Source organism: Xenopus laevis, chromosome 2L, assembly GCF_017654675.1.
Source record: "Xenopus laevis strain J_2021 chromosome 2L, Xenopus_laevis_v10.1, whole genome shotgun sequence".
In the NCBI taxonomy this organism is placed as follows: domain Eukaryota; kingdom Metazoa; phylum Chordata; class Amphibia; order Anura; family Pipidae; genus Xenopus; species Xenopus laevis.
In genome coordinates this window covers 23,621,277-23,693,365 of record NC_054373.1, presented here as the reverse complement: position 1 = coordinate 23,693,365, position 72,089 = coordinate 23,621,277, and the positions used below count along the sequence as shown (strand labels likewise).

Genomic DNA, 72,089 nt, shown 5'->3' with positions numbered 1-72,089 from the left:
TCTGCGGTGTACACATTTTATAAATAAGCCCCACTGTAGCAGAGTGTATTTGCTACAGACTGATCAGCTGGGTCTGATTAGTTACAGATGACTAACCAAAAGGCTTTAAGGGTAGGACCCCACGAGCGATTTTGTCGCAATCCGCTGCGATAAAAATAAGGTATCTGCATCCGACAGTCGGATCGCGTTGGATCAACGCTGCGACACCATGTGACAATTCTATCTCTTGCGTTTTGACGCAACGCTTCGGATCGCAACAAAATCGCTCATGGAGTACTATCCTAGAACCCTAGCTAGTCAGTTTGAATCAGAGAGAGACATAAGGGCATATTTACTAAAGGGTGAAAGGGAAAAATTGAAGATTCCCTTCAGCATCTCCAATTTACTAAAAGGAGAACACAACAAATTTTGGAGAATTAACCAAATTATCTTTATTGGCGTATATTCACCTCCCTTTTCCAGGGAAACTATTCTCCAATATAATAAGAAAGCATGAACACACAAAAACGGAACTAGAGGGGGGCGGGCCCTGGCGCAGGACGCGCAGCCGGGCCCCTGCCCCCCTCCAAAACCCGGAACTGGCCGCCGAACATGCGTAGTTCCACCCCTGTGAACACATTTTCCACTAGAGAAATTTTTCCAGGTTCAGTCTGGCGAACTACCATTATATAAATAGAGCAGCTACTTTTAAATCTCTTTTTCAACATCACCCCCTCCATGCTAATTTTCTACATATGTCATATCTTCATGGCAAAAAATTCTTTAGAGAATTTTCCCCACTACTATTGTATAGGCAAAATATACTGGTGACTTTCACAGAACATTTACGCCAGGAGAAAATTCCCCACCCTTCTCTTGAAGAAATCTATTCCAGTTTGTAGTAAATACTGTACAAGACGGGAAAATACACCTGGCAAATTGAGGTGAACTTTGGTGACATTAGATGAAGTGAAAATCCACACTTTAGTTAAAGTGATAGTGACACCTCTAGTTTTGTGCTGTATATTTTTATGGCAATGATATTTATTAATCACAAAATTACTGATGTAAACCCACAAATTTGTAAAATAGAAAAAACCTCCACTTCCTGACATGGAGAAGGATACTACTTCCTGTAGGAGGCCAATACTACTGCTTTCAGCCTCTCTTATCTCACACCCACTCCTGCAAAAAATAAAAGCCTCCTCTTTCTGAAAATCTCCTCTCCCACAAAGCTCAGGTTTGAGGTTTTTTTTTTCAGATGGTGCTTTTAACTCATTTAACTCATTCCCGCCTGCTTGACGCTTCCTGCACTAATGATCCAGCTCTGAAGGGTTAAACAGTTGGGGGCACATTTACTTAGGGTCCAATATCGAGGGTTAATTAACCCTCGATATTCGACCGTCAAAGTAAAATCCTTCAACTTCGAATATCGAAGGATTTACCGCATTTCCTTCGTTCATACGATCGAAGGAAAAATCGTTCGATCAAATGATTAAATCATTTGAATCGAACGATTTGAAGGATTTTAATCCATCGATCGAACGATTTTCCATCAAAAAAAGCTTAGAAAGCTTATGGGGACCTTCCCCATAGGCTAACATTGATGCTAGGTAGGTTTTAGGAGGCAAAGTTTTTTTTTTAAAGAGACAGTACTTTGACTATCGAATGGTCAAATAGTCGAACAATTTTTAGTTAGCAGTATTTTTTATTCTATTCCTTCACTCGAGCTTAGTAAATGTGCCCCGTAATCTTGCAAGCAGTCCTGAAACAAATCATTGTGTTTGTGCAGGGAAGGCAGGCAGGCAAGGTCCACACATAATCAATTGGCCCTGTGTGACAATGTAGTATAAACGGATAACAAACGGACAATTTAATTGTGCCAGATTCTTCCTGTCAGTCAAGCATTTAACTTCCCGCCTTGCAAGCTCTGATCGACAAGCCCCAAGGGACCATAAGAACGTGTCAGAATCTGGCACTCTCTTAAAGGAGAAGTGACCTATGTCCAATTTACATAGAGGAAAATGGTCAAATGGACATATAGGCATATTTTGATGAAGAATTCAATTATGCTAAAACCTGAGAAGTGTCCCTATCCCTTTATTGTGCCTCATAGAGATTTTTCAGCTATACCCAGGGCCGCCATCAGAGGGGAACAAGTGTCCTGGGCCTGGGCATGAAGGGGGGCCCGGCAGTGCTGCAGTTTAGAAAGAGTCGGGCCCCCCTTGCCAGCGCCGAAGATCTGCGGCCAGCCGAACAGCCGAAAATGTGGAAGTGCCGAAAAGCCGAACAGCCAAACTCCCGAAGCGGCAAAAAGACCCGAAGCCACGAAAATAGCCAAAATTGAAGTCCTGAAGTGGCAAAAAGACCCGAAGTCCCGAAAACAGAAGGAATTGAAGTCCTGATGCCACGAGTTCAATTCTACTGAACACCAATTTGAGTTTTTTTTTAATCCCCTGGCCACCAATGTATTATTTTAATATTCTATAGGCCCCTGCCACCAATGTTTTTTTTTTTAAATATTTTTGGGGGCTCCAATTTTTTAACTTGTAAAGGGGACCCTGGCGCCAATGGTTTTTTTTAAAAATATTTTTTGTGGCCCCAATTTTTTTAACTTGTAAGGGGGGCCCTGGTGCCAATGTTGTTTTACTTATAAGGGGGCCCTGACCATCAATAGCTTTTTATAACTTGTGTGGGGGGTTACTTTTTTTTAGCGGTGATGTCTGTGTGGTCTTTTAACTGTGATGTGGAGTGGGCGGGGTCTCTTGTTTTTTTTGTTACATTGTCTACACCACAGGTTTATGGGAGTAAGGGAGTAAACTACCTATGTGAATAGTGTCTAAGCATCCACAGTTTTCCAATCCATTCTAGGGGGCAAATTCATTAAAGGGTGAAGTGACAGTCGCTAGCGAAAATCCACCAGAAATACAATCTGCTGGGACATCACCAATTTACTAACAGGCATAGAGGAAAATTAGCTAGTGAATGAGCTATGCACTAAAAGTTTTGCGCTCTTACGCCAGGCAAAGTGGTCAATTCAAGCAATTTCCCCAACATCACTAATAAAGAGATATATATATGACCTATATGTACAGTATCTTTTATATACAAATTGACAGAAGTGCAAGTGTGTTAATGAAGTTTCGCTTGGAAGAAATTAACGCTAGCAAAAGTTCGCTAGAAATGCTTGCACTGACAAATTTTCGCTTTAGCGTTAGTCTGCCGAGAAGTAACATTCGCATTTTGATGAATTAGCACCTGACGAAGTGGCGCAAAGTGTGGCAGAGCCTTCTCATGCAAAACTTTGGCCTTTAGTGAATTTCCCCCTAGGAAAGGATTTGTGTTACTAAATCAAATCATATCTAGCTGTCATTGCCCAGTTATTACATTACATTTGAAATGCTGTTCTGATTAGTAATGAGTGAACATTTTCACCAGGTTTTGCAAAGAAAAAAAGACTGCAAGCATACACCATTTCCATTCATTATTTACATGTATTTTCATTCATTAGCAGAGGATTAATACATAGGGGCAGATTTACTAAGGGTCAAAGTGAATTTGAGGGAATTTTCGAAGTAAAAAAATTTGAAATTCAAAGTAATTTTTTGGATACTTCGACCATCGAATAGGATACTATGACTTCGACACCGAATTCCATTCGAAGTTAAATCGTTTGAATATTTGTCCATTTGATAATCAAAGTACTGGCTCTTTAAAAAAACTTTGACTTCAATACTTCGCCAAATTAAACCTGCCGAAGTGCTATGTTAGCCTATGGGGACCTTCTAGAGCATTTTTCTATGTTTTCGAAGTAAAATCGCTCAATTGATCGATGAAATCTTTCGATATTCGAAGTCAAAGTATTTCAATTCGATGGTCAAATTTCAAAGTATATTTAACTTCGAAATTCGACCCTTGATAAATCTGCCCTCTGATGTATGCAATATCGCCAATGTAACCACTTGCCTGTTAAACATCTCATTCTGAATGCAAGGATATTAATTTTACATTGGCCTTCCCTTTGCTACAGTAACCACCATACTCTTCTGCCAAGACTTTCCACTACTAGATGCTGGAATATTGCTGGTCGGAATTCTTATATTCAGCCACAATTGTATTTGTTAGGTTTTATGCACTGCTATTGAGCAATCAGACAAAGTTCACAGCTACAATTCAGAATTATCCCACAAGTCTTTATTTGGGTTAAGGTTGGTGTTCAGTCAAGGCAAGTCAAGTTCTTGAGCTTCTTCAGCCCAAAACCCAGCATGAGTACAGAACATGATGGTGGGTTTCCTTTAAAATGATTGCTTGAGCTTAAAAGGTTGAGCAATTATAAATAGGCCCCTATTTGTTGTTATAAAATGTTATCTTGCTCGCTGCTAAATGGTGGATTGCTCCACTTTTAGATCATAGCAGCAAATGACATCCAAATGATCAGGTGTATTGTAGCACTTCCATCTTAGAAAGTGTGGTTCTTGAGAACTTTCTTGAAACTTTTAGTCAATCAGTGTCCCTATCTGAGGTGGTTAGCTACCTATATTGGTATTCACTAATCGTAATTAAAAATGGCGGAGTAATGCAGTTGGCATTGGCAAATGTTTGTCTGCAGAAATATTGCAGGTCTTGTCTGATGTACAGAAGGATAAGAAAGTGTCTCTAGTGTTGTTAATACATTTCTTGTGCATATTATAGTCCACAATAGAAGAAGATATGCACTGAATGCCTAAAACATTACCTACGTTTTGATCAATATATGTAAAGTATAGGTACCGCAGAAATATGACAAAATGCATTATCATTCTGTATTATAGAAAATTCAAGTTCCTTTGTTTTTACAGATAACTTAAGTACACCTAACCCCTCCTATTTTGCTTGTATTTAATTGCAGATTCTAAAGAGAGCAAAATGAGATATTGCGGGGAGAAATAACTAAATCATGCTATGCTTGTACCAAAATCTGATCACCTTTGAAATGCGCCTCACCATATCAAATCTGACAATGTGTTGCATTTTATATGTAAATTTGCTAGAACTGAATGCTCTGTAAAAGAGCTAAAAATTCGACATACAAAAGCAGCTTTGCGAATGTAATTAAAAAACGGAATCAAAAAGCATCTAGTAGTCGCTCCAGTCCATCAAGAGATATGCTGTTGGGAATATATTAAGGGAAATTACAGTGCTCTAACATTAACTCAAGGGGATTTCAAACATCTTTCATCTCATTTTGTGCAGCTTCAGTTAAACTGGATTGCTTTCTTTCTTCTCCCCTTTCAACCATACAGAAATAATACATCTATTTTTAAATATTCTTAAATATGACTTTTTTTTTTTTTTTTTGGAAAATGGAATACAAAAAGAGACACTTGCTTCAGTGTTCTTTCATAAAGTGAAGAGTGAAAAGAAAAAAAAAAATGACCTCTCATGGAACTCCAAGGTAACTTCTAATATCCTCATATTTTACTACTGGGGGTACTTTATTTATTATAATACACAAATTTCAGTGAGTCATGTGACAGAAATGACATCAGAACTCACCGTTTATAACTGATGACATCAGAACTCACCGTTTATAAGGAGATAATTTACAAGATATTCATGGCTTTTGTGTATTATATATGGTTTCAGGAAGAACCAGCAACACAGGGTTATTTATAATAGTGAAAAAAGTGTATTTGTTAAGGCATGCATGGCGAGACGCTCTACGTCCTGAAGTTCAGGCTATGCTACAATTCCCGTAACAAAGTGTGCATGCGTTGAATTACTGGCGCACATGCATATTTACGAAGATGAATCATGGGAAATATCGTTTTTTTTTCAATCAAACTACTAACAGTACCAAAAGTGGAAAAATGTAAAGCCCCCACAGCTCCCTGTCATACCAACAGCACTACACTAGCTGACAGGAGCTGTGTTCAAGCACAAATAAAGCAATAAACACAGACAGTGTTTTCAAAGCAACAAAAAGCAGACTATTCAATAAACTTAAAGTAAGTAACCCCCTCCCAAAATTACATTATATAAATATATATAAATAAATATATATATATATATATATATATATATATATATAAATATATATATATATATATATATATATATATATATATATATATATATATATATATATATATACACACTACATCAAATTATTTCACTGGACTAAAAAGCACACATGTTATATAACAGTATGTATTTTAAAGAGAAATGACAATTTAAAATTATTCCAATTACATTTGAGTTTTAAAGTATTTGTTCACCTTCCAAAACTTTTTTTCACTTCAGTTGTTCACCGGAAATATAGATTTTTTTTTCAATGACTTCCATCGTTTTTTTTTTTTTAATATATTTTTCCAAAATCTAAGTTTAAACTTGAATATCCCTGTCCCTGGTTTTCCAGTCTGGCAGCTCAGTAATTCAATTGCAAATTCTAAACTGTTACAATTTCGCAACATTTAGCTAATCAATTTCTCAGCAGCATCTCTGGAGTATTAGCAACTATTGTATCAATTCTAACAGCTGCCTTTAATGAAACCCAGAGATTCTGCTCAGCAGGGTAGAGTCCTGCGCGGGTCAATTTTTTGGAACCCGTACCCATTCCCGACCACAAACTGCAATCCACAACCTGGACCCGCAATCCGCATTCTTACCTGCTTGGACCCGCTACCCGACCAGCAAATACCTTATCCGCAACCCGAACCTGCTGACCATCAAGAATCAGGAAGTGCTGTCATTTTAAACTGGAAGTGACATCATCAAAAGTAGGCGTGATCAGGGGAAAAAAAGAAAAAAGTAAAAATCCCTATTGAGAAGACCAGCGGCCCGAACATCGACCCCCAACCCGCAAAACCGCCGACCCACGTCTATACCCGCACCCGGAACTTCTACCCGCAGGTTTTTGAGGGTAACCCGCGGGTACCCGACCAGCTGCTGGACTCTACAGCAGGGACAAGAAATGTATCAACTAAATGTATCAATGTAGAACAGTTTAGAGAGTCAGCAACCCCCCAGTGCTTTAAAAGATGAAAAATTAGACTTTACACTTTAATATTAGAAAAACACTCACACATATAAAATAGATTGGAAATTGGAAAAATTCTATTTCTAGTGAACAAGCTGAAATGAACTGAACTGAAAAAAGTGTAAGAAGGTGAACAACCCCTTCAACCCTTAGTATATTATTAAATGTACTTTTCTTAACAATTTTTCAATTGGTCTTCATGACAGTGGGTGGTGAGGGAAGTCACTCTCCACAACAAGCAAAAATTATTGTTTTTTCGACTGAAAATTTATAGTTATTGCTACTTGGCTACACTAACTGGTTGTTAATGTAAATTAAACCTTAGCAACCAGATAACTTCTGAAATCCCAAACAAGAGAGCTGCTAAACAAAAAGCTTAATTCAAAATTAAAAAAAAGACCATCTGCAAATTGTCTCAAAAAGCTGCTGTTATTTAACATTTTTAAGTTATTTAAAGGTCAACTTTTAAGCACCATAACTAGTGATGGGCTAATTTGCGAAACAGTGATTTTGATGGCTGTGACAAAATGGGCATTTGTTTTTCGTCGCCGGCTGCAAAATCGGCGCTGGCGACAGAAAAAAACTGATGCTGGCAAATTTTCACGAAACGGGCAAATTCGCAGTGAATTTGCACCTGCCGAATAAATTCGCCCCCAAACAGGTTTTGCTGTATACAAAGATTGCATCAAGGTTTCAAATTCTAACACAAGAAGAACAAACAGACAACACCTAAAAAAAAAAAACGAACATTGACATAGCAACTCGTCTCAACGAGACCAAAGAAACTAGAAAAATTGAAGAAATTCCACACCATGAACTTGACAAAATTCTAGCAAGTTTTATTATATCTGTTTGCAGAAAAGATTCAAAGGAATATGAGCCAAATATGCTGCCCTGTATGCTAAGCATTATTGACAGATATTTAAAAGACAAAAAATACCCACACAATATTATGTTTGGACCAACACACGACTTCCCTAAAATAAAAGAATGTTTAACTGCAAAAATTAAATTCCTAAAGAAAGAAGGTAAAGGAGATCAGCCTAACAAAGCAGAAGTATTAACTGGTCAAGAAATAAATAAATTGTATGACTCAGGTATAATTTCCCTTGATAATCCAGCAAGCCTACTAAATTTAGTGTTCTTCAACAATGGAATACATTTTGCATGAACAATATGACTTACAATGGGGGGACACAGCATTAAAAACAGACTCAGCGGGTAAATAATTCCTTGAATACAATGAGCGACAAACTAAGACAGGTGTACACAAAATCAAAACGATGATGTCATCAATGAAATTAATGCATCTTTAACAGAATCCAAAAAAGTTACAAACCATTCTACTAGAAAAAAAACACTATCCAGAAGCTAGTCGACAGCTATGTACCTCCAACAGAAATAGTTCAAATATCTGGACATAAAAGTTTAAGCAGCATCAACTACTCATCACTAAATGAAAAAAAAGATGGAAATTTCAAAAATACTACAAAAAACAAATGAAACAACCCTAAACGCTATTATTCCACAGGAAACAGAAAATGAACAACCATCCACATCATCAGCAATAAACAAACAACCAGTACTAACTACCAATATCTTGCTCCAACAGCAAGAGACAGGAAATACTAAAAATACACTAGAATCCCTTTTTGGGCCAAATTGTGTATTCAACAATTCAAATATTACAATACACCAAAACTCAACACAAGGAATTCTTTAAAAACCAAGATAAATTATATACACCTAAGAATCTAATTAAGCATAACTTTTCAAAGCCTATTAGATTTCAAACTTTCTTCAAATTGATGTGTTACAAAAAATTACAAATGTAATAAGAAAAACATAAAACAACCAAATGTTTTATACAAATTAACAAAACATACAAATAATATGTTTAAACAATATTGTTTCTGCTGATGCAAAGACCTCTCAAATAATTTAATAAAACATTTGAAACAAAATATAATATCTTGTCTTCATTATTCTAAATAAAGTTGTCATATACGCATACTTGTAGATTATAATTGATAATGTACCCTCTACTGTAATTTATTAAGACATTAGAAGTATCCTCGGAGTTCCATGACCTGTATAAAAGCACTCAGCCTGAGGCTTTGTGCTTTTATATGGTCATGGAACTCCTCGGTGACTTATAATATCTTTATAAATTACAGTAGGGGGTACATTATTCACTATATATTACATTCTTGATTTTAATCTACTTTAAATGAGGTAAATGATATATAATATATGAAATAAGATTTCATTTAAAAATTGTAGGAATTCAAACATTCATATGGGGAAAAAAAATATCTATTTTCCACAACAGAATGCATTTGTATTCTTTAATTACCTGGTTTTATTTATAAAATAGATTTGATATTTAGCCTTAAAAAATGAAAAAGGTCATTTCTCTTTAACATCTTTAACATTAAGTTAAAAACATATATAATATTTATCTTTTATTAAAAAATAAATATTTAGGCATCTTTAGCAAACTTTGCTAAATGTGTTTGCAAAAAAAATGGTGCAGCCTTTTCTCCACAATTGTTTTTTTTCCCTTGTGTTCCAACTTTTTTAAGAAAACAACCCAACATAAGTATTCTTCAAGGCAATTTCTAATGACTTCTATAGAAATTCACCAGCTTTTACTTGCCAAGTCTTTTCTGGGGCATTTATGCATTTTTTTCCTTAATACATCTGGACAATTTGAAGTTTTAGAAAATCCTTACATATTTGTGTCTTTTCTCAAAACAAACAATCAAACACAAAGCCAACTTGGTTTTTGATAACACTGCCTAGTTGTGTATTTTGTGGGATTTTTTGAAAACACAAAATTGATTTTGAAATTCAAATATTCTCTGGTCCTAATTTTTTATTTATTTTGGAATAATTACAACTACTATTGTATAGATATAGGGTGTAATTTAGAGATTTTAACAATGTGTACATTCTTAAAAAATACAGCTGGTTTTAAACTAGTCCACAAATAATTTTCTAATTAATGTATTTTCCTTCTAAAGCACAATGCCCCTTATGCAGAGAATAAATAAAAAAAAAGTTTTCTCAAATATTTATTCTGTTAAAATACACGTGGTCAAAGCAATACAGGTGGCCATAGATGTAACAATTACGTTCTTTCTTGAAAAAAAAAAAAGATCTTTCCAAGAAAGATTATTCATTTCAATACACACGTGTAGAGCTAAATCGTCAGATATACAGGTAGAAACAATAGAATTCTACCTGTAACTGACGATTCAGCACTAATAATGGCCGATTTCAGGGGCCTTCAAATGCATCCAATCAAAATTTTCCGTCCAGCCCGATCGACGAGCCAACTTATATCCAAGTTTTCTGCCGATATTGGTCGCTCTTTTTCCTCCATACATGCATCGAATATCGTACGAAAATTAGTTTCACACGATATTAGGGGGCCCATATACTAAGGGTCAAAGTGAATTTTCGAATTTCAAAGTAATTTTTGGGTACTTCGACCATCGAATAGGCCAAATTTGACTTCAATTCGAATTGAAAATACTTCACAAATTCGGCCATTCAAAAATCGAAGTACTGTCTTTTTAAAAAAAACTTTGACTTCGACACTTTGCCACCTTAAACCTGCCGAATTGCTATGTTAGCCTATGGGGACTTCCTAGAACCTATAGCCAGTATTTGGCTAAGTTTTGAGAAGTTAAAGGATTTTTTCGTAAAATCATACAATTCGAAGTACGATCGTACCATCTTAAAAATCCTTCGACTTCGAATATCGGACTACCCTATTCGATGGTCAAATTTCGAAGTTTTTTTCACTACGAAATTTGACCCTTGATAATTCTGCCCCTAGCTGTGCGTCTATTGCCACCTTAAAGGACAAGGAAAGGCAAAAAAATAAAATCCCATTTTTACTTTCTTTAATGAAAAATAAACCTATCTCCAATATACTTTAATTAAAAAATGTGTACCGTTTTTATAAAATTATATTTTAGACTTTCCTTGTCCTTTAAGACTGCTTGTTGAAAAACATGAAACTGATCTATCATCATTAGACCTAAGATGAAATACAAATATTTTATTTTCAGATGTTAAGACATTATAATATTCATTTTAATAAAAGAGCACTTGGGCACACACAGGCCCATGTTATTCCTCTTTATTTTTCATTTAAAAAAGATAAGCCAAGAATGTGGTTTGTCTCCAGTGCATCACTATACTCTGCCTTATATGTACAGTATGTAAAGCTAGTCTGTATACACTAAAGGATGCTTATACTGTTTTTACAGTTAGAGAGCACTTTATAACACTGAGCAACTAGTGCCTAAGGGAAGCTGCCAGAAATGTGGGACCACAGCATGTTAAAATTTAAGAATTGTAAACAAACTTTTAATTAAGCCAGCTCTTGAGCACTCATAGAATTATATATGAAACAAATAAGCGTATCTTCATAGAAATGCAGTATAAGCAAAATACGTAATTACTTCATATGGGAAAACTAAATTAGGCAAACTCATAAGCTTGTCATGTTTTCATAAGGAAGAGTTGTGAACATTGCTGTCTTTATTAAAATAAAAAAAAATTCACACAAGCATACTGTACTATTAAAGCATTTAAATGTTTTTAGGCTGCCATTATGTAGCTTAGTGTGGCCATCATATGCATTTTAAGCTTATAAAGAAAATGAAGAACAGACAACTGTTCCCTTGTTGGCACAGTGGGATACTGTATGTCTAACAAGAAGATTAAATATTTGCATAGCTGTAAAAAGGAGCAACTGTTCCTGTTTGTTTTTATTGTTAGGGTGGTTTAGATTTGGTGTAAAATATGATTTTTTTGGTCATGTAAACCCCCCCCACACAAAATTTTAATCAGTGAACAGCCTATTTGATATCTTTAGATAACCACCACTCTGGTTATTAAATGATAACAGTAAGGCTGCAGCATCCCCTTAATCACTTAGAAATCCTTCCACTCCTCTAACCCACTCTGACTCTTCCCTCAGGAATTTATGTTGGCTGTTGCCTTATGAGCATGCTCAGTTCTTCTCAGCTCAGATTACTAAACACACCCTCCAGTCTAACAGCCAATGATGAGATAGCATTATTGGTTCCCATAGAAATTCTGCTCTAGCTGTCTGATCCTATTTATTTCTCCTAACCACCTCTCCTGAGCTCAGCGTAACCATTACATTGCTCAACCCCAACAGAACTTTTTTATCTAAAAGTATGTTGTGCCTGTGTAAACCTGCATTCTGCATGGCATCAACTTTACAACATACATGTCCTGTTTGCACATGTCAATGTTACTGAAGATGTGTCAGAGGTAAAATGGCCACTGGGTGAAAGCTGCTATTTGCTTTAGGAAAATCTGATTGTGCTGGCAAATGGAGGGGGTATATGCAGTCCAAATGAAGTGGCTTGGGTGGGGAAAATATGCCCAACTTATATACATGGGAGGAAAATGTAGGCTTTACATGTACTTTAAAGTAATCTTGTACTTCAATCTTAGGGCCCTTGCACAGGCCCAATCCCCAACAGCGCCAGACATCCCAGCCCCAAATACTGGCTCCTCCCATGTCTAGCAGTTACTGTAATGTATGCCATTCACTGCACTGCTGCTTGGGACTACATGCATAATTGAATGTTGCAATATTTGCCTTTCCTCAATTCAAAAAAACTGAGCCTTAGCTAAAGTTCTTTTTATATAGAGAATTCTGTTTGTAAGTAACACTATTGGGTTTATTTTTTTTTGCCTTAGACACTGTATTCTAGGAAGTTGCCGCACAACATAAGTTGCTGCACAGGTCAAGACTAACAAAACACGGCATTTAGTTCACTTTTTTACCCTCAGCATATCATAGCATGCCGTTTCTTTAGTTTTTCTTGACCATCTGTTTCTCTTCATTCAGATTTTCTTTGACAGTTAGATCCAATATACTGTATCTTTTTAGGGGGGGCTTCCTTTCCTAGCAGATGTATTAGAGCTCACACAAATAATGGATTCCACTACAGTACAAACACAATAACTGACTTTTGCACAAATGCTGCATACAGAGAGCCAGGATTTCTGATGATTTTAACAGAGTGAGCTCTAATACCTCTTCTAGGCAAAAGGAGCCCCCTAAAAGATATATTGGATTTAAGTGTCATTAAAAATCAGACACCAAACTCCTGCAATGACGACTGCTGAGAAGAGGAAGAATAACTCAATTATTTCAGAAATGATTCCGAATTTTTTAATTGCTTATATTTAGAAATGTTCTTTTTTCAGTATGGTGAAGCTTATTTTACATTTTCAACTTCCCGATTTCCTTTTTTTTCTGTTGATCCTATCCAAGATATAATTAATCCTTATTGAAGGCAAAACAATCCTATTGGGTTTATTTATGTTTAAATTTTTTTTTTTAGCAGACTTAAGGTATGAAGATCCACTTACATATACTGAAACCCCAATGTCCCAAGCATTCTGGATAACAGGTCCCATACCGGTACAATTACTATTAGGATTGTTGCACAAGATGTGCCTGAAACTTGCCGTGCAGCCTGTCATTTGCTTTAGTGCACTGACTGCACTTGTTAGGGTTGGGCACCTCTCCATTAGATAAAAAAGCTGGAGGAGAATTTGCGACATGTGCCAATTCTTATGGTGTTGACAGTTCTTTTGATGCCAGGGACTGAAGTTCAAGGTGCAGGAAGCAAAAGAATGAGGGAACCATTCTTGAATAGGAATAATGAGGGGCTCTTCCTTGGCTTATTGCAAGGTTGACAATTTAAAACTAGCATTTTAGGGGGACAAGCTTCCCTTTGCCATTTTTCACTTGCTGTGGTTGAATAAGTGAGTCAAACAACATTTGGGGGCAGATTTATCAAGGGTCTAAGTGGAATCGAGGGAATTTTTGAAGTTAAAAAAATTTAAATTCGAAGTAATTTTTTGGATAATTGGACATCGAATAGGATACTACGACTTCGAATTTACTTTGACTTCGATTTGAAGTAAAAATCATTCGACCATTCGATAATCAAAGTACTGTCTCTTTACAAAAACTTTGACTTCAATACTTCGCCAACTCAAACTGCCGAATTGCGCTTTAGCTTATGGGGGACCTCCTGTGTGTTTTGCTAAGTTTTTTTAAGTTGAAGGATGTTTTGGGAAAATCGTACGATAAAATCGTTGAAATGGTTCGATTCGAAGTACGATCGGAGTATGATCGTTCTACGATCAGAATACGATCGTAGAATGTATAAAATCCTCCGACTTCAAATGTCGGAGGATTCTATTCGATGGTCGAATTTCGACATTTTTTCTACTTCGAAATTTGACCCTTGATAAATCTGCCCCTTGCTGTTTACTGTGTATGGTTTCCAGCAATTGTGAGCTAGCAACATATAATAATGTTGATGGCAATAGGTTTGTATTTTTAAATGATTTCATGATTTTATCCAAATTAAAGATCATAAATATGTGCAACAACACAGAACCCTTTATAGCTAGATGTCCTGGAAATTGTGTTTTAGCAACATCCCTGGGTAGGGAATTGCAGAGAATACATGTATGGAACTTGTTATTCAGAATGCTTGGGGCCTGGGGTTTTCTGGATAAAGGATCTTTCCATAAATTGGTTCTTCGTTTCTTAAGTCTACTTGAAAATATTTTAAACATTAAACTCAATAGGATTGTTTTGCCTCCAATAAGGATTAATTATATCTTAGGTAGGGGTTTATCTTAGTTAGGAACAAGTACAAGGTACTTTTTATTATTACGGAAAAAAAATACATTTTTAAAAATGAGAATTATTTGATTAAAATACAAACTATGGGAGACGGCCTTCCCATAATTCTGAGCTTTCTGGATAACATGTTTCAGGATAATGTATCCCATACCTGTACTAACATTGATAATATATATATATATGACATTAGTATATAATTTGTACATATACTAGGAACCTAATATAACCAAGTGGGTATCTGGGGCTGAAAAAAAATGGTCCTCTCTGCCATACTTTAAAACTCACCTTGATCTCTATCATTTATAATTATCATTGTTTAATAAAAACATTCACTCTATTTGTTATCCCCCCCCCTACAAGTTCAAGACCTACAAGTCTGTGTTAAGAGTATAATCATTTACATCATGAGCCAGGGTTTAAATATACGACTTTTCCTCCAGCTGGTTTTTCTGTTTCCCAAGAGTAATTAAATTACACCAGAATCAGCTATTAACTTGTTCATAGAAGTTCAAGATTCTCTTCAACCCCGTCTCTCATTTTCTCCAGGGATTAAACCTAGTGCAAGAGTGTATTTATTTGTACTGTGTAAACGAACACTCATATAAGCTACACATAGATATTAAGGGGCAGATTCCCTAAAGGGCAAAGTGACTAACGCTAGCGAAAATTCACCAGTGTGATGTCATTTCGTAATTACGCCAATTCCTTAATGGACGCAGGCCTCACTTTGCTAGCGAAAGAGATAGACGCTAGCATTGCTTCACACTCTGCCAGGCAAATTTTCTATTTGGCGAATGGACATAACTTTGCAAATTCAGTAATATGTGGATTTTACTAAACGTTACCTGTTCCGACCGGAATCTCCTTCGCCACCTCAGACCAGGCAAAGTGGAGTGCATATCACTTCCTTAATTTTTTGTTGAAAAATTTTCCAAGTCCCAAGAAATGCTGGCGTCTTTTCCTTTTTTCAGGGGGTTAGTTTGCAAAAGAACGTAAATTCTTTTTGGGTAACCGGGTTCCCACCTACATTTTTTAACATATGGCAAATAAACTATACACTGGGGTCATGTGTAGGGCAATATAACAACTTTATTTTATTTTGGTTCCCTGGCCTTGTGTAGTGTAATGTATTTTCTGCAACATATACGTCCATTCAACTTTCACTTCCTGCCGTATGCAAACTAGCCAGCGTTCAGTGCCCTGGACACTTCGCATTTTAGGAAATTATCGTTGGCCTTGACAATTTTACGCCTGGCGAAGTGGGCGAAGCGGTCACTAGCAAATTTGCGCCTATTAAGGAATTAGCCCCTAAGTGTCCAGTTTCTTTTTTTTTTTGTAACTTACATTTTTATTAATTTTCAGAATAAACAAGTAGACAAAACAGATTATGAGGTACATCAGCATTACAAAGGGTCCAAGCTGTTCCATCCAATACCTCTAAATACAGCAATAGACTACGCCTAAGTATTGGATTTGACAGTGATTGTAAGGCAGTACATCAATTGCATAAAGAGAAACAAGGAAGGAGAAACATGAAAAAAAAAAAAAGGGGGAAGGGAGAAAATACAATGTAAACAAATGAAAAGACATAGGGAGGGGAAGATGAAGCTCGCGGTCATACATCATAGCTGTAGCCTATCAGTAATTACCAAATAATTTAAGAGCGGCCAATTCTAGTCGACATGTAATGGTCCCAGATATTGCTATGCAAATCTAATGTATTGTTGATGCGGGCAGTCATTTCCTCAAATTTCTTGTTGCTCTCTAGTCTAAGAATTATTTCTTGGATGGTTGGGATTATCGGAGTCTTCCATTTGGAGGTAATTGCCAATCTGGCTACTGTGGATATCTGATTAACCCATTTCTGGGCTGCTTTTTTCAATCTAGGAATAGGTAGAGCTAATAACAAGTGAGGCATTTCAATATTCATTGGGGATTTAAAGACCGCTATTATTAGGTCCACAATATCCTGCCAGAACTTTATCAGTTTGGGACAAGCCCAAAGAATGTGATGTAACGTACCTTTGTGGCTACATCCTCTCCAGCATAAGGGACTGCTTTGTGGGTACATTTTGGAGAGTCTATCAGGGGTTAAGTACCACTTCATCATAGTTTTATAAACACTTTCTTTTTGTTGGACACACGTTGTTATTGTACGAGCGTTCTCCCACATTTTGCTCCATTGGGATATAGTAAAACCATGGTCCCATACCGAATCCCAATAATGCATGTATGTATGGGCAGGAAAGGGGTCCTCAGGTAGGGTGTTCATTAACGCATATAACTGTGAAATTAGACCCTTATATGGAAAGGTGCCTCCCAGAATTTTTTCAAACGGGGTAAGTTGCGGCTGGGATTGTTGCCCAAGAAGTGTGGTGATGTAGTGTTTGATTTGGAGAAATTCCATCTCCTTTCCCGACTCCCAGTTACATTTATTGGCTAGTTCCTGGTAGGAGTGTCCAGTTTCTTAATGTAAAGGTTTATACAAAATGGACTGAATCATCATTCAAAATGTAGCTCTACATTATCTCAAAAATATAGTGATTCAGTAAAATAAACCCTTCCAGATACTGTAAAAAAAAAACCTCTTTAATTACAGAATATTCAGTAAGATGTTTTGACATTTATGATTATCGCTGGACCTAACTGCAGCACAACTTATACTAGAATTTCTTTTGGAAAGCATGACACTTTCTTTTTTCTGCAAGCGATATAATGCCCTTAATATACAGTTTGTTCTATTTTGTAACATTTGCGAGTTTATATGGTTCACAAGAGGACAACTATTTTAATTAAAAATAAACTCAACTCATGGATAGAGTTAGAGAAAGACTATGACCTTGGAAACATTTTTTTTGTTGATATTTTGGAGGTAAACATTTATCTATTTTCCCCCCTTTAACAACACTATTTCCAAGATTATAGATATCAAGCAGGTAAGCTTTATAAGTGCTTACTGACCTTTAGGAAAAGTAATGATTTTTGTCTGGGCTTTAGATGGATGTTGCCTTAGTCTTGATCAATAAAATCATAGCAATTTCAAGTCCTCGTTGATGATTTTGTGTGAATAGTAATGAAGCTTTATGAAGCGAAGACAACAAAATTTGCATCTTATAAGCATTCTGAAAAATTCATAATATCAATGAAGGTGCTTTAAATTGTTCTGCCCTGCATTTTCTCATACAAGAGTAACGTTTGTCGGAAAACAATGTGATCAGAAAACAGTCTAATCAGCCTCAAGAACAAGATAGTTATTGGGAGTAGGGATTATACACCTAAGCTTTTCTGTACTGCCGAAAGAAACAAATATGAAACAGCTATATAAGTAAAGGGAAAAATATATTAGAAAAAAAAAAAGTGTTGCAGCTTTACAAAATATGAAAACTACTGATCTGCTTCTGCAGGTGACTGATTGACAATCCCAGATAAGAAAGGCTAACCCTAATTAGCACCTATACCTACAGGACAGATTTATTAAGATTCAAATGGTAAATTCAATTTTTTTTTCAGGTCAAAACTTAAATTTGAAATTAAAAGCCCTAACTCAAATATAAATTTGAATGTGAGATTTATTATACCTCAACCATGGTAACAGTTCTAAATTGAATATTCACCACCTAAAACCTGCAGAGTTAATTTACAAGTCAATGGCAGAGGTAAGTTGAGCCATTTGAGTAGGTTAATTGCCTTCCTAACAGTTTTTTTCGTAGGAAAACTATTCAAATTCTATTCAACTTTTCGGGTTGGGACTATTCGATTGAATATTAGACGTTAAGAGTTTTTTCATAATTAAACTTTTGAGCTGTGAGTACATTCTAATTTATTAAGATTATAAAAAAATATATTCAACCTTTGATAAATAACCCCCTATGTGTATATAATTATGCAAAGTATATTTTAACAAACCTATTATGCAAGATGGCCCTAGCACTACTGTGGTAGACACAGCAGAGGGAAAAATCCCACAACTACAAATTATGATAAAAAGCCATACCAGCCACAGGAGGCTTTTCTCTTGGTCCATATTCCGATGAGTGGTATAAAACGCATATGGGGGGGGGGCAAGACAAAATAACACCTTCAGGGAGTTTGAGGGAGTTGTATATTTAATTTGATGTTTGGCAAAAATTGCTAAAAAGGCTGAGAACAAATAAAGCAAACCCCAGAAGGGCACGTCTTAGAGACTCACCATGTCCATCATTCCATTGGATCCTGATCACATGTTGTTTTATTATAATGCATTATGACATGCTGTGCTGCATGATGTTAAAGCATGGGGGTATATTTGTCGAAGAGTGAAGTTAGAGATCACCACAGTCCTCTAGAGTAAAATCCCGCCACTCTCCATTAATTTCTATGGCATTTTGGACGGAATATTTATCAAAAAATGAAAGTTCACTCATTGACAAATACGCTTTTAAAAATCCCATAGAAATTAATGGAGAGTGGCGGAATTTCACTCTAGAGCACTGTGGTGATCTCCAACTTCACTCCGATATAATCCCTGATGTTTGCTCCATCTGTAAAATCATGACAGAACATGCAAAGCAAATGAGTATTACACTCTGGTTAATAGTCCGTAAGAGCGAGAGGCTCAGGTCCTATTAAAGATAGAAAAATATCCAGGCATGGTATGGGCTAAAAATTCCCAAAAACGGATTTCAGCAGAGCAACTGCTAACATATCAAATAGTTTTTTTTTTTCAGCACCAATATGTTCTACAAATCTGGGATGCGTGAACCAAAAATATACCCCCCCCCAAACTTATTTTAGGACAAATATTTGTAACTTGGAAATAGGTTTGTCGAACTGAATATAATGAATGGCATGTCTTGACTATAGAAATAGGATCTAGAGGTAGAGAACATAGTTACAGTACATAGTTAGATTGAAAAAAAAAAAATAAAGTCCATTACGTTCAACTCCTTCAAATAAAACCCAGCACACATACTGTACTTCCGCACACCCACTGAAACTATACACTGTATACCTATATCTATTAATTGTAGATTTTAGTATCACTATAGCCTTGGATAGTGCTTTTCCAAGAAATCATCCAAAAAAAATAGATCTCCCACAAGCCGTCTATAATGCCCTCTAATGTACTTATAAATAGAAATCATGTCCACTCGCAAGTGTTTTTTCTCTAGAGAGAACAACCCCAACCATGACAATCTACGCTCATAATTTAAATTTTCCATCCCCCTCAACTAGTTTAGTTACACTTCTCTGCACTCTCTCCAGCTCATTTTTATTCTGACGTTTATGCTTTCCTGGCTAATTTGAATGCCTTAAAAGAACAGTTGTTTTTTTTGTTAAAGGAAAACTATACCCCCCAAACAATGTAGGTCTCTATTAAAAGATACTGAGTAAAACAGCTCATGTGTAAAACCCTGCTTCATGTAAATGAACCATTATCATAATAATATACTTTTTTTTAGTAGTATGTGCCATTGGGTAACCATAAATAGAAAATTGCCATTTTAAAAAATAAGGGCCGCCTCTTGAGATCGTACGATTCACGGTGCACACATACAAACCACATGTAAGGTCACATGAGCCAATTAACAGACAGAGCTCTGCCTTTTACTTCCTCATTTCTTCCTGTTACAGTTAGAGTTGTAGTATTTCTGGTCAGGTGATCTCTGAGGCAGCACAGATAGAGTCACAAAATGGTGGTTCAAGGCAAGAGATGTAAAAGGCCAATATTTATGTAAATATTTATTCCAGTTTGGTAAGATTCTTTAATATGTCATTCAATTTGATATAAACTATCCGTTGCTTAAGTATTCATTTTGGGGGGTATAGTTTTCCTTTAACAACCTCAACACCAAAGGTTTTGCTTTGCGACGATGTTCCTTGCTTACAAGGGGAATATCCCGACATGTATATTTATTAAACAGCATTTTAAAGACATTCTATTTTCTTCTGTGGGTAACCCTGTGAAAAGACTTTCCCAGTTAATATGTTGCATAGATGCCCTAATACTGACATTTGCACAACTTAAACTTATTGTGTAAATGCAACTCTCCCTTATAGGCATTGTTTCTGCAACATAATCTTAAAGGACACCATGTTATGATCACTATTCCCTAAATGCTCACCCTCGCAAATGCTATAAATGAGTTCAGTAGTTAGTTATTACCAGAAGCAAAAGAGAGAACATGCATTATTAAATTTTTCCTTTTTAATTTGGAAATATATATTCTTTATTTGTATAATACATTTTCTGATACAATAATCTCAAAATTATACAAGTAACTTTTATCGAATACATTTTTAACACGTTAGCATTTTACAACAAAGAAAAAAGTGCAGCTACGAAAGAGGATTTTGGTTTTGGTGTCTAAAAAATTGCAGCCTTCTAATCAAAATTTTTTTTTTTGCCATTGACTTACATATGGAAACATGTTTCATGGTTATTCAGTTAGAGACATAGAGGGAGAAATGCATGTTTGGAATTTATGCTTGTTGTAGATGTTCTCAGCAGGAAAGAAATGTGTGTTGGATATTAGTGTTAATGTGGTAATTGTTAAACAATATTATTTCTTATACATAGATATTAAGAATTGATGATAAAAAACAAAAAAAGTATCTAAGCACTGGGGTTTCACAGCAACACTACAAAGGTAATGTTACACTGGATGAATTCCCAATAGCCATGGACTTTAATATGTTTCCATGAAGTAAAAGTGATTCTGAAACCTCTGAAGAAACAGTGAGACACTCCAACTAAAGGATTCATCCTTTTATATAGGTGTGTTTAGGAGTTTCAGTAGTAAACAGTTGAAAAGCTGGCCATTGTGATATCAGCTGTAAAGCCAGAAACCAAATGGTAAAAAATAATTGCACCTGTTTTTATCCACCAAAAAAAAACACAAAAACTGTTAATTACTTTTCCTCCACCCGTATATACATACAGTACACACACACACAGTTGCAACAACATGGGATGGAACACTCGTGTATTCTGGTCAGTATTACACCAAATCTCAAATCAATACGTAATTCAAAAGGATAAATAAGAGAATCTTGAAATTATGAATTATTAAAAATAACATTGTTTAGTAACATTACAGAGTGTCAAAACCTAAAATAGACTTTTGCAGTACATGCACAATAAGCCAATATAATAACTTTTGCTTTGGAATAATGACTGAACAGCTCCAATTCAAAGAACACAAACTGTCGCCCCAGAGACTTTAGTGTGGCCCAGTGCGGATTTCAGTGAATTAAAATAGTAAAAGGAAATAGTCTAAAGCACCGCAGATTGTTTTGTTCGACAGTCTGTTAAAGTAAGAGTGAAATATAGGGCTGAACTTTTGTTTTTTCTTCTTGTCAGCCAAGTATGATTAACCTATTAAATGGAACATTTTTGAAAACCCAACAGATCAATACGATTATAGATTATACTAACTGAAAATGAATTTAAAATTTAAATAAAACAAATAAAAATGCAGAAGTCTTATAAAAAAAACAAAAAAAAACAGGGATTGAGTTTTTTTCTTCAAATATCAAAGTTAAAACAAAAAAAAAATTAAATGTCACCTGAAAGCTGTTGAGTGGCCATAGAAGTAAATGAGAAGAAAGCAGTTATACAACAATCTTTCTATTCGGTTTTTCATCATATTTTGATAAATATTGAAAGAAAAATAATTGCGGGAATTTTTTTTGTTTTTACTTAATTCTTAAACTTTTAAGAAATATACTAATTGAAACTGTAGTTTCCTGTATTTTGCAGTCCTGGTCAGTAAATCATACACAAAGGGGCAGACTTAGGGGCACATTTACTAATGGTCGAATATCGAGGGTTAATTAACCCTCGATATTCGACCGTCAAAGTAAAATCCTTCGACTTCAAATATTGAAGTCGAAGGATTTACCGCAAATACTTTGATCGATCGAAGGAAAAATAGTTTGATCAAAAGATTAAATCCTTCGAAACGAACGAATCAAAGGATTTTAATCCATCGATCAAACGAAATTCCTTCGATCAGTTAACTGCTATGGGGACCTTCCCCATAGGCTAACATTGTACCTCGGTAGGTTTTAGCTGGCGAAGTAGGGGGTCGAAGTTTTTTTTAAAGAGACAGTACTTAAGACTATCGAATGGTCGAACAGTCGACTGATTTTTAGTTTGAATCGTTCAATGTCGAAGTCGATGGTCGACGTAGCCAAAAAAACATTTGAAATTCAAAGTAATTTTTCTTCTATTCTTTATCTCCTTTACTCAAGTAAATGTGCCCCTACATGTGTAGAGTTTGCCACAGAAAAATTCACCCACTTTCTATTCATTACCATGGGATTTTTAGAAACAAATCAAATGGTGAAGTCTTAACTTTCTCCAGTTGATAAATACACTTCTGAAAATCTCATAAGAATGAATAAAAAGTGGGTGAATTTTTCTGTGGCAAACTATCACATTTTGATAAATCTGCCCCTTAGTGTATGATAGTTTACTAACCAGGATTACAAAATACATAAAGGATAATGAATTTGAAGTGGGACATAAAACACACATGATCCAAAGCCAATTAGGACTTATTTAAGAGTGCGCTGGTTTCTATGGTCCCAGTATGAACTGTATGAATTAACTGCATCAGCTAATTGGGAATACATAGGGGCAGACATTGGAGCTCACAATGGAAAAGTTCCCCCCGTTTCTATTCATTCTTAAAGACATTTTCTATAAGAACCCTATAGAAATGAATAGAATGTGGTTGAGTTTTTCTGTGGTGAGCACTAATTACCGTATATACTCGAGTATAAGCCATCCCGAGTATAAGCCGAGGTACCTAATTTTACCTCCAATAACTGAGAAAGCTTATTGACTCGAGTATAAGCCGAGTATAAGCCTAGGGTGAGAAATGCAGCAGCTTCTGGTAAGTTTCAATCAAAAAATTGAGGGTTTCTGCTCCCATTGGAGGTGCCGGCGTCTCGTTCTTGGACGCCGACGACTATTCTTGGAGACTATTCTTGGACGCCGGCGACCGTTTTTGCGCTTGACCCGAGTATATGCCGAGGTAGAGTTTTTCAGCATATTTTGGAGGCTGAAAAACTTAGCTTATACTAGAGTATATACGGTATACATTTTGATAAATCTGCCAAAGAGCTGACAATTTTCTTTTAAGATGAAATATATATGTTACACTATGGGATGCGCCATTGTAACAGGATCCGGGCTACGCAGGCCCTTTGTCAAGCCATGAATGGCTTGACAAAGGGCCTGCGTAGCCCGAAACGTTGCCTATGGCATTTGAGTAAAGTTTTGCAAATTTTTCAAAGATACCGGAGTGCTGCTGCTTTATTTGCTACATGTATACTTTGCCCTCGCAGGGGGTGCGGCTTGCACCTGCAAGGAGCCGAATCCGCTTTTGAAGCACACTTTTAACTACATTTATTGTAACAGGATCCCCTACTAGCCGTGCTAATCTCCATTATCCCACTGTGCAGTTTATGTTTCCATTTGGGGCAACCGGAACAAATCAAAATGGCACATATAGTTGGAAAATGACAGACACTGTCCAAAAATCACTTTCTAGAATGGATTTGGTTTTTAGATTCAGAAAGCGTGTACACTTATCACCCCTCCCCCACAAATATAGCATTTTGTGGGGGGGGGGAGAGGACCTGGACAATATGCATATAATAATGCTTAATTCATATTTTAAGCCGGAGTGCCTCCAGTATAAATATTTTTATAGGGGGTTTAAGACATGTAAGATTCCATCATGAAAAAAAAAAAAAAAAAAGCTTTTCTAATAGTACATTTGCGAATTGCAAACAGTACACAACACACGAACACTCCAGTTAAACGGTGCAACAAGCCATTACATTCCTTTACATGTATTGTCTATGTACTCTCACAGTTACACGGCACTTTTGTTAATTTTCTTTGAGAGAAGCACAAAAGACATAATTGAAAATACTTTTCAATTTTAGTAAAAAGGCTTACAACAAGCAAACATATGTTTTCATTTTTCTGGGCCATTTGTTTCTTTGTAATTGCATTTAGTAAGTGGGATGATGGCGTATTCAAGTTCTTGTTTTATAGATTAGAGGACTGTGAATAACCTTCAAGACATCGTAAGACAACATATTGCTTCTAAGAACACTATCGCTTCTTTTCGCTATAAAGTAGCAGCTTCACTTCTTAGGAGTAATTAACATTGCGAAGAACAAGAGCAACCCTGCATGGAATGTAGACCTGAAAAATAAATGTATATAGAAGTCATTTGCATAACCTTTCCAAATAACAAGAATGCAGGGTTTATGGAAAAATATTGATGAAAAAAAAAAAACACAAGTCAGCCAGTAGGGTCTTATTTCTCATTCTACAACCACTGCTAAAGGCCTCATTTTACAAAATAATCAGTTTATTTTTGGCAATCTTAGAAATAGCTTAAAAAAAGGTTTGTACGTGGAATTGCTATAGAAAACAGTACTCTGCATTGCCATTTCTGACCCTTGAATGTAGCAGCTGATTAACACAGCAGGAGAACTGACACACAGACTAATTATAAAATGTATAATTAAATATATATATAAAAAAATTACACTAGATGCTACTTAACTATTTCCACTATACTCACCAAAAGCGAATGTGAACGATTGTTATAAGGTGCATCCTCTGTGAAAAACTCAGTTGAATGGTTTATCCTTTGATGCCCGCCATATTCAGAAGCATCGGTATCGAGAGCGATCATATACTTAAAAATCTAAGGATTAAGGAGCATATCAATTTGACACAGAATTCCAATAAGGAATCACTTTTGTTAAAAAAAAAAAAGGAAAAGAACACAAAACAAAAATTTAAAAGCACTGACTTTCCAGTCAAAAGCCTGCATATATATTTTAATTGCTGGCAATAGCAGCTTGCAGCCCTGAAGCGCATTAATTTTATACCAATTTGGAAATATAGCCCATCTGTTGTTCTGTGTTTTTAGAATTATCAATATCATATAACAGTTATGATCCTCCTGCTTTGTTCTAAAACTTTCTACTCTCAAAATTATATTCCTTGCCCCAGATTACATATACATTTCCAGTCCTTTTTGTGAACAATATTAAACTCCATTTTCATACAGTATATCTAAAGAGCCTTCTTGTAATGCTATGCACTTCCATTGCTACTGATCTTTGGAATAAAATAGATTGAAGGAAAGGTATAACCTTATTATTGAGTAAAAGTACAACCTTGAACCCAATATCAAAATGTCTCACACAAATAAGTCATTGTAACCCATTTGTTACAACACACGCACACGGTTGGACCTAATGGAAAGGAGTCAGAGGACTGAGCAAAATAATATACAACAGGGTGTTACTGTTCATTTTTAATGCAGTGAATAAGAATATTAAATGAGGAGTACAAGGTATAATTACTGGGGGGAGGCAAATGTTAGATAACTGATTATAATCTTTTACCCAAGACTTCTAAATTCACCTTTTTAATCTACTCCAGACATAGGCCACACCATAGAAAGAAATCCAGAAGTTGGTGTTGTGGTGCTCCTACAGTCATATCCTGGACTAGTGCAGTTTTGTTTGTTTTTTTTAGCAAAATGAAGCACCAGCCTGGGTCTCAGTTAAGTGATAAGCACTGGAGGTTGCACAATGTTTTGGCATTATTATACCTTTCCTTTAAGATACATTAGCATCAGTCATACTGGTTTATACATTAGATAGAGTTAAGAAGGGGTTGGATGGCTTTTTAGCAAGTGAGGGAATACAGGATTATAGAAGATAGCTCATAGTACAAGTTGATCCAGGGACTGGACCATCTGAGGCAAGTTGTAGAGACTTCAATTTTTTTTTTTGCCTTCCTCTGGATCAACTAGCAGTTAGGCAGGCTATATATAGACTTAAAAGGTTAAACTTCAACCTAACTTACTATGTATTATTGGGCTTATTTACAAATACATATGCAAAAACTCTACTTTGAGCACATGCTTTGACACTATCATGGTTGAACAATCTGACGTCCATTTTTTTTTTTTGGCCTTACAGGAAACACACACTTATGGGTGCCACAGGAACATACTGTAGTTTTATAAAATAATGAGATTTAAACAAATGGGAATAAAAAGGTCTTATTTTATCTCTCTACATTGTAGTAAAATGCATTAATGGATGGGAAGGGGCAAAGTATAGTCTTTCATATCGGTAAAGACTATACTTCAAGCCACCTTACTGAATGCTGCCAACCCCCAATATAGTAGCTATGCTCCCATCCTCTATAAGGCAAACATCCCTTTAAAAAGGGTATTGCATAAAACAGCTCATATGTAAAACCCTGCTTCATGGAAATAAGCCATTTTCACAATCTACTTTAAAAGTAGATGACATTGGGTAATCCTAAATAGAAAATGCCATTTTAAAAACTAAGGACCGCCCCCTGGGATCGTACAACTCACGTTGCACACAAACCATACATGTTAGGTCACATGAGCCAATTAACTGACAAAGTTCTGACTTTTACTCCTACGCTTCTTCCGCTTACAGTTAGAGGTAGATTATTTCTGGTCAGTTGATCTCTAAGGCAGCACGCAGATCAACATAAAATGGCAATGTAAAAAAAAAAATTTAAAAGGACAATATGGACAAAAATATATTCCAGTTTGGTAATTTTTAATATGTTGCTTAAGTATTCATTTTGGGTTTAAAATTTTCCTTTAAATTCCAACTTATTGTACAGTACCAGATCTGGTCCTATAGCATATTATAAATACAGATTAACAAACAATTTCTGATGACAAAACGAAAAGCAGATCAGGTATGAATATGTATGCATATCATTGACTTGTACATGGGGTGGCGGGTAGACTTACGGATAATGGCATAAATTATTGCTAAGGATTGAGGATTTATAATTTGCATTTCAGTCATCTATTATTAATAGCATGAGATCTCATGCTACTAATTTTAAAGGGATTGCTAATGAAGATGTCTCTTTCGTTGACATTTGTAAATAATTGAAGTAATTGTACATCTTAGGGAAAAAACGGATGTCAAGTGCCTGTGAAAAGATTTCAGGATATTAATAAAATATGGATTTCAAGGTTAGGAGCTCCTAGCACCAAAACATCATCCACATACAAAAATAATAAACACAAAAAACTTCTTTTAAGTTTACATTTATGTATGTATAACATTGACATTATGCACTTGTTATATGCTTAGATCAGGGGTCCCCAACCTTTTTTAATCGTGATCCACATTCAAATGTAAAAAGAGTTGGGGAGCAACACAAGCATGAAAAAGTCCCTTGCGGTGCCAAATAAGGGCTGTGTTTGGCCATTTGGTAGCCCATATGTGGACTGGCAATTTACACTAGACTCTACTTGGCAGTATACTTAGTTTTTATGCGATTAAAACTTTCTTCCATGCCTGGAATTTAAAAATAAGCATCTGCTTTGAGGCCAGTGAGAGCAACATCCAAGGGGTTGGTGAGCAACATGTTGCTCACGAGCTACTGGTTGGGGATCACTGGCTTAGATAATGCAGACAGTTAAAACATATGTATAAGTATGGGATCTATTATGCAGAATGCCTAGGACCTGGAGTTTTAAATAAACCAAAAATGGGATGGTCCTGCCACCAAGATGGTTTTATGCAGCTTAGTTACCATCAAGTACCAGGTACGGTTTTATTATTACAGAGAAAAAGAAAATTAAAATATTTGGATTATTTTCTTAAAATGGACTCTATGGGAAATGGCCTTCCTGTAATTTAGAGCTTTCTGGATAATGGATTTCTGTATAAGGCTATACTTCAGAGACTATGGGGATTATTTATCAAAATCCAATTTGTTTTTCTAATTTTAAGTAAAACAATTCAGACCAAACTTTAATTGACCTTATTTATGATTGAAAAAACTCAAATTATTTCCGGAAAAAAAAAAAAAAAAAAAAATATCTGGTTTTATGCCCAAAATCCCAGATTTTTGCCTGAAACTTAGTGCAGACCACGATATTTTCGAATTCTGACTTTTAGCAGCCTTGGGGTATAATAAATCTTAAAAAATAAAGAAAAACAGACTTCAATAAATAACCCCCTGCTGGTTACATACACTCTTAAGTTTGACACCAGCAAGGAGGATAATGGGTACTAGTAGTAATGGTATAAATACAGAGGGACAGTCGTTACCCATTGTCAAAAATTTCTAGTACCAACATAGGCACCTCTATCAGGGATTTTCATCTACCATAATTTTACAGGGCTCTGGTGTCTAGCCTAGTAGATATTGCCAGGCTTTTAAGCTACTTTCTCCAAGCAGTTGAGCAGCTAAACTGCCAAATAAAGAAACTCTAATAATTGCATTAATTGGATGACATTCACTGGGCAAGGCAGGCACATCGGACGGCCCCAAAAACAAGCAGAACTGCTGACTTGGTCTGAAGGGCCAAATCAGCATCTGAAAGTTGATCTTGACTTCCCATAGGGCTTCTACCAGTTCTTTCAAACTATCTACCCCATGGGAACAGACAAATATTGGGTTTCCGATGGTAAATTATCATTGGCGTTATTCTTTAGAACAATGCATCTTACAATAGAGCTAGACACTTTAGGGGTTAAGAAAAAAAAAAACAGGCAACAGACATAAGCCACACCTCTTTCCCAGTTTAAATGAATATTGTGTTTTGGTCTGTGTCACAAAATGCAGGTTAAAAAAAAAAAACAAACAAGTAAATATAAAAGTAATTTTCACCTTGGATATTCACTCTTCATTTGCAACTGGAACTTTACTGCAATAAGCGGTATTTGCACAAATGGTTTAAAATAAATGTATATGTTACCTTCTTGACAAACTATTATACAATGCATTGTTCTTTTAGACAATTTGTATTTCTATATCATCCTTGCTTAATGAAACAGAAAACATTACTTTAAACAGAATGCCATGATAGTTTGCTTTTTAACTCAAAAAAAAAAACCTATCAAATATTTAGGGGAGTTTTTATGTTAGTTATTAACAGACATACTTAAAATGCGATTTGCATCTTTTCTAACAAAGTCTGCAATGTAAAGCAGAAAGATGCATCAGGGTTCTATCCCACAATAATAAGATGACCTTGCTGGCTAATGATAGAGACTTTGCAAATGCATTTTGTCCTGTTTTAGAAAACAGAGACAAGAGAGAGAGAGAGAGAGAGAGAGAGAGAGAGAGAGAGAGAGAGAGAGAGAGAGAGAGAGAGAGAGAGAGAGAGAGAGAGACCTCCAAGAAGCCAGCACTCTCGAAAAATAGCTTTTGAACGCCTGGGTGCAGCATCGACAATTTCGAACTCCACATGCACAAATAAGATCCGCACTCACAAGACTTATGAAAATTATAGAAAATTTATTGCAAGCGTCTAACGTTTCGACCTCATTTTCACTTTGAAAAAGACCTCGGATGAGGTCGAAACGTTAGACTCTTGCAATAAATTTTCTATAATTTTCATAAGTCCTGTGAGTGCGGATCTTATTTGTGCGTATGTATGTATGTATGTATGTATGTATGTATGTATGTATGTATGTATGTATGTATGTATGTATGTATGTATGTATGTATGTATGTATGTATGTATGTATGTATGTATGTATGTATGTATGTATGTATGTATGTATGTATGTATATATATATATATATATATATATATATATATATATATATATATATGCGCCCTAGGATATTTTTCAAGCCTTTAGATAAAAATAAATAAACCTTATAAAACAAGTATCTAATGTACAAGCTTTCTTCCAGAGTATTCAAACCATTTTAGTTGCACTGCTTTTTTGTGTAAAAATTAAGTTATAGTGTACAGGTACATAAAATATTTTTTGCATTTGCTATCATTGCAATCATGCTTTTTGTGGTACGTATCCTAGCTTAAAATGCTGCAAAGTTACAGCTTGCCAGATATGGTGTTGTCCACTAGGCTAAAATCTATTTTCGACCAGCACTCATCCATTGGGCAGGAAGAGTTAAAACTCAAACCTCTTCTTGGTATTTCTGGGCCTGGTAGAAAGCCCAAAACACTGGATGAGGGGGGGAGGGGAAGATGTATTTACGTTTAAAATTAGAGCTCACCTTCAAATTTACCCTCTTTGTATTCATTCCTATTGGATTATTAGAGGAGTATGTATCAATGGGTAAAGTTCACCATTTTTTAAATACACCTCTAAAAATCACATCGGAATGGATACAAAGTGGGTGGATTTTTCTAAGGTGAGCTCTAATTTCACATATTGATAAATCTGCCCCAAAGAAATCCACTTCATATTGTAATACTTCTTATTTCTACTCTTACTACTTAAAATTAGGCTGCATTTTAGATGAAAATCTTTAGATATTAGAATTTGTGTTATTTCAAATAGATCTAATTCTGGGCATTTCAAAGGCATTTACAGTATACAGATGGTGCATCGATTATATAGATCTCTCTAGATATATGGGTTAAACGGACAATTGGTCTTGAATTGCTTTTTATAATAATTCGATGAACACAGGTAGTAAGAAATGACAGTACAATGAGAAGTTGCACAGGGAAGGATGTTTTTTTACTGAATGGACTTTTTTTCTGAATAAGAAAATGCACTCAGTGACATCACATGGTGAGATAATATATTGTACATTTTTTTCCACCAATGACTGAACATATGCAATGTGGATTTATATGTTTTCATGATTAGTGCCTTTGTAATACTGGGAGGGGCTACACATGTTTAAATACTCACCAGTACACTTGTATTTTGTCCGTTATAAAGGCCCTAATGTGGGTCGAAACGTTGGATGCACAAGCTTGAAAAATAAAAATATTTTTCGTTCACTAACCAAGGAGTGCGGGTCCTCTTGAACTATATATCTATCTAGCTATATCTATATGCTCTAATCCTCATGTGTATGGTACCTTTCTTTTCTATGGAAATACATAAATATCAAGAGTTGGTTAACAAATTTGTGGCTGTGTGGCTTTTGTCATGAAACATGTTCTACAAAGTCTGTGCAAGCCGGCCAGTAGACATTGTAGCACGAATTATAAAATCTGCAAAAAAAATGGTCAGGCTTTGAAATCCTCCATCCAGTTTGCGCATGATCGATATACTTAAAGAACGACAAGGAATAATCAAGTTGACTATCCAGAATAGCAAGGAACAGGTGGGTAGAGACACTAGGGTTGAGAATTCACATTTTATTCTCAAACTACAAACAGAGATGGAACCACTGGGAATTAATAAATTCGATGACTTGGAATAGCACGAGCATAACATAAAATACAATGGAGGGGAAGAAAAGTAGAAGAGACTGGTAGGAAGAACAGCAGAAATGAAAGGGAAGACATTATAGAAGAACATATAAAGAGACCCAGGGGCAGTGCATGGATTTCTAGTAGCTCAAATTGTATCGCATTTATTAACATAGGAAAATAGTTAAGTGTATACATTTAACGAAGCAGATGAATGTGCCAATATGTATTCGAATTTAGAATACGTTTGATGGTTTTGTTTATCTAAGTCTTGGTCTGTGAGTATCTAATGTTTTAGCAAGAGCATATTTACTTTGGTTAACAGAAGACCAACGATGTGGCAAAAAAGTAAATGCATACATCACATATTACAAGGTTTTTTTTAATCTAAATGATATGCACCGATTAAATATGGCATGTTGATAGCTCTAGATTAAGTTTTTTGTCTTGACGTGTTTAAAAGAAATAAATATAAGAGCCTATAATGGGCCAAGACAGTTACATAACTGTACTTCAAAGCTTTGCAAGTCAAGCCACTACAAAGCAACTTCTAAGCCACCAGCAATCATGCTCTGGTGATTCACTCAGATAACCTTATTTGCCTATTAGAAAAGCTTGGGCTAGTTTGAAAATGTCAAAGACAAAATTTAAAATGTCCAATTACAACAGCATGTACAAAATATCTTCCTGGTACAATCTCCCTCAAATTCCAGTGTGTTCATGAGACGGTTCCCTAAATACAATTGCCTATTAAACATCACATCCATCAATAAATGTATTCCTAACAAACAAGCTGCGGACACCCATTTATTTTATTCCTGAAATGACCTTACACAGTCCTACTGTGTTATGATATTGAAGAGTCTTAAAGGAGAAGGAAAGTCGTTTCACACTTGGGGCCACATTTACAAAGGGTCGAAAGTCTAAATTAAAAAAAACTTTGATACTTCGATAGGCAAAGTATTTTTTCGATCGAAAACGGCCGTTTTCGATCAAAGTAAAAATCGTTTGATCGATTAAATCGTTCGAATCCAACGATTTGTAGATTTTACAAAAAAATACTTTGACTACTCAAAACTTAACCAAACACTTAGAAAGGTTATAGTAGGTCCCCCATAGGCTAAACAGCAATTCGGCAGGTTTAAGGTGGTGAAGTCAAAGTTTTTTTAAAGACACGGTACTAATTTCCTAATGGTCGAATCTGTATTAAGTATTTTCAATTCAAATCGAATGTTGGCCTATTCGATGGTCGAAGTACCCAAAAATTACTTTAAAATTCTACGTTTTTGAATTTGAATATTCACTTCGACCTTTAGTAAATGGGCCCCAAGTAAATGTATTTACTTACCTGAAACCCTGGGCCAGTGCTCCTATCAGCAGAAAACTGCACAGGCCCGGGGTTATTCCAGCGAGCACCACGGAATGCTCCTATTCCAGCTTCTTCTTGCGGATGCGCATGCACATTAGAGTGAAGAGCTGAACGTTAACTAAGAAGTCGGCTTTTTCATTCTACTACACACTGCCCTGGGAAATTTGAAGAAAGAATAAGCCAGAAAAGGATCGCTCTGTGGAAAAAGTTGGACTTTTTAAAATAATATACAACAATATAAATTCCATTATCGCCATATAAAAAAAAATTCAGTAATCCAAAAATATATGCTGCCCAAGCTAAAATTGATATTTATAAAAGGATATTTCCCAGGTGTGTTCACAGCAACTCTGTATCCAGTAAAGCTTTTGTATGGATGGAAATTAAAGATGAAAAGAAGATTTGCCCTTTCAAATACAATGATCTTATCACCTTCATGCTTTGCACTGATATAAGCCTAAAAATAAAATAAAACAACTGTAAGCAAAACTCATTTTCTTACAAGCAGACAACCTTAAAAAAAATAAAATTGCAATTTTTAGGCTTTTCAGCCTTGTGATACAACTAAAAAAAAAAAATCTAAAGCATGTCGATATTGAAATAATGTAGCCATCAGAACTTGTAAGCAATAGATCTTAATGTTCTTTTCTGTATATTAATGTACGTAAGAGGGTAAAGGCTAAAATAAAGTGGCGAGCACCAATAATACCTGTATCCTACAGTACCTGTGGTGCAGCAAGCCATCCAAACTTCTCTTCTAGATTATTCATATCTCTGTCAAAAGCATAAAGAAATCTATAGCGAAGCAGTTGATCATCAATTAAATGAAATTGCCTCCTGGCATAATGGTAGCTTTCTCCATTTCCTTTCCTTGGGAAATCTAACCATTCTGGATGCCCAAACTCATTACCTGAACATAAACAGAAAAAAACACTTAGTCTTTATTTTCGGTTTTTAAAGCAATGCAAAAGGAATCCAAGGCTTAAAAAAATAAACAGATGAGTCCTGTACCTATTAGTACAGTATCTATGTATATATTTATGCATATAGTGCTTATGTACGCAGCACTTGTACAGCAGAGGAATAAATTAAGAGAACAAACAGATACAAAGAGACAAAAGAGGATGGAGGTCACTGCCCTGTAGAGCTTTCAAAAAAAAATATGGAACTAAATTCACCGCACACACAGAGATGAATAGAGTCAGCTTTATTGGTACATTCTGAATATTGTGTGTGGTGGACACACCAGTGGAGTAAGTTTACTTGTTCAAAGCCAAACCACGTTCTACAACTGTAGCAAGTTTTAAAATAAAGTTAAACCGTAAAATTAGGAGAAAAGAATGAAATACTTGTTTGCTTAATTTATTCATTACTCGCATGCAGACATATAGTAAGGTGACCCAACTAGACAAATTATAAATCATATTGATAGGATTTTTTCAATTCTTGCCCTTTTCTCTGTAATAAACCCATACCTTGTACTTGTTGGTACGAAGCTGCATTGTATATTATAGTGTTCCAAGAGTATCCTAAACATCTCATTAGCATTGGCCCATAAATCTTATGCCATTTGCCCTTCGGTCAAAGCCCACCTTCTTCCATTGGAAGGTTTGGGAACCTCTGGGGCAAGCTAAGAAAACAATTAGAAAATGATTTAAAGTGAGTTTTATCTTGATGTTGATAATATTGGTAGTGGTGTAGGGGAACATATGGCTACACTTACATGATGGACTACTAACAATTTTAATATGCCAATGGACATAGATGTGTGTTTAGCCGATATACAACTAAAGCAAACTAATGCACTTACTCAGAGCCACAATAAGAGATTAAGGGGCAGATTTACTAAAGAGCGAAGTGACTAACTTTAGCAAAAGTCACTAAGAAAATAGTTGAAAATTCATTTTAAAAAGTCCCAAAAAACACTGGCAACTTTAAAAAAAATTTCAAGGTGATAGGCTGCAAAAGATCCATAATTTTTTTCTGGGATACCCGGCTTCCCCCCTACAAATCCTAACATATGGCACATAAACTATACACTGTGCTCATGTGTAGGGCAATAACAACTCTATTTTATTTTCCCGGGCTTGTGTAGTGTAATGTATTGGCTGCAAAATATATGTCCATTCAACTTTAACTTCCCGCTGTATGCAAATTAGCCAACACCAGCACAACTTCTCTTGCAGCAGTAACGCTAGTGCTACTTCGCCAGCATTCGGCGCCCTGGATGCAACTTCAGCTTTTAGTGAAAAAGCGTTGTCGTGGCGAATCTACGCCTGGCAAAGTCTTGCGATGTGAGCGAAGCAGTCGCTGGCAAAATTTTTGGAGGTTAGTGAATTTGCCCTTGAGACTGAAAGTAACTGGTTATTCAGGGGGAAAAAAAAAATAGAAAGTGGGTTCTTAAGAAAAGGAATACTAGTTTTATTCAATCAAGTTATGGTTCCAGTTCTCAATTCTTCGTGTTCTTGATAACGCAATACTGTGAGTGTAAACCTTTGTTTCTTTAAATCTCACTATATCATCATCATTACTATCAGAGGCTGGAAGCAATTCTTACGATAAGTGACTTGGGAACTCCATGGAGAAATGTGCACATTTTATCCTTACATTTCCTCAACAAATAGCAACGGTGAAGCATGGATAATTGAGGAAATATCTAAGCAGACATACCACTGAGATTTTCTTTCCTGTAATTAATTTTAAGTTGCTTTTTGTAAAACTCTAAGCTATATAATGATAAGAAACTAGATTGAACAAGTGATGCAAGTTAAAACAATGGGGTGCTAATAGGAAAAAGAACAATGTTATTACCTGAACATTTTCATCAATCTTTGCAGTTTGCTCACCTGAGGACCACAGATATTTTTCGAATATTTAAAGGGGTTGCTGATCTTAAAATTACATTTTTGTATGGTGTATCCAGCAGAATTCTGTGCAAATTGACATGTTTATTCAGCTTTTTTTCCCCCACCAGAATACCAATGTAATTGTGGCTCCGCAGGAAATTGCTTTCCTGCCTCAGGTGCAAACTGAAAGTTGCTTTTGATTTACTTCTGCATCCATGATGCAGAAGAAAAACAAATAAATACAAACATGTAGGGGGTTATTAACTAAAGTCTGAATGCCAAAAACTGAAAAAAAAAAACCAAGGAATTCTAGCTTTTTAGGAAAAAGCATTTAAAAAAAACCCCAACAATTCGCATTTATTTTATTAAGTTTGTCCAGGTTTATTTTATCAAGTTTGATCTGATTAAATCATGGTTTTTTTTTTTTAATTATTAAATTAAAATCACACTGTGGATTCTAGTTTTGTCTGACTTTTTTGGATTTTGGTAAATAAGGACCATAGTGTTTGGTTGCTTGGGTCAGTGACCCTGGCAAACAGAAAGCATTTTCAGCTGTGGCTGAAAAGAGCCAGTATAAAAAGCTGTATAAATGCTGGAAGACCCAACAAAAACGAGGCAAGGAGCAAACTGAAAAAGGTCCAATGCGACATAACGCCATGCTAGGATAATAAACTATGTCCCTAATAGTGGTTATTTCCTCCTAACACAGAGAACTTTGCACCCACATATTGTTAAAAACACACTACAGGACAGGAAGTCTCGCTGGGCATTGCTCCATTAATGCTTAATGAGCACATTTAATGCAATTCTGTAAATTCAAATTTTATTGCACAATACTATACCAGGGAGAGCACGCTTTTCCTTTACAGTGCTAGAATTACAACGAATGTATAGTTCTGAACGTCACAAGTCCAGACAATTTTTTTCACATGGTTTATTTGAATAAGTGCTTCTTTACCATCACCCTCCTATACAGACTAGTGTTATGCTTCCCCAGTACTTCGTGTTAATATGGTGGTGGGTAGCATTATGCTGCAAGGTTTCTGGCACATGGTGAGTTGTCACTGATGATTATTAGAAATTTTGGCAGGAGCCAAAAAAATCTGTTAAAACTACCCATGCTTGCAGGAGATTGCTGCTTAGCTTTTGGGTGAACCCTCATGACCAGCTTTTGGCAAACACATTCATTAGCATTTCAAGCTTACTTAAGTCCCCTGCACACTTCGTAATGAATTGCTGTAGGGACAAAACATTGGGTATCGCCTCAGCTGCCATTATCTCAACAGGGCAAAACCAGAATGGTATACCTAGCACATGTCCAAAACTGCACAGAAATTAAAACCTGCAACAAATTTACAACAAAGCATACGGTTAATTAACAATACCACACTTGGGATGTGTTACTCTGTTGCCAGTTACCCACGCCAACGCCTATTGTTTAAGCAAGGGAAGAGAACAAACCTATAAAAACAACTTTTTGCCAATATGCAGAATTGAATATTTGTGGACAGCTTCCATCCTCGGAAGGCAAGAATGTAACTACCATGTCTTAAAGGTGTAGAAACAACAGTCAACACATAGAAATGACCCAGCTGTCTCCAAAAAACAAACATCTGTCCATCTATTGATCGCACAGATCAATACAATTTTCCATCAGACAGTGGAAGTCATTTCTCATTTCATTTCTAATTTTCTTGCCAGTGGGAACTAAACTAGAATCACAGAAAGTGTTGAGCACACATTAAATTGCTTTCTTCCAGGCAACGGAATCATTTAACACATCTTCTCTGTTCACATTTATGTTATGCTTGGTAACCTGGGGACTACCGTGTTTGTGGGTTTATTCATGTTACATATATACCTTGCCACCATTATAAAGAAAAATAATCACACAGTTGCTACAGAAATATCAGGAATTCACAATGGGCTAAATAAATAAGAATACACTGATTTAAGCAGCAGTGTTAAATACATTATCACCCTATTGCCTCTAACTACTACATATAAGGCACCTTAATATGGCCTATGGCTTGAACAAGTGTGGATTTATTTCTAAAGAAAATTATACATAAACTAACAAAAACATTGGACTGAATAACAAATGTGTGAATACAGGTCCAGAATTCTTTCAATCTCAGTTTTCTTTTGGATAAAAGGTCTTTTCAGAACATGGACCACCATGCCTTAAAACCGATGAAAAAGTTTCTATGTAATCGATGTGAACATCAAGGCTTAAGGAAGTGTCTAACGTGAAAAATCGAACAATATAGAAAATGTGTGTGTGTGTGTGTGTGTGTGTGTGTGTGTGTGTGTGTGTGTGTGTACACACACACTGGAGGTGACAGCTGTACCTATTGAACAGGGAATGCAGGGCTTACTGTATGTGTAATATGGCCCCTTATTAAACAGGGGTTATCAGGTCTGACAGACTTGGATGCTTCTTAAACCATTCAAAGAAATCCATATTTGAGCTCTGACCACACTTCATTTCCCAATTACTTCAACAGACCAGCACCAGAGTCCCAAATTTGTCTTTCTTAAAAAAAAAAAAAAAAAAAAAAAAAAAAGGGGGGGCTAAATTTTAATTGCCTCATATGAAAAGGCTTTATGTTGTAATTAAATGCAAAACTAAAACTCCACATAGCTCTTGGATAGATATAAAGAGGATTAAAAAAAAAAAAAAAAATTAAACTTTTGTCAGTTCTAGTTATCAATATTTTTTTAGACAGCTTTGGCTAATGCATTTAACTTGGAGAGGCATCTGCAGCATGGACATATTTATTTGAAAATGGTAGTTAGAAAATTACATTAAAAAAAAAAAAAAATGTTTTTGGAAATCTCTAATAAAAAAACTGAAAATACACAGTTACAAGATATTTAATCAGCTGCCAAATCCCACATCAAACCGACAGAGAACACAGCACAGTTAAAACAATTAAGGTCTGTTTTATGTGGAAAAATAATGGCAGGCCTTCTTAACACCATGGGGCAAATTCATTAAGGCACGAAGCGGCTAACGCTAGCGCAAATTCACCGATTTACTAATGGGCGCCATCGCCAGCTCAGACCAGGAAAAGTGCAATAGAGTAGATAGGAATTGCTTCAAAAAAAGTTGAAATATATTCTAAGTCCCAAAAAAACACTGGCATCTTTTCCTTTGGCTGAAAAAGATTGTAATTTCCCCCCTCCACATTTCCTAACATATGGCACCTAAACTCAAATACAGTGGGCACAGGTATAGGGCAAAACAACTACTCTTATTTTATGAAGCTTTCCCAGGCTTGTGTAATGTACTTGCTGCTACATATACGTCCATTGTACTTTAACTTGGCGCCGTATGCAAATTAGGCATCGCTAGCGTAACTTCGCTTTGCTTGACGAATTAACGCTAGCGCAACTTCACTACCTTTTGCCTCCCTGAGCGCAACTTCAGATTTTAGTGAATTAGCAGCGCCTTGGCGAAACTTCGTCTGGAGAAGTGCAGCGAAGCCAACGCTGGCGCAACTTCGAAGGTAAGTAAATTTGCCCCCATGTATCTTATTTCTGTAAGTGCTTATGTCTTTTTGGACACCACCTTAGTACTGTGGCTAGAGCCCATAAATGCACCACAAAGGTCCTAAAAAAATAAATAAATAAAAATAAAGTGCTACACAGGCTATAAATTATCTAGAAGACAGTCAGAGAAGTCTGGTTACTAAGAAGTGAGATACTGCACAGAGCATTGGCTTCCCTATTTCAGCAATTGCATATTAAAGAAAAAAGAATTACATATACACATTTAATTTTCCTCATGGACATTGAAATCATTCCACCTTGGGCAAAGGGTAAAACATTTTTTTTTGAATCCTTGTTTCCCCACTTGCAATATGCAGGAGGGATTTATAGTTTTCAGGGGTGTTAGAACTGCCTTCTGGTGAAATCACCCCAGGTGTAAAATAGCATTTGACGGCTCAAAAAAGATCTGACACATTCAACTCTTGAAATAATTTAGCAGATGCCAGGTAATTAACAAATCCTGTGAAAAGGAATGCAATGCATTGTGGGAAAAGTATCGGCTTGGGGAGAGTATATTTCAAGGGTCATAACTAGTAGCAACACTAACAAATATGGTTTTCAACTGAAATTACAGCTACACATACAGCCACTTTAAAAAATGATTAATATATATGTATTGGAAGGTTGTGGAAAATTGCACTTTCCCCACTATGCAAATATTTCCCCCCCTCCCCTTTTTTCAACAAATAAGTTACAATAATTGAAACTGGCATTTAATGCTTGCTCAGGGCAGTACTCACCTATGAAATTTAGATAGCCTTCACCGCCAAGACCATGAGTGATCAGACGCAGCATTTTATGGAGCTGAATTCCCCGATCAATCACTGGAGTCAAGGGTGACAATACACTCATGTTTGTGTACATCTCTGCATCCATTAACCAAAATGCTAATGTCTTATCTCCAACAAGTGCCTACAAATATAACAACTTTTTGAGAATATATCTACAGCAACATTTGTACAAAAAAAAGCAAATCAACAGCACACATCGGATGAATACTGAATATTTTCCTTCTTCCACACAAATAAATAATGCATCTCCCTCCAGCCTTAATGTTAGTGGAATCGAACAAGACAAAAAAAAAAAATCACCCAGAGTAATTAGACATTAAGGGCCACAAGCTACTTGCTCCTAAAAACAAGTTTAGATGAGTCTACTACTACAGGGTAGAAAATAGAAGCAAGCATTGAACTTGTTGCTTTAGGTAACGAAACTGGTGTAATTTAGCACATATTTTGTTAAATTAGCCGTTGTGGGCTGAACTCAAAAGAATCATGCTTTAGGTAGACTACCACAAAGGAAGCCAGTAGATTTTAGACTGGACACTTTTCTTCCATCATCACTTATAAATGTGTACATACAAACTTGTATGCACTGTGCATACAGAATATATATTTCTTACAAAATAGATTTCTTAGTTCTGTTAAATATTTGATGGTCTGCCAAAGAAAAATATTGTCCATGCATTCAAAACCTAAAATCAAAATATTCTTTATTAGAGGTAAGACTTGGTATAATGTTGGCTCCGGCGCAAACACACTTGGCGGATTTCAGAAATCAAGAGGCTTTACATTTTGAGCAGAAATCTGCCGATACCAATTCTATACAAAATGACGAATAATCAACAATTTGGTAAACTAGGTTCATAGTGAATTTTAAAAGGGTATGACGTCTCACAAGAAATGGAATTAAAACTCAATTTTAAAACACGCTTTATACACCACTTCATCTAAAAGATAACAAATTTAAGTCTTTAATTCTATGCTACTAAAAATGGAGGAGGGATCAGTGTTACCTGATCATGGCTTTCTGCATAGGCGATACATTTCTCATTATATCGTCTATTGATTAATGTGTGCACTATATTACCCATGTTCCAGTCTTCATCCTTCAGCTCTTTTAAGATCTGAGATAACAGAGATAAAATCAGTCACTTTTCAGATTAAATATTTTCTGAAACCACAGTTTACAACTGTTTGTATGTATGGCCCCAAGTGGAATACAAGGGTTATTGGATGCAGAGAACACAGTTACACAATAAAAATACATTTAGATGCTTCCAAGATTCAAGGCATTGTCATTTACAGAACACAAATGCTTTATTTTAATGTAAGTGAAAAAAAAAAAAAAAAATATTTCAGAATATCTGGACCCAGCTGTGCATGACACAGCAACATATATTAGCACTGTCACAGTGCTCTGGACTGCTCTGGACTACTCTGTGCTTGAGTCCCATAAATTCTGGTCTAGTGTTTTTCATGTTTTAGTTGCCTTGTATCATTTATAAATGGCTCCTTCTTCTGTATAAATAGAAAAATAGTAAACCTGGGGGTGGTAAGAGAGGGAGGTGCACACAGAAACAGGTAATCTGCTTATCCCCTCATTCTACTCAGTGCTTATATACAATATGATCAAAAAGGCAAAGTGGAGCCAACTATTTTATGCCATTGCCCATTAAAAGGTTTCCCTGATTAACTAGGAAGACAGGTGTGAGCCCTACCTTACAAACCTTTAGGGGTTAACAAAACTGCTCTCAATTTTTTGGATCGGAATCCTTTTGTGCCAATAGTGAATTTTACTTAATTTAGACTATAGCCACAAATATCCACAATTGTGTTCAATAACATGCAGGGTAACATCAGCGGTGACTTACCTGAATCCATTTGTCCGGCACAGCCATTGCAAGTCGGTAATCAAATCCAGCACCACCTTGAGATATAGGGCAGCAAAGTGCTGGCATTCCTGACACATCCTTTACAAAAGCATAAACAAAAATTTACATACAGTATGTCCTTCACTAACAAAGATTGCTAGCACTGTATGCATAATAAAGTTATACAATATCATTACACATAAAATGTCTATGTCTTAAATATTTACCCATTTCCATTTATTTCAGATAATATTCTGAATAAAACAGGTCACGAAACAGAGAGCAGTTGTCCAGAATTTACTCAGTTGATGTTATAATTATATTGGATGATTTTAACTCTGTTTTGTGTATATAGACCATAAAGATGAAACCGCATGTATTTGTGGGATGACAACACCTTTCTATTTGCCTCAGGCTGTAACACACTGTTAGAGGCGCATGTTAAGTAGCAATATAAACATGTTCAAAGGCATTCATCCTGACACTACATCAAAGTAAATTCCTAATATGTGCTGACTGGTGCTATGAGTGATAATATCAAGCATGCAACAGAAAGAAACACTACTGAATCCGAAATTTTAGCAAGTCAGCTTTTCTTTATATGGTTAAACTTAGTTCATCCATTTCCAGATACTAGAGCATTTATCATACATCTTGTTGGAAGACCAGGTAACCAGTACTTTGTAGACAATGGATTATTTTTTGGGCTAGATAGAAATTAAAAATCATCAGCATCCATTGCTGTATTATGCAGTTCACTTAATATAGATGCAAAGGCACACAGTTTAGGCCACATTGTTCATATTCACTACAAACTCTTTTCAGAAAATAATGCTGCGTTGAGCATGATGTCATTGACATACCGTTGTGATTATAATAACGCAATAATTTGCCCATCTGCTCCTACTTGCCACATCAGTGTACAGATGTCTACGTCGGTGTTCAGAAATAGTCACACATAAATCTTTCAAGACCATCGTACCTCAGCTACTGTAATGCAATCTGGATAAAGTGTATGCAACATGTGATTTGCCAACATAAGGTACACCAGAGATTCTTCATCCACCTGAAGTCCAAAATATTCATTATAATCTCCAGTAAAACCACAACCTAAAAAAGGTTTTTAAAAAGAAATGATTATATACCGGATAACAGATCTTTCTGCAATTTGGATCTTCATATTGGATTTTTAAACCCCAAGTCTACTAGAAAATCATGTAAACATTAAATAAACCCAATAGGCAGGTTTTGCTTCCAATAAGGATTAAGTATATCTTAGTTTGGATCAAGACACTTATATTATTAAAGAGGACATTTTTAAAAGTTTGGATTATTTGGATAAAATGGAGTCTATGGAAGACATTTTCAAGCTTTCTGGATAACTGGTTTCCGGGAGAACGGATCCAAACCTGTATTTCTGCTTTAAAAATCCAAGCTGAATGTAAAAGTTTCAGATAGGAATATATACTATATGTATGTGATAGCTGGACAAAATAATTTCAGCAACAAACATTTGCGGAAGCGGAAAAAACAAAAATAAAGGATTTTAGTAGTACATAGGCAAGATAGGGGTAATGAGTTTTTAAATACTAGCTATATATACTGGCTATCTGTTGTGCTAGCCTATAGTCCACAAATCAGATAGGTACCGTAGTATTAGAAGTTTTATTTCTCTAAAGACATAGAGAAGAAGATATCCTGGGGAGCACTAGCTCCACTAGATATACTGGATTCAGAGTTCTGATCTAACCAGATTACTCATAAGCAACTAATTTGTGTCCACCAAGAAGCCCCTTCTATACATAAAACCCCTTCCCAAGCGAAAGCCTAGTACACTTTTAGATAAACAGCAGCTCATAATAGAGGTTCTTCAGGCTTATGCCGATTTCAATTTATTGTGCTTGTTTGGACCAGAAAATAGAATGTGCCTTTCATCTTTGCCCTGCTTAATGAATAAGCAAACATATATCCTAATTTAAAGCTTAAAAACTGCATCCCAAGTGATTTCATTTTATTGATTTAATTTTTTTTTTTAAACATCTTTACCTATACCATGGTGGTGATATAACATGGATGTAACACCATCAAATCGGAACCCGTCAAATCCATACTCCTCCATCCACCACCGCAAATTTGATAGAAGAAACCTTAAAACTTCCCAGCTGTTGAGGAATAAAACATGTTTTATTTTTACATTATTTTCTTCTTTTCAGCATACAGCTGTGTATTGGTCTTTTACAAAACACAATGTGGCACTTGTGTAAAATTAAGTCAAGCATATGCCTAAATAGCAGCAGTTCCACCATTATGCCAACCATTACAAGTGGCAGGAATAGGTAAATGTGACTATTTAATTTGTGGTCACCACATAAGAAATGACAGATGCTGGAAGTCTTTACATTTACACACACGGCTTTTACTGAAGCTTTAGCAATAGGATATTTGTTCAATTTCAACTGGTTGGAGAAATATGGTGAAATATCTTATTGATTTGGTTTAGAAGGACATAGGTTACCAACAATAGTAAACTGTCATGAAGCCACAAAGGCAACATTTAGACTGCATCTCAAGGATGTCGGTCCATCTTGTCAACCCAACTACATTTTTCCTTATTTCATCACTATTGGAAGTATTCCCTGCATGAAAAGGGGCTTGTGCCGATACCAGGAACAATTCAAAAGCTGTGAAATGGGAAAAAAAAGGCAACTTTCTGCTTGATAATTTAGAAAATGTACTGCTAAGACTTTTCTTTCTGAACTTAAAAATTTGTCCCAGTTTATTGCTTGTGTGAAATTAATTTGTTACTGTAGCCAGAGATGGGGGGGGAGGTAAATCAACCATTGGATAAATTCCTTTTTTAATTTACGTATTAATACATATTCCACTATGCTGTACATTTGGTGGATGTATACAAGATTACATACAGAAACTGATGAGTTGCAGAATGACATTTGCCCAAGTTTTACTTAAAGGAGACTATACCCCAAAATGAATACTTAATGGGGTGGTTTGCCTTTACATACACTTTTAGTATGTTATAGAAAGCCTAATTCTAAGCAAATTGGCTTCAGTTCTCAGAATATCACTCTCCAACATCATACTAAAAGTTAACTCAAAGGTGAACAACCCCTTTAAGCAATAGATAATTTGATATAAACTAAGTAGTATATTAAAGAATCCAAGTATGTATGTATGTATGTATGTATGTATGTATGTATGTATGTATGTAGTAAATATTGCCATTTTACATCTCTTGCCTTGAACCACAATTTTATGATGGTCAATGTGCTGCCTCAGAGATCACCTGACAAGAACTACTGCAGCTCTAACAGGAAGAAGTGTGGAAGCAAAAGACAAAACTATGTCTGTTAATTGGCTCATGTGACCCAACATATATGGTTTGTTTGTGTGCATGAATCCTAGGATTCCAAGGGTGGACCTTACTTTTTAAAATTACAATTTTCTATTTATGATTACCCAATGGCACATAATACCGAAAAAGTATTTTAAGAAAACGGTTTACTTAGATGAAGGAGGGTTTCACGCAAATATATATTTTAAAGACCTACATTGTTCGGGGGTATAGTTTTCCTTTAACATCTATAGAACATGTTAGTGTATGGGTATATAAAAATGTTCACAGGAATTTAAGCTTAACAGTGTAACATTCAGTAAATTAGTTTGTTAAGGTAAATGGAAAAAAAAAAAACCTGCAACACATAAAATATTAATTACCAATCACCTTACTAATAAATAGTAGCACCCCGAGTCAAATATTTCCTCTCTACCTTATTATTTATGCCTGTTTTTTTTTGTTAAATTAATGTTCATTCTGGCATTTCAGACCTTGGCAAATCCTCTGAAGTTTTTCTCTTTCATTTCCCAAATGTCATTGTACTTTATAAGGTGTACTGAGAAAAATGTGGGCATACTGTTGCTTGGAAGATACTTTCTAGAACACAATTATGACTTTTATACAAGTGCTTAGCCAATCAACACTAAGCAGCACACTGCCTTGGGCTTGATATAAAAGATAATCATTTAAAAGTGGGCCAGTTAAAAGCCAGGTTCTTTAACAGGCATGACGTTGTAAAGAGAGGAAAGGAATATTCATTTTTATGTGGCAATAATCGACTTGCAAAATCTTTTCCCTACTAGCGATTAAGTATTCTTTTCTGGAATATTAATTAATAGTTAAAAACGCAAGGTGACTTTGAGAATGATAGAAGTTTTATCAAGTGAAGCTTGGTATTTTGATCTTCCCTGCATAAAAGTGTTTTAGCCCGGTTTTGTCTTGTTGAAGGACATTGTAAAAGGGAATATATTGGTATACAAGTGATGTGCTACTTTTTCCTTTTGGGACGGTATCCCTTGTGCCACCCTGGGAACAGTATAGAACTTCTTTGGGCGATTATAGGCAGGGATTAAGGAAAGCTAAATCAACTGGTATTTGGTCAACAGATCCTATACTGTAAACTCATTTGTAGTCTAATTTTACCGTAAATTAAGTTTTACAGTGTCAAGTAGAAAATTGTAAAGAAGAAAAATTGTATATGCACGTTGCACAAACATGTTTTTCTTAGGGGGGGGGGGGGGAATGACTAGTTTTGATGGCCAACACAAACATATTTAACTTTGTCTTATAAGCTTTTGCACCAGCGAAAAAATCAGTGACAAAACGGTGTCTTATTATTCCTTAACTCTTGCATCTCTAGTGTCCTGCAGTAAGGCACCGATTACTGAAGCTTATCCCACTGGGTTAACAACTCCCTCTAGATGTAGAAAATGACCCCTTTCAACAGTAAAACAATCCTGCAGGGTTGGAATCCTAACATAACTGTTAGGGGGTTATTTATTAAAGGTCAAGCTAGATTTCACATGAAAAATTTGAGTCTGAGGGTATTTTTCAGTCAAAAGAAAAAACATGTGGGTAAAAAAAAACAAACTTTTTTTAAACTCAAGTTTTTGAGAATTATACCTCGAAGCTGGAAATAACTATATATTCTGAAAATACTCCAGCTAAAACCTGTTAAGTCATGTAGAAGTCAATGGCAGAGGTCCCTTTAACCATGTGAAAGGTATGTAGCCTTCATAATTTTTTTCTTCGGTGGGTTTCGCTTAAATTTATTGAGTTTGTTTTTTTTGTTTTTTTCACCCCAAATTCACCAATTGAGTTTTTCTTAATAAAATTATAAAACATTGTGAGTTAATTCAAGGTATAAACTCAAAGCTCACAACTCGACTTTTGATAAAAGAAACCCCTCAGTGTCTATAGTCTATAGATAACAAGTTATAACATGTAACATAACATATTTACTGTTTTTTTTCCCAAAAAAGTTGAAGCTATTTGAAGTGAAAGGAAAAACTGCATATAAACATACTTTGAGTAGTCAAAAAGTCTGCTATCCCAAAGATCATGGTTTCCTCGAGCCCCATCATGAAAAAAGCAGGACTCTGTGCCATCAAATTTGTTGAGACCGTCTTCACTATTTTTTGATGCATGACTGTGTACAACATCAAGAAGGACTTGGATTCCCATTGAGTGAGCGACATCAATCAGTTCTTTCAACTCATCTGGAGTACCATAGCGACTTGAGAGCAATGGAACAAGTGTTATTATGAAATTGTCATGCACCAGTAGCATGAAAAAATTCACTATAACAAAGTGTACTTATGTCATAACTAAACATCTGAGCTCAAAAACAATGCATATTATTTTTCTTCATACTTCCTTTAGCAAAATCATCTCATTCATTATTCCTTTTATTTTGATACTACACATTTTTCACTGCTCTAGGTTTTGTATACATGGGGGCCCCATTTACTTAGTTTGAGTGAAGGAATAGAGGAAAAAAAGTTTGAATTTCGAATGGTCTAATATGGCTACTTCGACCTCCGAATCAAACTAAAAATCGTTCGACTATTTGACAGTCTAAGTACTGTCTCTTTCAAAAATTCTTCGACCCCCTAGTTCGTTACCTAAAACCTACCAAAGCCAATGTTAGCCTATGGGGAAAGTCCCCACAGGCTTCCTAACAATTTTCTGATCGAAGGAATATCCTTCGATCGATGGATTAAAATCCTTCCATTCAAGGATTAAAACGATCGATCGAACGTTTATTCCTTCGATCGTAGGAATAGCGGTAAATCCTTCGACTTCACTTCGACGGTCGAATATCGAGGTTTAATTAACCCTCGATATTCGACCCTAGGTAAATGTGCCCCATGGTGTCATTGTACAACATGTTGGTGCACAATCCTGCACCACACTTATCTTTATACGGTATCTTGATAAAGGTCTGTGGTTCAGATCAAAACTAATAGTTTTGCATTTCCTTGGAAGCCATGCGAGTGCTGTGTCTAGAATTCTGTTTTTGCTGAACTAGCATTTGCTAATATATCGTCCTTGTACCGGGTTGGACTGGAGCCTTGGGGGCCCACTGGGGCTGCAAAATAAAGGGCCCTCCTGGCAGTCCTGGGGGCCCCCTCCCGACCTCTAAAGTCTAGCTCCGGCACACGCATGCACGAACAACGCGCAGCATGCATGCACGATCACAGCCACAGCACATGATCAGGTGTTTATGGGGCCCATGAGGGCTGGGGGCTCACCGGGTTTTCACGGTGCCCAGTCGCCCAGTGCAACCCTGTCTTTGTAGCTGCAGAGGTGCAATATGAACCTACAGTGTAAACAGAAAGTAAATCTGCAGTGAACAAAGCCCTGTAATACAATATATACAGGGAGATAAACTGAAGTCATAAAATAAAGGTAAAATGAACAAACCCCTAAACAAGGGGGAAAAAAAAAAAAATATATAGAATTATTTTTTTTTTTTTACCTTGAAGCTGCAAAGAAGCTGGTGACTTGATAACCAAAACTTGCATAATATGCATGCTCCATAACAGCCATCATTTGTATGCAGTTATAACCTGTTGCAAAATATATCCAACATTACTAAATAAAAAAAGGATTTAAAATAAATAAAAAAACAACCTCTCCCTACACATTATGAACACAAATGAATTAACGGATGATATCGCTACTTTTATCAACAACAAATCCAACAATTATAGGTGCTGGCTAAATTTAATTAAGGCTGTGAAACGCATCACAAATGTGAATATTACTGTTGGGGATTTTTTTGGTTTGAAATCAATCTTACATTTTGCCTTTTTTTTTTACTTTGAAATTTTACTATTTCAAAAGAAACACAAATGCATATTTATATGAATTAGCAATAAGTTGTATTACAGATATGGGCCTTGTTATGCAGAATGTTTGGGAGCTGGGGTTTTCCAGATAAGCATCTTTCCATAATTTGGATCTCCTGATCTTAAGTCTACTAAGCAAAATTATTAAAACTGTAATTAAACCCAGAAAGTAATTAGGAGCTGTTAGTCACAAGAGCAAAGCCTCTGATGAAGCCCGAAAGCGACGAAACACGCAAGGCAAAGGCAAGTGCCCCAGGAGTGTTCTAGTGGGTGGAAACAATGCGGGCCGGAGCCGAAACCATAACACAAACTTGTGCAGTAATAACGGATATTAAAGGAAAAGAGGGGAGTAAACAATGGGAATCACACCCTGGATTTTCTGTTCAATGTGATTTAAACTTACACGTTGTGAATGTAAGGAGTAATCGGACATCCTATACTTATAGTGAGTTTTGGGAAGGTGTGGAACTGCAACAACCCACTACACTAGTTTTGTGCTGCATTCTTGGTCTCACCGAGGTTTTTAGTGCTGACTCATACAGACCTTAATACTGTAATTGAACCCAATAGGATTGTTTTGCCACCAACAAGGATTCATTCTTAATTTGGATCAAGTACAAGGTACTCTTTTATTACTTAAGAGAAAAGGGAAAAAAATAAATAAAATCGCTGGTAAAATTTTTAATATTTGCTGATAATGGATTCTATGGGAGATGGCCTTCCTGTAATTTGGAGCTTTCTGGATAATCGTTTTCCAGATAATGCATTCCATACGTGGAATGAATACATTGATGCATTTGTAATAATTACTTTAATTATTCAGATTCTTTTTATATTAAAGTAACAAATCATTTGGAGTTGGAGAGGCCGTTTATAAAACATGCTAAAAAAAAAAAAAAAAAAAAAAAAAAAAACATGAATGCCATGTAATTTATTAAAAGATCCAAATATAAAAAGCACAAATACTGTAAAAAAAGCAGAATGATCTGAAGACATCAAAAACCTTAATTCCTCAAATCTTTGTGCACTTGGCTTTTAAAAGAAAAACCTCTAGAAGCCTAAATTTAAGAAAATTAAGGAAAGTTCCCATTGACTTCTATATGGCCTTGACAGCTTTTATTTTTTCGAGTTTTGAGATTATTTATTCGAGTGGTTTAGAGTAATCAGAAAATAAAAACACGATTTTTATATTGGTAAAAAATACAAAAGGGTAAAAGAAAAAAAAAAAAAGAAAAAAAAAAACTTAGAACATAGTGTTTCATTGTAGGATTAGTTTTGATATTTCAATATTTACAAGGCAGCCCATGAATGGCAAAAGAAGTTAACTGCTTGATTGCATTATACCTTATGCTTAACCCTTTAATAAATAAAACTGTTGTGGGTGGGGGAGACTCATGCTTTTTCCTCTTCCCTGTCAGCATTAGCTGAACTATTAACCAGAGTTCCTAAAGGTAAAACCATTAAGCGATTATACTGTAGGAACAAAATCAGTCTTAAGAAACACTTTAATGTAGTAAAGAGATGTTCTTTCAAACAGATGGCAAGTGATTACGATCACCAAGGATGACCTTCAAGTTAATAAGAGCAGAAAAATAAGTTTGACCTTTTTTGTCTTGAATTTAGATATGTGATGAAAAGTAATGCTCATGCCAACTTATACTCTACCCAAAAAAAAAAAAATAGATAAAAACAAAAAAAGGAAAAAAGGTTTAAACTCACTTGGAAGTGCACCTTCTAGATCAGGGCTGTATGTTTTCAATGTAATGGGAGCATTATAAAATATACTAAATGACAATGGGTAAACAAATTAAAATAGATCATGCAAAAATAAAAACAGAACTTACCAAGATCTTTTATTTTTGGCAGAACATTATAGGTAAAGTTTTTATATGAAGCAATTCTTCCTTCTGGTGATGCAATTCCAACATGAGATTCATATATGCGCACACTCTTTAGCTTTTTGGGGGTAGCATATTTGCGCTATAAAAATATTTGAAAACGTCGTTAATAAAAAGCAAAGAAAAAAAGGCACCCAACAGGACACTGTTGGTTTTAATAATGGTTTGCCAGCAGTACAAAAGTGTACAGTGTATATTCAGTACCTGTCTAGTGTTATCAGAATAACCAGAACGCTAGGAACTTGGGGTTTTCCGGATAATGGATCTTTACTTAATTTGGATCTTCATACATTAAGGGGGATGTAAAGGCAATAAAATGAAATCCCATGTTTACTTTCTTTAATAAAAAAAAAAAAAAATACGTACAATATACTTTAATGAAAATAGGTCAACGTTTTTAGAAGAAACCTGACTGTATTCAGTGAAATTCTCCCTTCATTTACTGTACTTGCTCAGACTGCTGTGGATAGAAAACGTCAGACGGTCCCCAACTGCTCTACAGGGAAACGATCATCGGCGACTGTGTAGAGATGCATATTGGATTTTATTTTTGCCTTTACATCCCTTTTATGTATCCAACTCTAGTGGCAGAGAAAGATCATGGTGCCAGATTTAAACAGATAAAATGGGATTTTCATTGAAGGATTATTTTGCTGCAGCCACTGGTTCTGGCGAGTTGGAGAAAGTTTGTATTAAACAACACAAAAACGATAAAATCCACATTAGATTACATGACAACACAGGACCCAGTGCAGTCTGCATATTCTGATTATTAATCAGTATTGTTGTATAGGCTTCTGGCAGATATTTGACTTGTGCGGTTTTGGTAATTTAGGACGATTCCTAAGCAGCCCAGACCACACTTATCACGTGCATGACCTTGGCCTTGCAAAGATGTTCAGCAAAGTTACAAGATGGCGACCCCCTGTGGCCAACTTTGAAAGCATAAATCATTTGTTTTATTAGGCTTCTGGTGCAGGAAGTTCATGTTTAGTATACAAACTACAGCATTTCTAGCCTTATCATATTTTAGACTTTACTTCCCTTTTAAGTCTACTTGGGAAAAAAAAAAAAAATAAGCATTAAATAAACCCAATAGAATTTTAGTACTTGATCCAAACTAAGATATAATTAGTCCTTGTTGGAAGCAAAACCAGCCTATTGCTATCACAACACACCTCTTTCCCATACATTACACCCTGCCCTGTAATCCTTACCATTTAGAAAGGGCCTCAAACTCTACCACTACAATAGTTTATTGCTGGGATATGTTATTTTGCATACAAAAGGACTTGGACAGGACTCAGTTAAAGGGGTCGGTTACCTTTAAAGGGCATGTAAAGGCAAAAAAAATAGAAACCTATTGCCAATATACTTTAATTAAAAAATGTGTACCGTTTTTATAAGACACCTGACTGTATGCAGTGAAATTTTCCCTTCATTTACTACTGTGGATGATAGGAATTGTCAGATGGTCCCTAACTGGAAAAAAAAATCACTTCTGAACAGCAGGGGGAGCCCCCACCTTACTTCCCAGCCATGCAGAACTAAAGCCGCTTTGTTTATGACGATCCCTAAGCAGCCCAGACCACACTGAGCATGTGCACAGTCTTAGTCTTGCAAAGATGTTTAACAAAGTTACAAGATGGTGACCCCCTGTAGCCAACTTTCAAAGCATAAATTATTTGTTTGATTAGGCTTGTGGTGCAGTAAGTTCATGTTTATATTTAGTATACAAAATACAGCATTTCTAGCCTTATTCTATTTTAGACTTTACATGCCCTATAAATTAAATTTTAGTATAAACGTAGAGGGTTATTTTGAAACTATTTGCAGTTTTTATTTTTTATTATGTGTTTTTTTTTAGTTATTTAGATTATTAGTCAGCAGCTATCCAGTGTGCAATTTTGGCTGTTTTTTTTTTATTATTTAATCTTGGCAAAAAAAAAAAAAATTAAGGCGATTTGAATTAGCCATTCTATAACATACTAAAGGTCAACTTACATTTGAACCACCCCTTTAAAAATGTGATTAGCGTTTACTGAACAAAGTAATGGCTTAGACCAGGACTGCAGCATTTCAGGCCTACTGTGGCCTTTTATTGATAATTATCCACATGCATCGGATGTTAAATACTGGATTTCAGTGAACAACACTTCTCAGAATAAAAGTAACATCTTACTTTGTAAGGCTGTAGAGGTTCCCAATGTACCCAGTCATACACAGCTTTCTTATCTTCCCGAACCACATATTTTGCCCAAGGAGATATGCGGTACAGAGTTTCTCCAGTTTTACTAGTGATCACAACCTAAATAAGGGAGAGAAAAAAAAACAAAAAATAAAAACACAAAACTTCTCAGGCACAAAAACAAAACATTGTTTAAAGACAATTGTATAATTGTGCACAAGTACGCTATTTTGAGGTTAGTCTATTTCACTGCAGGGAATCTACTTAACCCCCCCCCCCATACATAAAGCTTGATCTATAAAAAGGCTGAATTAGTAATAAATCTTTATATTTCAAACAGGTCTGTTAATCAGCTGCCTTGTCTTACATTGGATCAATAGTCTGAGCCATATGGGCAGAGAATAGAAATGGACAGACACTGCTTTTAAAAGCAATACGTATACAAATAAATTAAAAACCATAGAATATTTTTAATGATTGTACATTGCAAAGTTGCTGAGAATTTTTTTTTTTTATATTAGGCAAATTTTTATTTTGGGGTTCACTTGTACTTTAATCAGAAATAGATGACAGAGGTTGTTATAAATTTGACTGCATTCAATAGTTGGCTTTAGAAAGCGATGATCAATCAGAATCTACATAATATAATAAAGGTGCTCTTTAGTCATTTAAAATGACTAGCAGCAAGTCTGAGGGGAGGGTAAACTTTAATCATGTTGGCGTATCAGTTAAAATAGGCAACACAAATAAAAGATAATGTGCAAATAGTAAATATTCCAATAACACAAACCTTCAGCTTTGATCCATGAGGAATGATCACAGATTTATCTTCCCGGGGTGGAATATGTAGTTCCCATTTCCCGTAATCCATTTTTTTATATGGATGTGAAAAAGGGTTCCAACCATCTGAAACACATGTCATTTCAGTTTATTTGTTTAAAATGAGATTGTTCTAGTATTGTCCTTCCAGGGGGCCACAAGACAACCTTTAGGTTATCAGAAGAAGTACATTATTGTTTTGTCAAGGAGGCTTGCTCTAAAGTGGACTAAGTTATAGACAAGTTGGTACAACTAGGCTTGGGCGAATTCGACCCATTTCGTTACTCCTAAAATTTGCCGCCGGCAAAATGTCACCGACACCAATTAAAGTCTATAGGCGTCAAAAAAGAAAAAAAAAAAAAATTTGACACGCAGCAAATTATTTTTCAACGCACGTAATTTATTTATTTATTTTGGACGTGCGATGCCATACAAGTCTATGGGCGTCATTTCCATGGCGGAAACAATTCGCCCATCCCTAGCTACAACTAAACGTGCTCATTTTGTAGCTTCGGGTGCACGCTGCTTTCCCACTGCCAAAGGAACCAATTAGTCATAGAAAAAGTCATGCTGCAGCACTCCGAAATGGCGAAAATCTTTATTTATTTGTGCCAAAGACTAGGCAACGTTTCAGGCTCCTGCTCTTTCTCAAGGCTTGAGAAATGGTAGGGAGCCAGAAACAATGGCCTGTCTTTGGCACAAATAAAGATTTTCACAGTTTGAGTGCTGCAGCGTGAATTTTTCTTGCTTTAGGGTAAGGCCACACGAGGAGATTCGGTCGTCTGGCGACTAATCGCCTCGTCTTTTGAGCGACTATCTCCCCGAACTGTCTCAGCATTTTTCGCCGTAGGCTACAAAGAAAAGTCGTCTGCACTAATGCACATGCGGCGATGCATTTTCTATAGTCGCCCGAAGTTGCCTCACTGAGGCAGCACGAGGCGATTAGTCGCCAGGCGACAATCTCCCCGAATCTCCTCGTGTGGACTAGCCCTTTAAAGTGGATGCACCAAGTTGCTTGAATGGACACAATTGATTAAAATGTATTTCCTTCCCTACACATTCCTTGCACTCCTCTATAGTTTTGCACGGCACCAGTGCATCTATTCTAGCTCCTTCCCTGAATCGTGGGCAAAGGCAAACTCTGGAGCTACTGCTGACACACATCTTTATACTGTAAGGTGAGCACTGGAAAGGACAGACCTCACTCTGCTTAACTGTGGATGCAATAGTGCCAGAGTCGCTGGCGCTATTTGCTTTTGATTTGAAATACCGTCATGATTCAGAGAGAGGTTGGATGAAAACCCATGGAGAACTGTGTCCAAAATTGCACTTTGCACACAGAGTTCATAAATGAGCCGTACAAAATGTGTACCCAGGATAATGGTCACTTTAGGCAAAATAAAGTCCAGTGATCAAGGTCTATTAAAATGCAGTCAAGTTGTCTTACAGACATCCCTAAAACGTTGGAGCATATTGTGTATTCATACAGAATAGTATTCATTTTATGCTTGTTAAAAACATAGTTAATGGGGAAAGCCACCAAAACATGTGGAAAGTACAACATGGAAAAAGTGCCAACACATTGGCAGCAACATTCAGCACTAAAAAGGTTATTTGAAAGTGTAGCACTTACTAAAATCTCCAGTAAGGAACACCGCTTCAGCTCCAGGAGCCCATTCTTTACAACAAATCCCACCATTTGCAAGTACGTGAATGCCAAACGATTGGTAACTTCTGGAAAACTTTTCCAAACCTCCTTCATTTCCTTCAATGCTTTTCAAGAGTTGGGTATATAAACCATACCTTAAAAAAAAAAAAAAAAAAAAAAGAAAATTATGTTATACATACTCATACTTTATACATGGTTTACTTGTTAAATATACAGAGATGCTTCTAGCACCCTTTGAGCTTCTTTTCTGTACGTTTCACTGTGGGAGCATGCGCATCTGTCGGAGCGCTGGCAATTAGTGCTTTTTAGAATGTGGCTGGGCAGCATACCGCCCCTAGAGTCTTGCTGCCCTAGGCCCGGGCCTTTGTGGCATTGCCACAAATCCAGGCCTGCAAACAGCAGATACAGTCCCCCTCCCTTACTTCCCTGACCTCTAGCAGCTTTGCTTTTTTTCCCCCTGTAAAGCAGCTGGTAACTATGAAATGATTTGTATTCGCAGACCCAGTGCAGTCTGAATATTCTGATTATTAACCAGTCTTGCTGTTTCGGCTTCTATGGCAGATATTATTTGACTTGTGCTGTTTTGAATTTATGACGATCCCTAAGCTTAACCTCCCAACTGAAGCCCAGACTACATGGAGCATGTGCATGGTCTTGGACTTGCAGAGAGGTTTAACATAGTTACAAGATGAGGACTGCCTGCGGCCAACTTTGAAAACATAAATCATTTGTTTTATTAGGCTTCTGGTGTAGTAAATGCATGTTTAGTATACAAAATACAGCATTATTCTTTTAAACTTAAGTTCCCCTTTAAAGCCATGAAAACATTACGAAGCGAGGGTCCATTTAAAAAAAGTTAAGCTTGAAGCATAAAGGTGGGGCAGGCAATTACTTTCACTTTCAAATCAGCACTTCCTAGAAGTCACTGCCCTTGTCACTGCCCTCCTCACATTAATTATGTAACTGGTGTATGGGGATGGACATCAGGTCCCCCATTCTAGTGCACAATCAAGATTCGGAGAGGCTTGCCTTAAAACAGTGTCACCAAAATGGATTCTGTCTGCTTGCTAGAATTATGAAATCCCAGCCCGAAGGAAACCAGATTCAAATTTATATAGTGTATTAAAAATGTATTTTGCTTGACTAACATGATAAAATAGGATTTGGATTTTTTTTTTCTGGTGACAGGTCCCTTTAAGAGTGAAATTAGGACACCACCACCTATCCAACAACAGGGTAGATTCACCAAGCGCTGAGTTTGTGCTAGCGTCTGCTTCGCTTACATCGAAACACTTCGCCAGGCGTAAATTCACCCTGACAAGGATAATTCACTAAAATCCGAAGTTGCGTCCAGGGTGCCGAACGCTGGCGAAGTAGCACTAGCGTTTATGCAGCAAGCAAAGTTGCGTTTGCATACGGCGGGAAGTTAAAGTGGACGTATTTGTTGCAGCAAATACATTACACAAGCCCGGTAAACCTTAATAAAATAAAGTTGTTTTATTGCCCTATACATGTGCCCAGTGTATACTTTAGGTGCCATATGTTAGGAAATTTAGGGGGAAAGCCGTGTACCCCAGAAAAAAAAAAAAAATGTATGATCTTTTGCAGCCTATCACCCTGAAAAATGACTTAGGAGTTCCTCAAAAAATAGTTTAAAAGTCCCATCTACTCTCTTGCACTTCGCCTGGTCTGAGGTGACGAAGGCAAGTCTGGCGAAAAAAGTAACGTTCAGTAAAAACCGCATCTTAAGTGAATTTGCGTAGTTCTGTCCCATTCGCCAGAGTGCAACTTCGCCAGGCGTAAGGGAGCGAATTACCTGCGCCCGTTAGTAAATCGGTGAAGTAACGAAATTACGTCAAGCTGGCAAATTTTCGCTAACGTTGGTCTCTGCCCCAATGCATACCTCCCAACATATTGGAAATACAAAATGGGAAAATACACAATGCACTTCATAGTGAAAAACCACAACTTTATAAACCATTTAAAACTGAATATATTTCACCAGGTATAAAATCTCCCGGTATACTGCATCATTTTCCCTACATATCCAAAGGCAGCAGGTGAGTCTCTCTAATGAGCGCAAGAACAATGATACAGTCCTTCGAGGCTGGAGGTTTCATGGGTCAGTACCTACCGACAAAATCAGTGACCACTGTGTCCCTTGTGATTGCGCATTGTGCTCATTAACGGCTGTGTTCTTTACAAAACTCTACAGCCTACACATTGTACCTTATACTCTATGGGTCATGTCTCTGCAGATGGCATTGTGTAATGGTTTCAGTGTTCAAAACCCAAAAACAAACTGACTTATCTTGCAGTAATCAGCTTGGTTTTGATCATGTAATATACGCCAGCATACTACTAAATAACATTGAATTTCATGCTATTCAACATATATACATGTTACACTCCAAGGACTTCATTTTGAACAATAAAGGTGTAGTTTTATTCTCAACGTTTGTTAAACTTTTCTGTTAAACTGGGGCCGTCTTCAGCTAAAAACTATAGAAATAAGACATAGAACAACATGTACTACAACACGTGATTTACATAATAATCTGTCCGGGTTAACATACGTGGGTAAAACCCAGAATATGTTACGTGAACGCATGGGCAATCATAGGTCAACATTACATGCTGCATTTGGAAATAAACGGATATCCCCCTTTAAAAACACTACTTCGAGAAAGGCCATGGTCCACCCACCTTTCGCTTTATGGGGATTGACACAATCCTTAGACAAAGAAGGCTTTCAGTCAAAGGGCTTGGCTATATTCTATATGGGCACCGAAGGGTCTCAGCCTAGGGAGGAAGCCAAAAGGTACCACTCACCTAACTGATCAGTGCATGTGCCCCCTAGACTGTAGGATAAGAGGGGCTTGTCAAAAGAGCTACACAACTTCAACAATACTTTGCTCTACAAAATAACATTTTATATAAGGACCCACAGTACTTATAATGCAATCAAGAAGTACTGGTGTCGGCCCTTGCATTAACACCAGGTGCCACAACCACCACTTGGCAGGAGATTTAGGGGCACATTTATTATGCTGTGTAAAACAAAATTCACTAAAAAAAAAAATAAATAAAAAACTAAAAGCTGTGTAAAATAAATGGTGAATTTATGTGTTATTTTACGCCATACGAAGAACCAATTTGCCATTTTGCTAGAACGTTCGGGCAGATGTTGCTTAAAGAAAAACTGCATTAAAAAAAATAATAATAATTATGCCATTTTTACACATCAATGCCTGCCAATGTGTGGCAGGACTATTCTGCCGTTTTTTCCACCACATGATAAATATGGCTGTAACAAGCCGACTGCTTGTACGTGTAATTTTTGAGGGCATTAGCAAATGGTAGACAGGTAAGCAGAGGATCAGGGGTATAAAGGCAGTAAAACAAGGTTCTTCAGAGAAACACACCGGTTTATTTTCAAGATTTTTAAATGACAGTCATTTAATCATACACAGGGGTGTTTATTGCAGCATACAGACAGAAATTATAAAAATAAAAACCTTTGCCCTCTGGTCACTACCTTAACACAATTGAAGAATCCCTAACTAGACTGGGCCCCTTGTGGAACACCAGCAAAACAAACACAGGTTTGCGCTCACCCCTGTATTCACATGACTATTTCCTGTTAGGGCTCACAGTCTTACCCAAACTCTCAATCCAGAACCTCGACCATCTCACGGTCCCGCACAATTTCTACTTTGTGCAGACACGGGCAACCCTGCCATCTCCTCTGGGAGTTCCATACACAGCCAGGTCACCTACCTGCTGAGAGACCCCCCTAACACTCCAATTACCGTTACCGTACCCTTAAATATCCTTTCAACAGGACAGCCTTCCTGTGGAAGGTGAGCTCCAGTAAACATACTGGAATTGGGGAATGTAGTGTCTGACTCCTACCATCTTTAAACACCACTCTCTGTTTATTAACTCCATTCCTGGAGCATCTCTCTGGGGAGAAATCAAAGGCAAAACACCTTTTTCCTGATTTCTGTGGTCACTACCACAATGCACCTTTATGTATAAATGTGCCTGAACACAAGGAGGATTACTTAATGCTGTGGGGTACATTGCAACATACCATTGTCCTTTAAAACAAAAGCTTTAGGAAGAGCAAACAGTCTGTTCCATCAGAATATTAAACTGTTAAATCCCACTGAAAGTTGCAGCCCCCGCCCCCCAAACACTATCAAAATGAAAACAGATTCATAAATTAAAGAAAACAAGGCACTGATCAAACATCCATACATTTAGAATCTCATTCTCTCAAGCCAAGAAATTATATAGACCTTCTAGACATTTTACAGTAATACAGATCTTAATTCGAGAGGAAAAAGTGGGTATTTTAAGGCGAGAAGCAGACGAGGGCTGTTAGCTCATGTTTCATATTACACAAGAGAAAATAAACTGAAAGGTCAGTTGAACAGTTACAGCATTGCCCTTTTCCAAGGTAATCAGAAGAGCATGTAGCAGAGACATGGACAGAAACGTGACTGGAGAAAACGCTGATAAAGAGCCACACTGATTAACGAGAGAGAGAGAAAGGGAGAATAAAATCTTGCACGGTGCATCATTTTAATGATTTCATATTATTTCTACCCGCAGTCCTCAAGATGGAACCATTTTAAAAAATATTCACCACAAATTACGGGTGTTCCCTTTATGCTGTTTTACCAGAATAAAGCATGTGAACAATGCAAATTAGAATTAGAAAGGGTCCATGTACACTGACGACTTAAATCGAGAGACAAAAGAAAGGGGTCCGTTTACTAAATAGTAATGAGCTCCTAATACAGTCACCCCAACAATAATTAGGACATACATTTAGGAAGACCTCCATATAGGCCATGTAAAATTTCATAAGTGATAACATGCAGCAGATAACATGGTGTACTATAAGTACACCTAACCTTTAAGAAGTAGTAATGGGGTGCAAACAAGCAAAACAATGTAAAATTACTTAAAAGGAAAGAACATATATTGACAAACACACGTATTTGCCCATATATTATAGTATGGGACCTGGGGTGCTCCGGATAATGGATTTTTCTGTAGTTTGGATCTTCGTACCTTAAATGTACTATAAAGTCATGTAAATATTTGGAGGCAGATTTAACAAAGTCCAAGTTGTGGTTTACCAAAAAAATTTTTTGAGGTTATTTCAGTCAAAAAAAAAAAAAAAAACAGAATATTTGGGTTAAGAAAAAACAAAATTCTTAGAGATTTAATATACCCCGAAGCTGGAAATAGCTTGAATCGGAAAATATTCCATCTAAAATCTGTTGAGGTCATGTAAAAGTCAATGGCAAAGGTCCCTTGAACCATTTGAATAATAGTCTTCATGATGTTTAAAGGGATACTGTCATGGGGAAAAAACATTTTTTCAAAATGAATCAGTTAATAGTGCTGCTCCAGCAGAATTCTGCACTGAAATCCATTTCTCAAAAGAGCAAACAATTTTTTTTTATATTCAATTTTGAAATCTGACATGGGGCTAGACATTGTCAAATTCCCAGCTGCCCCTGGTCATGTGACTTGTGCCTGCACTTTAGGAGAGAAATGCTTTTTGGCAGGCTGCTGTTTTTCCTTCTCAATGTAACTAAATGTGTCTCAGTGAGACATAGGTTTTTACTATGGAGTGCTGTTCTTAGATCTACCAGGCATCTGTTATCTTGTGTTAGGGAGCTGCTATCTGGTTACCTTCCCATTGTTCTGTTGTTTGGCTGCTGGGGGGAAAAATGGAGGGGGTGATATCACTCCCAACTTGCAGTAAAGCAGTAAAGAGTGATTGAAGTTTATCAGAGCACAAGTCACATGACTTGGGGCAGCTGGGAAATTGACAATATGTCTAGCCCCATGTCAGATTTCAAAATTGAATATGAAAAAAAATCTGTTTGCCCTTTTGAGAAATGGATTTCAGTGCAGAATTATGCTGGAGCAGCACTATTTACTGATTTTTTTTCCCATATGCATGAAATAAAATTCAGGGATATTTAAGGGATATGACCAACACTGGCCATACCTCCTCTGATGAAGTGCCCAATAGCGCAAATCGAGTCAGGAGGGTGCGGCTGACATAACGTAGGCCGACTAAAATAGTATGTGGGGATAAAATAATGTGAATTTTATTATGGATGGATTGCACAATTTTAAGTGAGAAACTGTGCATGTCTTTAATTTATATATTACACCCACTTTACATCACAAACCCCATCTTCAAATGGACCATTTTGTACCTACAACCACCTTACACTTTCCTCCTCCCTACAGGACTTCCCCCATCATACAGTATATAGAATCCATTCCAACACAATATTAGACATTCACCTACCTTGCAGATATTCAGACAGTCCATTAAAGGTCTTGATCTGCTCATTAACAAATTAATATTTCTTCAACTTCCACATACATCAATGCTTGGGTCTGAAGATAATTCAGGTATTGCAGGAGATACTTGGTTTCATAAGTAAACTGTGTCTTACATGGCAATGGGCCGAATAAAATGAAGCACCAATCTATTTGTCCATTTTTTTTTTCTAAACATTTATGCCTCAACGTGTAGGGGTATTTAGTTCAGTTCTGGTCAGATCTGCAATAGTTCTTTATATGTTGAACACAATATTTCACTTGCTGGCATGCAAACAAGCTACAGTATAAAATTATATTAAACCAGTAGCATTGCAACATCGCCGACCTTCCCCTTAACTAATGAAACATTTCATAATGTCACGGGTTCCTGTGTAGCCTTTAAAAAGGCTAATGGCCTTTAAACATCATGGCTAGTTTAACTCCCAAGCAAATCATTGGGTCTTAGTGTCAAATGCCGTTTTGTATCTAATTTTAAGCAAACGTACTGCTGCTTGCAAGGTCGTTTAAAAATGGAATATGTTAAGTTGTTTGTCTTGACAGGGGTCAATAATAATTATTAGGGTTGGGAAACATGAAAGACGACAATAATTGTGGAAGCATTACAAACCTATTTTATCACCCAACATTCTCGGAAGGGGACGAACAAGTGATAGCCAAGACTATGACCTTTGTCAAATGGCAATTCTTATTGACTGGCTACGAGCAAACATAGCATTAAAAAAAAAGTTAGAGCAGAGATACTTCTATATTTAAAGGTACGGCATGGCCCAACAAAATGATAAATGTTTGAGCTCTGCAACACAATTTGCTGCCACACCAAAAAGCTAAAAAAAAGGTCAAATTGTTAGATTCCTAAAAGCCAATATATATTTCCTGTAATCAGAATACTTAGATTGAGCTCTTTGCTGTTATTACTGTACATTTAAAGACTCTAAATGCCCAGACATCCGACACTATAGGTTACAAACAAAAAATGTAAATTTCATTAAAGCTGTATTTAAGATTGAATAACAGTAATGATGTTCACAGTTCTACAAATATTATACATACATGTAAATGTAGGATATTTTCCTGTATTACCCCCACAGTAATACAGGTATGGGATCTGTTATTTGGAAACCAGTTATCCAGAAAGCTCTGAATTATGGGAAGGCTGCTTCCCACAGACTCCATCTTATCCAAATTTGGCAAATAAAATCATGTAAACATTGAATAAACCCAAATAGGCTGACTTTGCTTCCAATGAAGATTAATTATATCTTACCTGGGATCAAGTATTGCTCTATTTTTACTGAGAAAAGGAAATAGTTTATAAAAATTTGGATTATTTGGAGAACAATCGAGTCTATGGGGCAAATTTACTAAAGGGCAAAGTGACCAACGCTAGCTAAAATTCGCCAACGTGACGTCATTTCATAACTTCGCCGACTTACGTAAATTCGCTAGCGAAGGAGATACTCTAGTGCTACTTCGCACTCTAACACCAGGCGAATTGACGCAACGACGAAATTCCCTAAGATGTGGATTTTACTGAACGTTACCTCTTGCGCCAGACTTGCCTTCGCCTCCTCAGACCAGGCGAAGTGCAATATAGTAGATAGGAGTTCCTCAAAAAAATAATTTAACATTTTTTCTAAGTCCTAAAATACGCTGGCAAATTCAGTTTTTCAGGGTGATAGGCTGCAAAAGATCGTAAATTTTTTTAGGGTACCCGGCTTCCCCGCTACATTTCCTAACATATGGCACATAAACTATACACTGGGCTCATGTGTAGGGCAATATAACAACTTTATTTTATTAAGGTTCCCTGGATTTGTCTAATGTAATGTATTTGCTGTAACATATACGTCCATTGAAATTTAACTTCCCGCCGTATGCAAATTATCCAACGCTAGCGCAACTTTGCTTTGCTTGCAGAATTAACTCAAGCGAAATGAGAAACTTTGTAAACACATTCTGTACTGTTTCAGAAAATAATCAAGTATATTTTTACTATCTCCCCCCCCCGCTCAACACCAATAACTCTTATAGGGGTCTCCTTTTTTAGCAGATGTGTTAGAGCTCACTCATAACCGATTCCAATACAAAAGAAAACCTAACAAAATAACTTGACTTTGGCACAAATTCTTCAGGTAGAGAAATAAGAGATTCATTTATTATATTTAGAAAACTTATTTCAGTGTGCTGAAGCTTATTACATTTTTTGCGATAGTTCCACTTTAACTTTTACTATCACATAGAGAGTGATATTCTGAGACAATTTTAAACTGGATTTTATTTTTTATCATTTGGGGTTTTCGAGTTATTTAGCAGCTCTCAGGTTTGCAATTTCAGCAATCTGGTTGCTAGGGTCCAAATTGCCCTAGCAACCATGCACTAATTGGAATATGAATACAATAGGGCCTGAACTGAAAAAAAGTAGGAGTAAAAAGTAGCAATGACAATTCATGTATAGCCTTACAGAGCATTTGTTGTTTAGATGGGGTCAGTGAACCTCATTTGAAAACCGGAAAGAGACATAGGAAGGCAAATCAATAAAATTGAAAAGTTGCTTGTTCAATCTATAGCATACTCTATGAAGGTGAATCACCCCTTTAAAGTCTGACAGTTCATTGTGGGATTTTCCCCAAGTTCAAGACCCTCACACCTGCCTGCACCACGTCACACTGCTCTGTGTTGTAATTGCTTGATACAGTTACGTAAATCAAGTGTTTATCTGTACGTTATGCAATTTACATAACTTGCATATAAAAAAATATGTGGCCGGACCTTTCATTTGGATCAATATTTCCATGGACCCTGAACAATTGTCTCCCCCCCCACACACTAATGGTGGCCCCGTCTGCAGCACTGTACTTAATTCATGCTTATCCCTCCCCATTATTAACTTGTATCAATGCTGAATATATTCCTACTCCATATTTACTGTACAGGTATGGGATCAGTTATCCGGAAACCCGTTATCCAGAAAGTTCCGAATTGTGGAAAGGCTGTCTCCCATAGACTCCATTATATAGTGAATAAAGTACCCCCTCTTGTAAAATATAAGGATATTATAAGTTACCGAGGAGTTTCATGACCATATAAAAACACGAGGCCGAAGGCCAAGTGTTTTTATACAGGTCATGGAACTCAGAGGTAACTTATAATATCCTCATATTTTACAACTGGGGGTACTTTATTAATTATAATACACAAATTTTAGTGAGTCATGTGACAGAAATTACATCACTACTCACCGTTTATAACTGATGACATCACTACTCACCGTTTATAAGGATATTATTTACAAGATATTCATGGCTTTTGTGTATTATAATCAAATAATCCAAATTTTTTAAAATTATTTTCTTTTGCTCTGTAGTAATAAAACAGTAGCTTGTAATTGATCCCAACTAAGATATAATTAATCCTTATTGGAAGCAAAAACCAATATTGGGTTTATTTAAGGTTTACGTGATTTTCTAGTAGACTGAAGGTATGAAGATTATTACAGAAAGACCCATTATCCGGAAAGCCCCAGGTCCGGAGCACTCTGGATAATAGGTCCCATACCTGTACAATAAAATGGCTGTATATGATGATCATGCACAGGATTGACTTTCAAACCTGGCATGATGACAGCACAGCTTGCGTCTGTAAATGAGCTCTAGTGTCATTTAATGCGTGATGCCCAGTTAGCTATTGAGGTCTTATTACCCAACGGTTTCTGTGAGTCAATGACCATAATTTCATGCTTTTGCAATGAAAAGTTCAAAATTGAGTAATGCAATTCACTTGCATGATTAAGCATTTTCTCCGTTATAGAAAAGAAATCACACACTAACACTATCTATCTATCTCTATCTCTATCCTTCCCTCTATTTATTTGCCAGGCGCGAATTCACAGCAAATTTCCACATTCCCTGCTGATGAAAAATTCGCGAAATTGCACTGGTGTCTAAGTTTTTTTTATTGACGCCGTCGTCAATGTCGACGCCGGTGACAATTAAATGGACACCCATTGACTCTAATGTGCGTCAAAAGTCACCGGAATGGTCGTCAGCGTCAAAATGCTAATTTTGTGCCTGTTTCGCGAATTTCAACGGTGCATATTCGCCCATCACTAATTTTGGCCCATGCAACTACATCTGACTGGTAGGATGAGTTATGTCAATCAGACACAATCCAGCAAAATCCCCCATGTAGTTTAGCCCTGAACCAAATTCATGTTAATTAGCCTGTGGCTACAGAAACATTAGGCAAGTAGTTGTTTCTCTTCCAGCAAGCATCCTTATTACTCCCTGTTATACAGCCTGTTGGGTGCTTTTGGACCTCACAGAGAAAGCAAGTTTCAGATGGGAAATGAGTAGAAAGGTCAGCTGAAATGTGGCACTGGGCAGCTGTGTTTGTGTGACCATTTCAACTGTCATGTTCATGCCGAAAATAGCTGATGTTGCTGGTTTTACAAACACCCACACCTCTTATAGCAACTCGTTACCAATCAGGGTTAAAGGAGAACTAAACTTTTAAAATGAATATGCCTAAAAATGCCATATTTTATATACTAAATTCATTGCACCAGCCTAAAGTTTCAGCTTGTCAATAGCAGCAATGATCCAGGACTTGTCACAGGGGGTCACCATCTTGGAAAGTGTCTGTGACACTCACATGCTCAGTGGGCTCTGAGCAGCTGTTGAGAAGCTAAGCTTAGGGCTCGTCACTAATTATCCAGCAGAAAATGAGGTTGGTCTGTAATATAACTGATGCTACAGGGCTGATTATTAAATTCTGATGCTAATTGCACTGGTTTCTGTGCTGCCATGTAGTAATTATTTGAGGGGGTGGGTAACCTTCAAAATAACTTTTTCCAGTTCAGTTGGTCTTGGATAGTTCTCCAGGAATAAAGACTTTTGTCAATTACTATTTCTGACAGGTTTTTTTTTTTTTTTTTTAAATTGAAGTGTAAAGTTTCATTTTTCACCTTCTAAAGCAGATATTGGAAGGGGGGGGGTCAAACATAAAAATGTACAACATTCTGATGTAGAGAGGGACATTCTGAGATTATTTTTAATTGGTTTTCATTTTTTATTTTTACATTATTATAGCTTTTTACTCAGCAGCTCTCCAGTTTCATTTGCAGTTTCATCGGCCTGGTTGCTAGGGTCCAAATTACCTTAGAACCATGCATTGATTGCAATATTAATAGGAGAGGGTCTGAATAGAAAGACGAGAAATAAAAAGAACCAATAACAATAAAGGTGTAGCCTTACAGGGCATATGCTTTTTTTTTTTTTTTTTTTTTAGATGGGGTCAGTGACCACCATTTGAAAACTGGGAAGAGTTAGAAGGCAGCAAATAATTGAAGGGGTGGTTCCAATTGAAAAGCTGCTTAGAATTAGCCATTCTATAACATTCTAAAAGTTAATTTAAAGGTGAACCACCACTTTAAAAGTAGAAGTAAACCCCTTATTAAAAAAAACCCCAACATAGACCCCCCCCTCCCTCCTAGCCCCCCAGCCTAGCTGCTACCCCGGGCAAATGCCCCTAACTTTTAAACTCTCCCCTCACTGTGCACATACACAGCAGCCATCTTCTTCTCTTCAATCTCAATCGGGAAGTTCCATATCGGCACATGCGCATTTGGAGTAGTCTTCGGGCTTCTGTCAACTGCGCTGAAAGTCACGAAAATTGCTGAAGCGCCATAAGAAGACCCGATGAAGACCGAAGAAGATGGTGCCCGTGAACTCCGATGCTGTCAATCTGCACAAGGGATAGGGTTGCCGCCTTTTTTGGAAAAAAATACCGGCCTTTCTATATATTTATCTTTTTTCCCTATTAATAACATAGGGATCAACCATCATTTTTACCAGCCAGGTAGGTAAAATACAAGCCAGCAATCCTACCTAGGGGTGAGTAAAAAGTCAGGGGCATTTGCCTGGGATTAGGGGCTAGGCTGCGGTGTCTATGTAGGTTTTTTTTTTTTTATTAAGAGGTTTACTTCTCCTTTAAATGACCTAGGGACACAGGTACCTCTGGTAATGTATTGCCACTAGGGCCCCCACCATGGGTGATGAGATTACATAAATCAGAGACGTCCAAACTGCAGCACCACTATCTGATGTTAAAGTACCAGCAGCAGCGTTAGTGTTGCAGCGTTAGTGTTGCAGCGTTAGTGTTGCAGCAGCTGAAGGTTGGGAATCTCTGGCGCGTGTGTATTATACCGTCATTTCACTACGTATCTATTCACTTAAAGGGAGCCCTTATTATGGCCGAGGTTGTTGGGCCAGTGTTCCGCTGCACGCCAGGGAATAGTGAGAGATAAACTGGGCTGAAGGAAACACCAGGCTGGATTCTCTCTCCCACTCGCAGTAACCTCACGTTCTTGAATGAATGAGACGCGACTCGCAAGGGACAGTAAGAGGCGGAGTCAGAGAGCAACAGAATCGTCACACTCACTTCACGCTAAACCTGCGCACCTGTACTGTATTTCGCTGCAGAATGTCCTAAAATGCGTTCCGTACACCGGTAATATCGCCCTTACCTTCTGCGGAAGTCTTTCTCGTACAGCTTGAGGTACGGGTCCTGCTCCAACAGCACGTCCAGCTCCGGCACTTCCACCTGCACCTCCTTTCCTTCAGTAGCCATCTTTCTCAGCAACCCAAACCACTCGCGGCTGCTTCTAGGCTTTCTATCACACCAGAGGATACTGACAAGTTTAGCCAAGTTCCACGCTTGTATAATAGGCCCGCGCGGTCACGTGCCCCTGCTGCAGCGAAACATTGGAAGAGGAAGAATGATTGACGTACGCTTCCGCCTATCTCGCAGCTAAGGGGGTTGGTACTCAGCTGTGAGATAACTATATAGCTGTATTTATAGCGTCTCCCGCGTTCGCTCGTCTGTTCTTCTTCGTAAAGTTGCGTCAAGATGACAGTTTGGGCTGAAAACGGCAACTGGGTGTTACTAGGGGCAAAGCAGTAGGGAAAAGGTGTTATTTTGTAAAGGTCATGATCATTTATTCATATATAACGCCAGCAAGTGATAAATCATTTAACAACAATGTTACAGAATGAAAATAGGGTCACAAGAGCTTACAATTTGTGTTTGTAGCAGTACACAGAATAGGGTCTAGGGATGCACACTTTTTTTTTGTTTAAAGGGACGGCTCACCATTGAGTTAACTTTTAGGATGTTGTAGAATTGCTCATTCGCAGGGACAGATGTATCAAAGGTCGAGGTGAATTTTCAAATAAAAAAAAAAAATCTAATTTCGAGCAATTTTTTGTGCACTTCAACTAGGGAATATTCCAAATTCAATTTGAATTTGAAAAAAAATGTGAATATCGAAAATTTATCATGTACTGTCTCTTTAGAAATTCGACTTCGACCATTCACCATCTAAACCTGCCGAATTGCTGTTTTAGCCTATGGGGGACCTCCTAGAACCTATTTGGAGTTAATTGGTGGATTTTGAAAAATCAAAGTTTTTTCTTGGGAAAACTTTGAATTGTATTTGATCGATTGCGCTATTTATTCGATTTGTACGATTCAAATTCTGTCGAATACGGGCCTATTCAATCGAAAACGGACCTATTCGACCAAAAAAAACTTCGACTAAATTTTGGTTGGTCTTTTTTAATTCGAATTTCGATTTTTTTTCAATTAGAAATTCAACCCTTGATAAATATTACCCCATGTATTGCTCTTCATTTTTTTTGTTATTTTTTTTTAATAGTTTTCTTCCTCTCACTCTCTCCGTCTTTCAAATGGGGTCACTGACCCCATCTAAAAACAAATGCTCTTTAAGGCTACACGTTTATTGTTATTGCTACTTTTTATTACTCACCTTTCTATTCAGGCCTCTCCTGTTTATATTCCAGTCTCTTATTCAAATCAGTGCATGGTTGCTAGGGTAATTTGGACCCTAGCAGTGATGGGTGAATCTGCCCTGTTTTGCATCGCAGAATAATAAATATGTGAAAATCAGTGAATTGGCAAAAATTCGCCAAACGCATTGAAGTCAACAGGCGTCAAAATCATTTTGATGCGCGACAATTTTTGTCATTTTTTTCATTTCAGTTTTGCAAAAACATGCAGGGACGGCGAAACCTGGAAATTCACTGCAATTCCATGCCTGGCAAATTTATCTCTAGACCCTAGCAACCAGATCGCTGAAATTGCAAACTTGAGAGCTTCTGAATAGAAAGCTAGATAACTCAAAAGCTACAAATAATAAAAAAACTCTACATCATACTAGGGGTTAACCCAAAGATGAAAAACCCCTATAAGCACAATATGCTCCACAATAGATTTGAACCACAGTTGAACCTGATTTTGAATATCTTCAAAAAAAAAAGTGAACAAAAAAATGTTTTAACAAAAAGCTACAATGTTAAGTCGCATGGCATAGTAACTCACAGCAACCAATCAGCAGGTAGCAATGGCTGATGTCAATGGTTTGAAAACCAACATCTGATTTGTTGTTATGGGCTTCTAAATGTAGGTAAATTTAATACTTTTAGAGGCAGATTTATCAAGGATCCAATTTAGAGTTTTGGGAGTTTTTTATAAACTCCCAAAACTCAAAATTCAGTAAAACTTTACCAATTGAAATGTATTAAAAAATGTGAAATTGACCTGCAAACTCGAAATCAAATTTCTCAGTATTAGCAACTATTGTATCAATTCTAACAGCTGCCTGTAATGAAACCCAGGGACAAAGATAAGAAATGTATCTACTAAATGTATCAATTAAGAACAGTATACACAGGGTCGGCGACCCCCTCCCAGAGCTGCTTTTGAAGGTGAAAAATGACACTTTATACTTCAATACAGGTATGGGACCTGTTATCCAGAATGCTTGGGATCTTGGGTTTTTTGGATAAGAGATCTTTCCATATTTTGAATCTTCATACCTTAAATCGACTAGAAATCATGTAAACATTAAATAAACCCAATAGGCTGGTTTTGCTTCCAATAGGGATTAAGTATATCTTTGTTGGAATCAAGTACAAGCTACTTGAATTTTGAATTATTTGATTATAATATCTATGGGAGACTGTAATCTGTAATTTGGAGCTTTCTAGATAACAGGTTTCCAGATAACGGATCCCATACATGTATTAGAAAAACACATAGAAAATAGAAAGTAATTGGAAAAAGTCTTTATTTCTGGTGAACAATCTGAAACCAACTGAACTAAAAAAAAAAGTGTGGGAAGGTGAACAACCCCTTTAATATGGTCCAGAAAAACTAAAACAGTCCAGAATTAGCTCTACACACACATACACACTTCTATTTTTACTGAAACATATTGTCATTTAATTATCTCTTGCACAAGGGATTCCATTTTAATTTTGTTTTTAGATTTTTCACTCATGATTATATCTGTAATACAGAAGCTGCCGGAAACCTCGACAATGTCCTTTTTCTTCATTCATGAGGCAACACACTGTAAAAATACACAATTTAACTAAAAGGACTATTCTGTTTGCCCAGTTTAATCAGACCTTGAGATGCAAATTTGGCTGAACTGCTTTTAAGTCATGTGTCAAAGTCACTGCACTGAA

General features: G+C 36.5%; 1 protein-coding gene across 1 annotated transcript; it reads right to left on the bottom strand.

The window, feature by feature from the left end:
* Positions 1–21,097: 21,097 nt before the first annotated feature.
* On the bottom strand, positions 21,098–69,218 carry gbe1.L (glucan (1,4-alpha-), branching enzyme 1 L homeolog). The gene is given in 16 exon segments (NM_001093052.1): positions 21,098–24,930; positions 25,316–25,433; positions 33,647–33,777; positions 34,046–34,230; positions 40,462–40,633; positions 41,517–41,627; positions 42,375–42,473; positions 43,357–43,484; positions 44,421–44,536; positions 47,756–47,965; positions 49,211–49,301; positions 51,428–51,563; positions 53,664–53,789; positions 54,460–54,575; positions 56,122–56,291; positions 69,065–69,218. Coding segments are annotated over 16 exon segments (2,067 nt in total). The 5' UTR covers positions 69,169–69,218; the 3' UTR covers positions 21,098–24,876.
* Between the last annotated feature and the right edge of the window lie 2,871 nt (positions 69,219–72,089).